This window comes from Ostrea edulis, chromosome 3 (genome assembly GCF_947568905.1).
Source record: "Ostrea edulis chromosome 3, xbOstEdul1.1, whole genome shotgun sequence".
NCBI classification, from domain to species: domain Eukaryota; kingdom Metazoa; phylum Mollusca; class Bivalvia; order Ostreida; family Ostreidae; genus Ostrea; species Ostrea edulis.
The window spans coordinates 7,428,582-7,500,670 of NC_079166.1; the positions used below are offsets into that span (position 1 = coordinate 7,428,582).

At 35.9% G+C, this 72,089-nt stretch overlaps 5 protein-coding genes across 6 annotated transcripts; 1 reads left to right on the forward strand and 4 right to left on the reverse strand.

Moving 5' to 3' along the window:
- Positions 1–5,436: 5,436 nt before the first annotated feature.
- Positions 5,437–9,043, reverse strand: LOC125677389 (perlucin-like). The gene is made up of 5 exons (XM_048915435.2): positions 8,904–9,043; positions 6,643–6,767; positions 6,300–6,390; positions 5,663–5,870; positions 5,437–5,520 (listed from the first exon to the last, which is right to left on the reverse strand). Exons 1-5 carry the CDS (start codon positions 8,926–8,928, stop codon positions 5,481–5,483), a joined length of 489 nt encoding a protein of 162 aa, XP_048771392.2. The 5' UTR covers positions 8,929–9,043; the 3' UTR covers positions 5,437–5,480.
- Positions 9,044–14,000: 4,957 nt separating this feature from the next.
- Positions 14,001–15,695, reverse strand: LOC130053179 (uncharacterized). Its single transcript, XM_056159858.1, has 2 exons — positions 15,237–15,695; positions 14,001–14,565 (listed from the first exon to the last, which is right to left on the reverse strand). Exons 1-2 carry the CDS (start codon positions 15,334–15,336, stop codon positions 14,108–14,110), a joined length of 558 nt encoding a protein of 185 aa, XP_056015833.1. The 5' UTR covers positions 15,337–15,695; the 3' UTR covers positions 14,001–14,107.
- A 5,443-nt stretch (positions 15,696–21,138) lies between these two features.
- Positions 21,139–25,163, reverse strand: LOC125674549 (S-adenosylmethionine-dependent methyltransferase Rv2258c-like). Of its 2 annotated transcripts, none has more exons than XM_056159859.1 (5): positions 25,023–25,163; positions 24,347–24,919; positions 23,811–23,995; positions 23,562–23,687; positions 21,139–21,787 (listed from the first exon to the last, which is right to left on the reverse strand). In XM_056159859.1, exons 2-5 carry the CDS (start codon positions 24,553–24,555, stop codon positions 21,234–21,236), a joined length of 1,074 nt encoding a protein of 357 aa, XP_056015834.1. In that variant the 5' UTR covers positions 24,556–24,919; positions 25,023–25,163; the 3' UTR covers positions 21,139–21,233. The 2 variants fall into 2 exon arrangements, with proteins under 2 accessions (XP_056015834.1, XP_048767673.2); XM_048911716.2 differs by having other exon boundaries at positions 25,038–25,157.
- Positions 25,164–43,839: 18,676 nt separating this feature from the next.
- Positions 43,840–46,806, forward strand: LOC130052865 (uncharacterized). The gene is made up of 3 exons (XM_056159000.1): positions 43,840–43,899; positions 44,094–44,248; positions 44,408–46,806. Exons 1-3 carry the CDS (start codon positions 43,840–43,842, stop codon positions 45,270–45,272), a joined length of 1,080 nt encoding a protein of 359 aa, XP_056014975.1. The 3' UTR covers positions 45,273–46,806.
- Positions 46,807–66,048: 19,242 nt separating this feature from the next.
- LOC125666615 (E3 ubiquitin-protein ligase Midline-1-like) lies at positions 66,049–67,991 on the reverse strand. Its single transcript, XM_056159860.1, has one exon. It carries the CDS (start codon positions 67,989–67,991, stop codon positions 66,333–66,335), a length of 1,659 nt encoding a protein of 552 aa, XP_056015835.1. The 3' UTR covers positions 66,049–66,332.
- Between the last annotated feature and the right edge of the window lie 4,098 nt (positions 67,992–72,089).

Here is a 72,089-nt window from a genome sequence, read left to right on the forward strand (position 1 = left end):
GGAGTATTTCCAGGAGATTTTCTGAATCCTTTGATAGGCGTCGAAATTTTCCGCAAAAAGCACAGCAATACATATTTGATAATTATATGTTTAGAAAACGTTTGATATTGATGTGTGTTCACAGAGAAATTTCACTATTGTACCCTGCCAAATTTTGGTGATATAGATTAGAACTTGTAATACAGAGACAATAACATTATGACCTATTACCGTTCAATAATACAAAATGTATGCCGTAGTTCTTTTAATCCGAATGAAAATACCACTTTTATTTCATAAAGATTTCGAACTTCTTGAATACATGCTCGAAAACCATTCTCATTAATTGGTATTGTTAAACATATTGGCGTGTCATACGGGTATTTACTCAATTGATCTGTTCCTACCCATATCAAGACATGTCTATGGGGCCATATCTATTATGTCAACACCTACCGTGACTCCACTTAAGGACATCTGACTTTCACTTTTAATGTTTGATGCGATACTGGGATGGTACAATCAACACTTGACCTCATGGATACGAAGCAAGCGTCCTAACAATTAAGCTTCGACGACCGGTATATCTACATTTTCATTTTCTCTCTATAATTGTACCACTATGTTGATTTTCATGAAAAGGTATCAAATATATGTGTATCGAATTTGTTTTTTATTTTAATCTCTTTACTAATTTTACGTTTTTAAGTCAAATTAAAATTTTGTTTTAGATTATCCATTCTATGCATTGGTTAATTTTTCTTTCAACATTTATATACACCGTACATGTACTGAACAACCAGGCTTGGTATGGGGACACATAACCTTTATATACACCGTACATGTACTGTACAACCAGGCTTGGTATGGGGACAAACAACCTTTATATACACCGTACATGTACTGTACAACCAGGCTTGGTATCGGGACAAACAACCTTTATATACACCGTACGTGTACTATACAACCAGGCTTGGTATGGGGACACATAACCTTGACAACTCTAGAGACGGAACCATGTTTTTTTTCTGGAGAAAATATAATATTGAACGTTACGCATTTAAAGGACACTACATTCAATGAAAATAAAACTTCATGTAATAAAAAAGACAACACTAGTGTCTTCATCAAAATTAGACATTGTGTTCCGTAGATGAATAGGTGCGTTATTAGGAGTTAGTTTTCGTTGAGTTGAGTTCAGTTATAAGGATTATTTTCACCTTTTAACAAGTTATCCGATACCACTACTTCTGCAACAGTTTATTAAAAAATAGCAAACGGCGTACCAAGCGTAACCAGTCCCAAACCGAGTTACGTCGGATAACCCGATAAAAGTGAAACCAATCCTTAAATCTATATATACTACGATATGATAATCAGATGCATAAGCTCCATTTTTTTGTCCTTTAATACTGGTAAATCAAGAGATATTTGTCGTTTGCTTTTGATATAATAACCAGTGTGCCTTACTGTAATTTTCATATTTGAACTTGTTTTCTATCTATTACAAATAATTCATTAATTGGCAAAAATGACAAAACAATTCGTAATTTTAAAACGAGATAACTTGAATTTTATTATGAGAGGAGTGAATCACGATCGGAAGAAACCACACAAATCAAACCCATGTTCGTTATCTTTGCCTTTCATATTCACTTTATAATGGATTCGGAGTAGGACATACAAATTAATCTCAGCCCCCGTTTTCCTTATATCAGTTTTTAAATCGAGGTAAGCTACTGACAAACAAGTTGATGGTACAGGGATTTCAACAGTCTCGATTGAAGTCAGCATTTCGCAAATTCTATGGTCGTTATAACGATCTAGTTCGTCAATACAACCTCGCATTGGGTCAAATGCTGTCTGACGTGTTTCATGCCGATTGTTAAGCCGTTCTTGGCACACTGATTTGACTGCGAATAACTCCGTTTACCTGATCAGGATATGGGGCTCACGGCGGGTGTGACCGGTCAACAGGGGATGCTTACTCCTCCTAGGCACCTGATCCCACCTCTGGTGTGTCCAGGGGTCCGTGTTTGCCCAACTATCTATTTTGTATTGCTTGTAGGAGTTATGAGATTGATCACTGTTCGTTATCTTCACCTTGCATCTTGGTCACTGCCAGTTTGCAGTATGGGAGTCCTTTATATCTCGGTCACTACCAGTTTGCAGTATGGGAGTCCTTTTCCCTATCTGTACTCAAAACCGTAACACATTTTTTGGCTTTTTGATACATGCCTTTTTCACTCTTTATCCACCCCCTCTCTAAATTTTAAGGGAATGCGGGTACAAACCCTGTTGTCCCTGAGGTCCAATACTCCTATCTCTAATGAAATTGCAGATACGTGGAGTTCAATTAGAGAAAGGTATTGATACTTTGTTAGTTGTGCAAAACAAATTCAAAGTTTAATCCAATACGCAACTTCAGAGATATCAGCTCTTTTGTGATAGAGGTACGTTCAGTGTTCAGTTGAACGCTTGGGTGGGTACACGGTGTATACATATACTATAGACTAGCTATGTTAATACGAATAAAAGTAATGAAAGTGTAAATTCTGTTTATATCAGCTGTTGGTATACATTAAATTGACCATATCAAGAATAATATTTGATTGAATTAGGCCATTAAATTAAATATAAAATTATTTTTTATTTCCTCTTCTGCGCGAGTGATATTTTAATAAAAGAAAATGGTGATTATCGATTTTTGTTTGAGCTATTTTATTATCAAATGCTAATAAACTTACTAATATTGTGTGTCCCTGCAGTTTGGGTGGTTGCATGATGTCTGATAATCAGCGTTTAGGCAATATATCATTGCAGCAATAAGCATTTGTACCCATCGCGTGTGGACGACAGTATGTTTTGCGTCTCACTGTGCGTAAGAGTTCCACAATGGGAAAGAACTATTGGGCAACTCGGAAATTGCGTATTACATGGATTTATAAATCTATCAAACCTATCTTTAATTTTCCACTATTTGAACTCATCTGTAATTGAATTGGACATATATAATTTACTTGATGCAATTTGATGTTTAATGAATTTGAGATTACATAATTAAAATTACATGTATCTTTAAATGAACTGAATTCATTTTTAATTACTTTTAATTATCTCCAATTATCTAAATATGAGTTTAAGTCATAAAAACAATGATCAAATATTACAAAATATAGAATATTTCAAAATTCGAAATTCTCAAATGTTTGACACACTAAATCAAATTACGAAAATGTTGAATTCCATTTAAAATGGGTCTATTTCAATGAAGATTTGGTATATTTCTAATCTAACTAGATCAATTCATATCTACTCGTATTTACCTATCTTTAATTCGTTTAGTGACATGTTCAATAATTAGAAGAGAGGCTTAATATCAAAGAATACCTTAATGAAATTTCACTACTGTTTCACTTACAATGTATAGGAGGCCCTCTTATACGGAGTCATCACATTTATGCAGTATTCATTCCAAAACTGTTACTTTCGTATAAAACAACAATTACAACAAACAACAAACACCCATAATAATTTTCAATCAAGCCTTCAAAACTTCCAAATCCATTACATTGTTTCTACCTGTGTATGCACGGGTTTATGTGTTGTATTATGTGAAATTGTGCAGTCCATCCGATGTGGGAAAGTCGGTAACCGAAACCGTACTCTATGAAAAACATTGTCTTCTAACCAGGTATCTACCGTAAGTGCCACATAACCAATGAAATCGGCCGTTAAGTGCCACATAACCAATGAAATCGCCCGTTAGGTGCCACATAACCAATGAAATCGCCCGTTAAGTGCCACATAACCAATGAAATCGCTCACAAAGTGCCACATAACCAATGAAATCGCCCGCCTAGTGTACAGTGATACATGTAGGAGGAGAAGCAGTTAATGATGACTACGATATCCAAATACAGCACTGTGACGAAAACATGACATTTTCATTTATTAGATATATGTTTGCTAGTTTTGCAAAATACTGACTTTAAACGAGCCTGTTGAAACCCCTGAACCATTAACTTGTTTATCAGTAGCCTGTATCGATTTAAAAACTCTATGGTTTGCCCAACTAACTATTTTGTATTGCTTATTATTTGTCGAAATGCGCATCTGGTGCATCAAAATTGGTACCGTATAAGTTTTACATTATAGGAGTTATGAGATTGATCATTCTTCGTTATCTTCGCCTTTCATATGTTGAGTAATATGTCATCTAGCCCCAAGACCATACACTGAGAATAGACTTAAGTCAACATTTTGATTACTTATATCTTAAGATTTATCTAGGAGTTATGAGATTGATCACTTGCATTTAACCATCGAGTTTGTATCTCTGCTGGTGGACAGTCTGTCCCCGAGGATACTTGTCGCTCGATATATGTTCCTTCATGAATATATAGGAGTTATGAGATTGATCACTGTTCGTTATCTTCACCTTGCATCTAGCACAGATGTTTAAAAAACAGGTTTATAAAAAAAGAAATCAAATGCAAACATACACTAAAAAATTTAGATGTTAATGAAAATTCTTTCAAACGTTAGCTGGATTTGAGATTTAGACTTAAGATTATTATCAGTTTATGGTATTGAGGCCTGAACTTTGATGAGCAGATCGATGAATGCTCTATTCATAAAAGAAGGAAAGAAATCCGATACCTTGATTAACCGTTATCTTTAGTCATTGAAATAAACCATGTATGTGTAGTTTCCTATTTACAGAAGATATCCATATAAAACACATACAAACACATAATATCACACGTGCAATTACATCGTTATAACGACTATAGAATTACGAAATGCTGGCTTTAAACGAGCCTGTTGAAACTCCTGTACCATCAACTTGTTTCTCAATAGCCTGCTTCGATTTCACAACTGATCATACGGAGACGAAACTCATGCGTATTGAATCAGTTGAGAAACACCATATATATTTGAAGTTGACGATGGAGAAGCTGAAATACTCCCGTTTGTTATGAAGTTGAGTTGTTAGTTTCCCGTTAATATATATTTCTAATAAAATATCTTAGTATAAAGCAGAAGGGAACGACTCTGTGGTGTCTTTTATTTCGAGTTCACATGGATATATCTAATCGAAATATGAATGACAATTATTATTCTTAATTAATAGAGGTTTTGGTATAATATTTGCTTCATTATTCTTTTCTTCTAAGAGGAAACAAAATCCACCTATGGCCATTAGAATCCCTGATATATTTGGAGATTATATGGAATGTTGCTAAAAACGTAACGATATTTTTATTTTGATTCAAACGAATTCTCCTCAGATCCATATTGGACTCACCTGAGACTATTTTTGTTCTACGACGGGTGAATCTTTGACATTTGGGACTTTATAGATTTATCTGTAGAATATTGTGTCACTTTGCTCACAAGTGAGATTTATTTCCGTAGGACTGACCATTACATTGAAAAAAGATTTGAAGATGATGATGGTAATAGAGAACATGTCATTTAATTCTTTAGTAAAATCATCAACCGACTAATCCTCCTCCACCCATAGCTAGTTCAATCCTGTCAAATAAATACATAAACAAATTATATCATTTTAAAAATTACTTTCAGGGTATATATGCATATTCATATGATCCAATATTCACTCCATTTTTTATATGAAAAATATCTAGTGTATAATTAATTTCATAAAAGACCTTACTCTTTTTCACAGATAAAGCCATATTTCCGATCACAATAATCATCGTTCCAGTGGTGGTTTAAATTCCCCGCTAACGTCAGGCAAGCTGCACCTGCACCATTGGCTGGTTCTCCAGGGGACCACCCTAAGAATGTCATTGGGCGCTGATTGCCAACCCATATCCAATTGCCATCTGAGAATGCATCCGTGGCGCCTAACCAGTATGTATCTGTTAATTAAACGTTTGTACTACAATTAAACGATCCCGTTGACTCGTGTTATAAATACGTTTATTACTGGTTGTAATTGTCTAGTGGAAAAAGGCGCTTTCTTTACAACAGGAGGGGCCTATGTTCCATCACTAACGGTGGAATAAAAATTAAGACAATCAAAATGGGTAGCACCTATTCCATCGCCAAGTAAATGACACGAGTCATCAGATGTCATTAAAGTTATATCTTTAAAAGAATCAAGGTCCTATGATACAGTAAGTATTTTGACGATGATGAACCCTCACTGCTCCAGCCTTGAGCACCATTATGATTTATCAGTTAATATTGTGTCATTTCGACTGAATTTGGTGACTTATAATTATGAGTAGGATCAACATGAAATATTCTTGAGTGGGACATACAACAAACACATTCATATTTCCTACCGTGATTTGTTCCTATGTGGTTTCGTAAGAAGTCATTTTCATCCTTTGTATCAACCTCCACCAGGAAAGAACTGAACCTCTCGCAGAATGCCTGTGTTGAACATGCAACTCTTTTAAATGCAATACCTAATTAAGGAATATATAATGGAAATAGTGTAAAAACGTGTGTTTGTGGTACGGCATGCGCCCCGATCATGACCAAGTCAATTCTGGCAATACTTTGACAACTGCTATATGAATGTGGGAAATAGACGGCGGAAAAGTTGAAGTTTTGAGAAAGAGAGGTCAAATTGCCAATAATGTACAATTTCAACCACAATTCCGATATGAGCTAATTGCTTACCCCTGCTTCGATCCAGTCGGTTTTGATATCTTTAACAAATCCATAACACGAGCGCCCATGTAAGTACCATGAGTCAGGACATGGATTAAATGATGCCCCATGAACTGTTGCAGTGGCTGAAAGGACTAAAAAAGAATTCATGTCCTGAAGAGTGCAGACGTCTAAATTCCGGAATAATAACCTGACACAGAACTGCGAGTATTACACCTACAGTGTGTGTGTTATTTGGAAAACAAAATAAAAAGTTATTTCTAAATGTAATTGTGAAGATATAGAAAAGCTCGAAATGAAATATTGATTTACTATGCCACATGGGAAGCTTTGACCAATAGTTAACCGTAAATATAATTTGATATACTAATGCTCAAGAAATAAACTTCATTTTTCAAATATATCAGGGCATGAACTATGATGCTTCATGCCGGCGTACTCCATGAAAATTATGTTGGCGTGAAGCATTGCAGTTCATTCGCTTTTGCATGTTCAAAAGTAAAATTTGTTTCTTACATTTACATTTTACTAAATTGTTTTAGCTATATTTATAAGCGTTTTGTTTATAGGTACAGTGTATTAATAAAAAATGATTATCATTACAGTTTGTATTGAAAATGTGAGCATAAACAAGTGAAGATAAGGCAAATTGATCAATTTCATAAATCCTTAATTACATAGGGTCTATCTTTTATATTAAAAATGAAATCACAATATTTTGCAAGATGAACTCCAAAAAGCAAATGTATATTATTTATTATGAGTTATATATAGTTGCAGCGCTTTGAAATTGAAGTCCTTTTGACGTTTTAGTCCTTTATAAAATGTTTCTCTGGAGGACAATATATTAAACTGGTACCCCGCTGATTAGTGGCTACACACAAGCATAGGACGCAGCTGTGTTAAGTAGGTCCATAGAAATATATCAGGAAAAAAAGCATTAATAAACAGATCAATTTGTGACAAATTCTGTAAACACAACCCTTTTATACAAAAACAATATGTATATATCATTAAGTGCATATTGACCTCTTATACATGTTTCACCAGACCGACAGTCTCAACATCAACTCTCTATCACGTGATCAAATGTCAAGATAAAAACGTATCGTGTATGTATGAATCGTAGAATTGGCACGATATTCAGATATCAATGCAAGTTTAAGTTAATATAACTTCAAAGCATATTAATTTCTTAATTTGAAAAGTGCTGAGAGGAAACTTATTGTGCCTTGTAACATGTCTAATTTTTGCATTGAATATGCAAGATGCAGCGATTTTTGCACATACGAAGTTGAATCTAGCCTGAAAAACATATTTTCTGTTGAAGCCAGAACTTGCTCCCCTAACTTTCCTTTGGCACTGAAGTTCACATGTCACATAAATGAAACATCTTTCACTTAAAAACCTCGGGGTGTCGTGCCAATGATGAAATTTTTATGTACGGAAACCCTGTTTATGCAAATGAGTCCATTGTTAAAGTAACTATACGTGTAGATTAGGGGTGATATCAATATCACAATATAATATGGGTATTGCTTTAGCATGTATGCTATATAAAGATGAAATTGAAACTTTTTCAATATCAAAGAGAATTAATATAACCCATTTGACAGAAACTTTTACGCGATTGCAGTTTACCGTTTGACAGCGGTGGTAAATAACGAAACAATATTTTGACATTTCCTACCACAAAAGGACTGTAGATATGTACGTCATGACCTTCGTCATGACGTAATTTTCATTGTGACGTCGTGCAATGTGCCAGTGCGGTAAAGTATATTTATGTACAGCACTGGTATTAAAAATTTTATGGAAAAAGCCTTAACTCAACCGCGGAGATACGAAGTCAATAGGTACCAGTTTAGGAAAATGTGAACAGGGAATTTTTTTGTAATTAGTATTGTATCATATGTTTTTGTAAATATTCTGAAAAACTTTTTGTGATTTTCTTGTTATGATCTTTAATTTCACCACCTTTTTGGAACATGCAAAATTTTACCAATGTCTTAGACCCTACGCCTTTAAAAGATACAAAATTAACACGGACACAACTGAGTATGCATTAGGTGCCCAGGAGAAGCAAGCTTACATGTATCATATCATATTAACAAGGATACCACAATATGATTTGTATGAGGTACGCGTGCTCTTTTGTCGTCGGTAGAACAGTAAGGACACACACGGACCAATGTCGACCTCCAATAATTGTCTGCTGAACTTTATATCATATTTGCTTTCCTTAGAGCACCGTTGTAAAACATTCTTACCGAATAACGAAGTTACAATATCCATGGTGTTGAAAACTTGTGGTGCAATTCGCCTACTACTCAGCGATAGTACAACAGCCTTATCGTTCTAATTTTGACCTGAATTCACTGTTGTACGTGTAGCCAAAACATTCCATAGTGACCTGTAGATTAGCAATATCTCTAATCAAAAATTTAAAACACTTACAACGAATAAATGTAGTAAACGTGAATTTACTATTGTTTAATCTAATTCCAATACAGCTTTGATTTCCTATGAAATATTTAAGATCAATTTTGATATCATCGTTATCCATATTGAATACTTTGATAGTATAGGTACGTACTCAATTCCGATAGTTCATCACTTGGATTCAATATGGATAATATGTTGGTTATTGACTTTTTCAGTATTTCAGTAAACAATTTTTGAATAGATTAAATACGTTTAATGATAGTTTTAATAACTTAATATCCTAAATTAATGGTTTCGTAAACACTCCATACAATACACAAATTAAAAACATCATTTTAGTTGATCCAAAATTTTCATATATATCGATATACCGTAGTAAAAACAAAGTTAATATATGTATCTATAATGGTAAATTATTTGATACTACATTTTAATTTTGAATTAAGGATTATCTCCCTCATGCATAACTCTTATCCTTAGACGAATTTGACTCCACTTGGCACGCTGTTTTTTTTGGCTACAATAGCTCTAAAACTTCATTGTTATTTTGGATTTCAAACATTTCGGTTGAGCATCACTGAAGAGACATTATTTGTCGAAATGCGCATCTGGTGCATCAAAATTGGTACCGCGTAAGTTTTACATGTATAAGGACGTATGGTAAAAACTCACTACGGTCCATAATAATTGATATCTAGAGTTAGTTTTACTGTGGATATAACTTATTTCAATATTTTTGTTAGAGGATATCAATTTATCAAGTAACATAATCTTTTAGACTTCATGCAAGGTGAAGATAACGAACAATGATCAATCTCATAACTCCTATAAGCAATACAAAATAGATATGCATTCGTTACTGTACAGAGTGCACCGTTTTACAGATTTAAACTCATCTCTCAATCACTTTATATTAAAACAGTTTATGTACAATTAGTTGTCATTTAACAAGTCTTCAGAATAGTATGTCTTATGAGCCGGTTATGCTGTCTTTTATGAACACATTTCAATATTATGCGTCTTAATTATGGCGTCATAATGTACCCCAGTTTACTTTATTTTGCAATTAATGTGATATATCTAATTTGTTATATTTTCATGGCATAACTGTTGTCTTGTTCATAGATATTGTAATAAAGAATGGTATCGATCTTGCGCAATCAATCATACAAATATTATGTAAGCTTTTTCTGATCAAGTTTGTTTTCCCTGCAAGCTCCAAGATCGCATGGTCAGATTTGTTCTTAAAGATTGTTTAGATAATTTTAGAAATTATAAAGTTTCCATACATAACCCATGTGCCTAATCTAATAAAATTCATAGCATTGTATTAATCAGTAGAGCTTTGTTCCATACACGTTTATAGATATACCAATCATCAGGCATTGTCTGTCCATTATCTGCTAAACATTTCGAACAATAAATGCACTTTTATATACATTTAGTGTTATAAACTGTATGCCTTTCCCCGTTTTTACTTTAAAAAGGCGTTTAAAAAGACATACATCTACGATTGGCGATTTTAGAAATTGTAGGGGATGTTTACTCCTCCTAGGCACCTGATCCCACCTTGGTATATCCAGGGTCCGTGTTTGCCCAATTCTCTATTTGTATTGCTTATGGGAATTATGAGATTGATCCCTGTTCGTTATCTTCACCTTTGATATAAAAGTTCACCAAATTATAAATTTGAGATGTAAACATTGCTTTCCGATAAAACTAAATGATAGTCTGTATTTTATTTACATTCTTTACATTGGTAACTTTTCTAATCAATTAAAAGCAGAAAAATTATAAATCAACATGGCATTAAAAGATTGAAATCACTTTGCAAGAAACAAATATTTCTCATTACATTGATTTTTAAACACCAATCTAGAATATTGAGGGTCAAAGGAATTATTATCAATATCAAGAATAGTAAAACCATGTTCTGTGATAAAATTTCGTCGATCTTCAACTCCCCAGCCAGCCCCATATCCAACAGCTGGACTCTTTGACATACTGTTTGGTAAACAGAAGAACACGCTGAATGGTAAATGAATCTTTGCAGCTTTGCTTCCAATATTTGTCGAAATGTCAGAGGATATATTGCGATCAAATGTTACAATATATCCATCAGGTTTGAGGACTGTTCTTAACTCTGATAAAACTTGCCCTGGATCTGGAAGATCGTGTAGAACTTTCATCAATATGATGACATCAAATCTATATTCAAAATCGAAGATATGTCTTTACTACTTGTAAAATGAATGTTTGGACACTTGTATGTTTTCTGGCAGTGACGAATGGATTGTTTGTCGATATCCACACCAGTGATATTGAAATCTTGATATATTTCTGCAGGTTGCTAACAGAGTCTTCCGTATCTACAACCAAAGTCTAAAATGTCCTTTATTTGTTCTGCCAAGTAAATTACAGTAAAATAATCTGTATCTCGAATATGGTTTATCGCGAATACCCTGCTTGAGTCGAAGTCGACCGCCGGTCCCGGCCGTTTTCCCCATATAAATGATTATAAAAAACTTCTGATATTTCGAACACGGTAATCTCGAATATTCCGCTTATATCGAAGTATTTCCAAGGTCCCATACCCTAAATTCACCCGGTTTATCTCGAAATGCAGTCAATTTTCCGCTCTGCTTCCCATATCAGGCGTCGTTAAGACACACATTCACACCCGCGGATACATCAATTATAATTAATGACCGCTAATCCAAGCTCGCCTTTTCCGAGTAGACTCAGGTCGCCATAAATGGTTCAACAGCTTGGGTGATTAGTGCAGCCGTCCAACATTACAGCTAAAGTTCACCACCAATTATGAACTAACACACCCGATTCCAAAGATGGTGTTTTGAATGACACACGCTCTATCATTAACATGTGGGTTAGATAAACGCACAAAATCGTCGAAGTACGCTTGAAGGTAATGCTCTTAATAAGGATAATGCATTTAATAATACACACTTCATCATTAACTCTAGTACAGAGAAAACACAAACAATTATTTAATAAACATTTAAAAGTGGTTTTTTTAATCCGTCTTTTTTTGTTTGTTTTTTTATTACAACGCATTACATTACATTACAACTACATCCCAGTCGAGCCTGGATATCAGTAAACTTAAAGTAAGCATACAGGCACGATCATCTTAATTTTGAAACACATTGTGAATTCAATTGGATGTTTATATATATTAAAAATCCGAAATGTAACCGGTCGACAGGGGATATTTACTCCTTCTAGGCACTTGACCCCACCTCCGGTGTGTCCAGGGGTCCGTGTTTGCCCAACTATTTATTTTGTATTCCTTATATGTAAAACATAGATCACTTTCCTTATCTTGACATTTCATACAATTTATGATATTAGGCATCTTTATCCTGATCCATCCGATTTGCAATCTCAATAATGTTTCTCAATAATCGAAAACGTTCCTAACTAAGGGGAGTAACATGTACCCCGGCGTTGATATTTTATACTGTAAATACTTAAGCAGGTGACGTTACTGTTTCTTTCAGATGGATCAAAGATGTCAGGGATACTGAAAGCACAGCATTTTGGTCTTAGTATTCGGTCAGTTGAAATACAAAAAATTTCCTAGCGGCCCTCATTGACAATATCGTCGTGGTCTTTGGTGATCAGGTCTTCCGACAGTCTGTTGGAATTCCCATGGTCACGAATTGTGCTCCTTTGTTAGCTGACCTGTTTGTATATTCATATGAAGCATCATTTATTCAAAAATTTCTACATGAGAAGACAAAATATTTCGCTATGGCCTTCAATTCGACATTTCGATATATCGATGACGTTTTGTCTATTAACAATAATAACATTCATTCACATGTCGATTCAATATATCCCTGTGAGCTCGAAATAAAGAACACCACAGAGTCGTCCACTTCTGCTTCAGACTTAGATATTTTATTGAAAGTAGACATTAACGGCAAACTGACAACTCAACTGTATGACAAACGGGATGATTTCAGCTTCTCCATCGTCAACTTTCCATATTTATGTAACAATAGTCCATTATCACCTGCACATGGTGTATATATATCTCAACTGATTCGAAAAGCAAGAGCTTGTTCTGCATATGGTAAGTTTTTAAACCGAGGCAAATTACTGACAAACAAGTTGATGGTACAGGAGTTTCAACAGTCTCCATTAAAGTCAGCATTTATCAAATCCCATGGTCGTTGTAACGATCTAGCTTGCCAATCATTGGGTCAAATGCTATCTGACGTGTTTCATATTGAATGTTAGGCCGTTCTTGGCACGCTGATTTTGACTGCGAATAGCTTGGTTTATCTAATCAGCATATATGGTACACGGTGGGTGTGACCGGTCGACAGGGGATGCTTACTCATCATAGGCAACGGATCCCACCTCTGGTATGTCCAGGAGTCCGTGTTAACCCAACTCTCTATTTTGTATTCGGTTGAGCATCACTGAAGAGACATTATTTGTCGAAATGCGCATTTGGTGCATCAAAATTGGTACATTATAGGAGTTATGAGATTGATCACTCTTCGTTATATTCATCTTTCATTTTCATTCATTATTTGAGATAATGAATTGGTATCGTATAAGTTATATATCCAAAACATTTCGAAACTCAAAAAAGCCAATGTTACCGATCTCCATATCGAATATTTTATCACCCCCGGATTTATGACGTAACATCTCGTGTAATTTTGCATTGAGGTTATGAATATTTGTAACAGAAGACATTCACAGTGCTTTTCTTTCGTTTGTACTAAATTTATTGAAGAGAGAGGCGTGGCAGTTTCGTCGTTGTACATACAAACGAACGAAAGTACTGTAAATATAACGTATTAAACGTTTAATGTTTCACACACAGGCTTGGATCGAGAATATCAAACTTAGGGTTTCTTGGTTGGACAAAAAATGACAATATAAAGGGTATGATAGTTTTAATAACTTGATCATCATATATTTATTTAAATCGAAAATCAAAACTCTCCGAATAAGGATATGCATATACTGCATAATGGATGTTCCGAGATCAGTTTATATTCCATCCAGAGAATGTTGATCGGGCCTCCAATGAACTTTCTATATTCCCCCGACCTGGTTCTGTCTCGTGTGTTTTCACGAATACCACGTCACCTTTATTCAACATAACTACGACTATGCCAGTTGAAGCATGGCGGTCACCGTTGTCTGCTGAATTAGCAATAGCGCTGTTCCAGATGTCTTGGTTTACTACCAGGTTGGAAAAAGCATAGCTATATGCATCGGAGTAGATGTTCCATGTTATAACGTATAGTCCATTATAGGGAACGGTAAACACACCGGTGTACTTGTTGTAAGCATTTGCAATGTTTGTCTTCACCACATCAAAGATGAGGGTATGATGAGGTGCCACTGTGTGTTCGTCTTGATTCATGTAGGCGTAAAATGCACACTGGTATCCCTGTTCGTATTCCGGAGTGCTTGTGGGTATCAACAGATTTTGTCCTACTACAAAATATAATCAAGAGTCATGAGCAATCATATACAATCCAGTATACTAAATGACTGCTGACACCCGTTAATATCACATCCCTGAAGTTGATGAATTGAAGTTTCAAGATCATCAAAAGGAAATAATGAATTGTACAATGCCAATCTGACTTGGATTAGGAAAGAATTTTGTCAGCGAGATTTGAAACAATCATTTCAGTAAAAGATGCTAATGATAAGTGCATACAATATTATATCGACAAGTATACGTGGATCTGTATATTCTGATAGTTAATCGTATGTCCGCCGTGATATTGTTGTGGGCGCTCTGATCGCAACTGGGGGATTCCGGGTTCAAATTTCAACCATGTGGGCCGCGTTAAACCCACAACATTATGCGAAAGTGCATACAGTGATAGTTACTTCGCTGAGCGCTTATCATTAGACATGGAAATCATGGTTACGTCGAATGTGATGTTAAATGTGAATATTCCATGTTAGCGAAGGCGTTGCAAGATAGAATGATAAAGATTTACTGGTATGACCCTGGGCGCCGTACATAGGCCACAATTTGTATTACTTGACCTAGAGCTGGTGACAAAATCCTCCAATTGGACGAACAACAAAGAAATAGACAAATATGCAATGCATAAAATATTAAATTAATCTAGGGATGAAAAGAAACTTACAAATTCTAGATCTTTTCTTAACATCGTAGTCCACTTTGTTTACAAATTTTCCGGTGGGGTTACCGTCAGATAAGGATCTTGTGTTATTTTCCCCTTGCATGCCACTAACCAATTTTCGTAGTGCTTCTATTTCGGAGCTTTGGGACGCTGTTTTCAACACCAAGTCATCTATTGTTGCTTCCTGTCCATGGATTTTAGTTTACATGTCCTCCACAGTGTTGACGAGTTTCTGTACGCCTTCCATTAAAGTTTTCAGAGTTTGTTCTTGGCGATGGACTATTTCCAGGAGACGGTCGGAATCATCTGATAGGCTTCGAACTTTTCCGACATTGAACACTACAAAAAGTATTGATATAAAACACAACAACGAACGTTCGATAATCATTTTGAGAACACTTGTTATGTTGAAGTCCGTTCACAGAGAAATTACGTTCTTGTGTGATAGATTAGAATGTGTAATGCAGAGATAATAATCAGTGTGACCTATCACCGCCTCTATTTATAATGATACCGTACGAGCTACAATATATATGTCGTGATTATTTTCATCAGAAGGAAAATAGGAAAACCAGTTTTACAACTCTTTGAATGTAAACAAATGCAAAATAACATTAGCATTAATTTGCATTCTTAAATATGTTAGCGCAATTTATGGGTAAAATCTGAATTAATCTATTGCCACTCATATTAAGGCATGCATTAGGTGCCCTTAGCACTGATTATATATCGGGTTAACACCTACCGTGACTCCTTTTAAGGACATATCTGAAAGACTCGTGATTTTTATGATTGGTGAAGGTGCAATCACTGACCATGTTAAATGTCTTAGGTATGATGCGATACAGGGCCGTACAATTAACACTTGATCTCATGGATACGAAGCAAGCGTCCTAAGAATTAAGCTTTCAGGACCGGTATATGTTCCTTCTATAAATGTCCCATAATGTTGATTTTTATGAATATCAAATATGTATCGATATTTTATTCAAGTGTATTTATTTATTTATTTCATGTACATTTGTATTAGGGAAAATTATAATTTGAATTTACATTGTCCAGTGTACCCATTGGTTAATTCATTTTCAACAACATATATATACATGTATTTGCTGTTCAACTAGATTGGGAGATGCATAACCTTGACAACCATCCAGACGGAACTACTTTTTTCTGGGGGGGGATGCAGCATTAAACGTTAAAAATTCACAACACACTATATACAATGAAGATAAACTTGATGTAATAAGAAAGACAGCATACAACACACTTAATCAAAATCCGACATTGAGTTCCATTCATGAAAACGTGTGCTACATATTGTTAGGCCGTTCTTGCCAAACTGATTTTGACTACGGATAACTCCGTTTACCTTATCAAGATATAGGGCTCACGACGGGTGTGACCGGTCGACAGGGGATACTTACTCCTTCTATGGACATGACCCCATCTCTGGTGTGTCCAGGGGTCCGTGTTTGTCCAACTATCTACTTTGTATTTTTTGTAGGAGTTATGAGATTGATCACTGTTCGTTACCTTCACTTTTCATTAGCAGGTAGTTTTCATTGAGTTGAATTCAGTTATAAGGATTGTTATCCGATATCACTACGTCTGAGACAATTTCCTTAAAAGAAAATATGTGAGCGGTTTGAATTACGTAACTGGTCCATACCAAGAAACGTCTGATAACGTACTCAAAAAAGTGAAATCAATTCTTAAATCTATCTATACACCTATATAATAATTATGATCCCCATTTTTGTCTTTTAAGGAAGTTAGTTCCTGGTCTTTTTTATCACAACTGCGCAGAATGCTACAACTAAGTAGTTACTGTTTCAATATTGATCCCATTAGTGCAAAAATAGTATACATCCACTTTTTTAAATTCAGTTTTTGAATTTTAAGACAAGACCTTAGAAATTATGTGAAATTTTAGAAATTAACATTGCTCCTAATATGTCCTTTTAAACCTTCACATTTGATATTATGAAGTTTTTCGTATATCAAATGCAAAAAGGTCATTACTTATTTTCATTACTAGTATTGAATGTTTCTATCTATAGTGTTAGAAGACATTATTATGTATCTATTTTATTTAATGATTGATTTGTGTTGCTTATGAAAGGTGTAGATAACGAACAGTGATCAATCTCATAACTCCTATAAGCAATACAAAATAGACAGTTGGACAAACACAAACCCCTGGACACACCAGAGGTGGGATCAGGTGCCTAGGAGGAGTAAGCATCCCCTGTCGAAGCCGTAAGCCCTACATCTTGATCAGCTAAACGAAATTATCCGTAGTCAAAATCAGTCCCACGAACGGTCTAACAATCGATATGAAACACGTCAGACAGCATTTGACCCAATGATAGGTTGTATTGGCAAACGTGATCGTTATAACGACCATATAATTTCCGAAATGCTGATTTTAAACGAGGCTGTTGAAACCGCTGTATGTTGTGTTGACGCCAACAGACTTGATTTGATGTTTTCCGCCACACTCAATCCAGATACAATGTACCTGGGAAGAGACCACCGACCTTCCGAAAGTAAACTGGGAAACTTTCTCACTTACCGGCGCAAGCAGGATTCAAACCCGCGCCGACAGAGGTGAGAGACCGTGTGATTTTGTGCGCCATGATCTAACCACTCGCCCATAGAGGCCTCTGACGCCAACAGACAAATCAAGTTTAATTAAATAAATTTTAAGTGCAAAAGGTCATGTTTAGAACACTGTAGCTCAATAACAAGCATTGTATCCCAGTTTTTCTTTTTAATTTCCTAATTCTCATTCAATGTAGAAATCAATAATACACCCCGCCCCGCAACAAAAAATGACATTACTCAAAATCTCAGATGCAAACCTCTTTAATGCCGGCGAATCGTCTTTTATTTTTAGCATAATAAACATTGTGCCTTACTGCAGTTTTGATATTTGAACTGATATCGTATATACCACAATCGGTAATCACAAACTGGCAAAAATTACAAAAGAATTAGGAATTTTAAATCGAGGAAACATGAATTTTATAATCGGTGCTCACATGAGGAAGCGAGACGAGGATATCTCGATCGGAATCAACCATACAAACTAAGCGCATGTTGTTCATATTATAGAGGATTCAGAGTAAAAATAAACATGAATATCAGCTCTTATTTTCTTTATAGCTCGGTCATATATAAAACAAATATGCTTGAGTTCCTTATTGACAATATCTTTGTGCCCGTGGAAATTCCAACAGACTGTTGGAAGACCTGATCACTAAAAATTATAAATATATTGTCAATGAGGAACTCTAGCTCATTTTAGTTCAACTTTAGAGTAACTGTGCGTAGAATCAGAATGATGTTTAACAAAGTAATTTGATTGGATGACTGATCACTAGAATATTTCTGTTTTTCATTTTTATTGAAGAAGCAACTGTCTATGATGTCAAAAAGTCTAGTCTTTAATTTATCGTGATTAATGGTCCTATACAGTATTGCAAAGTTATGCTGTTTGATGTTGTTGATTTGAAGGAAAAAACTTTGTGATATAAGGTTCTTTAGACGTTTTAGAATCCGCATTTGATTTACACTACTTCTTACATATGTAGTGGCACAGCACGTTTGAAGTTTCTCCTTTACATCTGATGACATTTTCAGGAGGAGAAAACATAGGGGCTTGGTAGAACATTTACTGGATTCAGCAATGTAAGGGTTTTTAAGGAGATTAGGAATCCAGTACAGGTACATTAACTCATGCTTACCTGACCCGTTGACTAGGATATTAAATGTGTGTGTCTACAACTGTAGTATGATTTTGAAAGGGCAGTTGGAGTATAAATATGATAACCAATAGTGTCTAATTCGTTTAAATTACACTTTACACTTTACATTTCGGATTTCAAACATTTCGGTTGAGCATCACTGGAGAGACATTATTTGTCGAAATGCGCATCTGGTGCATCAAAATTGGTACCGTATAAGTTTTACATTACTCCTCCTAGGTACCTGTTCCCACCTCTGGTGTGTCCAGGGGTCCGTGTTTGCCCACCTATCTATTTGTATTGCTTATAGGAGTTCTGAGATTGATCACTGTTCGTTATCTTCATCTTGCTTTTATGAAAACATTTCAATGTAAAACTTATATGGAACCAATTTTGATGCGCCAGATGCGCATTTCGACAAATGGTGTCTCCTCAGTGATGCTCGAGCCGAAATTTTGGAAATTCCAAATAACAATAAACTTTTAATAGATAAAAGGATTCTCTGGAGTCAAATTCGTTTAAGGATAAGAGCTATGCGTGGTGGAGATAATCCTTAATTTTGAAATGAATTTCTAAATTTTATCTCAGCAATGAAATATAACTGTAGTTTAACCTAGTAATGAAGTACTTAGCTACTGGGCTGTAGAGACCCCCGGAGACTAGCAGTACAAAAGCAGAGGCCTCGACCTAGGGGTCGTAATGTAAAACTTATATGGTACCAATGTTCGAAATTCCAAATAGCAATAAACTTGCAAGAGCTAAAAGGAAAACTAGAGTGCCAAAATATAATGTGTCTTAATATGTGACTATGATTTTAATCGTATGATATTTGTAAATTATCGCGTCATATTGTTCCCCAATTTACCTTATTTTGCCATTACTGTAATCCATTTCATTTCTGATATTTCCATGGCATAACTTGTATAGAAATATTGTAATTAAGAATGTTATCGTTCTTGCCCATTCAATCCTACAAATATTATGTAAGCTTTTACTGATAAAAGCGTATGATCATCTGTTTGATCAAGCTTGTTTCCCTGCAAGTTCCAAGATGATATGGTCAGATTTGCTGTTCAAGATTTTTTAGATAATTTTAGAAATGATACAGTTTCCATACATAACCCATTGATAGCATTATATTAATCAGTAGAGCTTTGTTGAAAAGCTTTTAAATGACCCACACGTTTTATACATATCCCAACTATCAGGCATCATCCTTCCGTTACCTGCCAAAACTTTTGAAGGATGCCTGTACATTTAGTGTTATAAACTGTATGCCTGCCCCCGATTTTACTTTTAAAAACGTTAAGAAAGACATGCATCTACGATTGATGATTTTAGAAGATGTTTTATGAACCTAATTGCATTTGAATACACATACACGTATTTACATCCGTTAAGTCTTCAAAACAATTTCAATGTCTATACGATATATATCGCAACTGAAAAGTTTATTGCCTTGAAAATCAAATTGTGTCTGAATTACTTGTTTCGATATCATGAAAATTACAGCTGTAACCTGAAAGATACAAGACGTTGTTATCTTTCTCTGAAGATCATTTGATATACGCCCTGCTTCTGTCTGCCAGGATTGTAGGTGCTTGGTCGTATATTATTTAACGTACGGATCTAAAAAAAAAAATTATATCATATTGAGAGGTCACCATCGCCCGGCGGTTTGAGGGATCCTTATCGTGCCACACCTACTGTGACACAGAGGCTCTGTTTTTGCGGTCTCATCCGAAGGACTGTCCCATTTATTCACCTCTTATGACAAGCAAGGAGTACTGTTTACAATTGTATGTTAACCTTTAGTAATTCCTGCATTGCGGCTACTTTGCATTTGAAAGGTGCTCCTATAGATATTATCATATTCTCAAATCTATTCTTATTCTTCCATGTTTATGAATCATAATATCTATGAATTAGTACTCGTGTGGCAAGCACATGTACTTCCTAACATAACCCTAGTATGAATTGACACTTTTATTCAAGTGTCCTCTTTGTAAATCCTGATTGGATATAAAAGTTCACAAAATTATATATTTGAGATGTAAACGATGCTATGCGATAAATCTAAATATCAAACTGTCAAACATTTTTATTTATGTTCTTTACATTGATAATTTCTCTAGTAAATTACAAACACCAATGCAGAGAAAATATAAATCAACATGACATATAAACATTGAAATCACCCGCTAGTAACAAATGTGTATCTCATTACATTGAATTTTTAAATACTTCATTACATTGATTTTTTAAACACCAATCTAGAATATTGGGGGTCAACGGAGTTATTATCAATATTAAGAATAGTAAAACCATGTTCTGTGATAAAATTCCGTCGATCTTCAACTCCCCAGCCAGCCCCATGTCCAACAGCTGGACTCTTTGACATACTGTTTGGTAAACAGAAGAACACGCTGAATGGTAAATGAATCTTTGCAGCTTTGCTTCCAATATTTGTAGAAATGTCAGAGGATATATTGGGGTCAAATGTTACAATACATCCATCAGGTTTGAGGACTGTTCTTAACTCTGATAAAATTTGCCCTGGATCTGGAAGATCGTGTAGAACTTCCATCAATATGATGATATCAAATCTAATATTCAAAGTCGAAGATATGTCTTTACTACTTGTAAAATGCAGACTCGGACACTTGTATGTTTTCTGGCAGTGACGAATGGATTGTTCGTCAATATCCACACCAGTGATATTGACATATTGATATGTTTCTGCAAGTTGCTGAGAGAGTTTGCCGTATCCACAACCAAAGTCTAAAATGTCCTTTATTTGTTCTGCCAAGTAAAACAGTTTATAGAAAACATGCAGTATCATTATTACGAGAGTCTACTGTTATTCGTATAGGAGTTATGAGATTGATCACTGTTCGTTATCTTCACCTTGCATCAGCCTATTGACAAGTTTTCCTCTTGTAATGATTCTAATATCATGCATTGAATTGACTTCGCATCTGTAGTTGATTAAATGTCCTTCGGGGCTAAGGTGTTTATCGGTGATGTGAAAAAATCGAAATGAAATATAAGAAGGTGAAGATAACAGAATGAAGCATAATAAAAAATTATAAATTTTGAAAGGTATAATGACACCTGCAATATTTTGTGTTTTACCGCTCATGCTTGTATCTTTTCGCAAAAGCAGAAACCGTGCGCTAACTGTTCACTTCTTACATTTACATGGGGAAATTTGGCCGAATTATGACGTCAAACAGAACATACATACATTATACCTGGATATCAATTGATCATGTATTTGGAACCCTTGCACTTTCATATGAAAATGATCTTGAAATTACTATATATAAATACGGGAGCATTCGTACCTTGTTCATGGGTAAAATGATGTTGTTCTATCAATTACATATCAACACGCTCTACATTATTTGACAAATCAGTGTTTGACGTTTGGTTGGTGTCTTCTCGTAAGTACAATAATAAATAGACGAGTGTTTGCCCAACTCTTTATTTTGAATTACTTATACGAGTATTGAGATTGATCAATGTTCGGTATCTTCACCTTTCATTTGATAAAGTTTTCGTTTAATCGTCGCCTTTCTGATGTTTTATTTTAATTGAAGATTAAGTTATTCGCAGCAAAATGCATTTATATGAAAGATTAAGATAACGAACAGTGGTCAATCTCATAACTCCCACAAGCAATTCAAAATAGACAGTTGGGGAAACACGGACCGCTGGACACACTGGAAGTGGGTTCAAGTGTTTAGGATGGGTAAACACCCCCTTTCGACTGGTCGCATTCGTTTTCTGCGTTAACCTGGACAACTCTCAGTGGACAAGTACTAGGATACTAATAACTAGTATCAAATATAGTGAGTTCAGGCACAGTTTAGCGCCAATTTTAAAAGTTGAGGAGTAGGTAACAAAGGGTATTAACTTACAACATTCTGAAAAAATAACCTTCAAACCAGAGAGATATCTTTGTACCAGGAATGCGTCGTCTTTAGCCATCACTATTTTGTATACAAGAGTTGCCCAAGTGACGTTTATTTTCGTAACTTCTTTTTCTGCAGAGTTCCAACATTTTCTATTTCGATACCCCGTATTTCAAACGTATTTCTGTAGTTTTGCTTTTTTTCGGTATAATAAACAATTTACTGAATTAAACGAATGTTTGGGAGATACATGTATGAGGATCTATTCACGTTTCCCTCGGGGAATATGATATTTTTGTGAATAGATCTTCACATCTTTCTTACTGTCATGCAATAAATGTACATTTCATTTGATATATGTTTCTATTGACCCATAATTTGGAATGTTGTAAAATCACAGACCTACATGTATATCATCAGTTCCTGTCTTTTTTCGCACTCTCTTTCACATCTGTTATTGTGGCTCGAATGTTCTTTGAAACGCGATTTAGTGACGGTTTTCCTTTCGTCAGTAATTTGTGTAATGCCAAATTCAATGCGAACTTTTCAATCTCAATTTTGGACACATTCTCTTTGAAATGCGCTTCAGAACAGATTAATCCCACCGCTCATAGAGAACTAAAATTTCTAACAAATCTATATTCATCATTATTAGTTACCTTGCGAATCTTTGAAATGGCTTTTGAAAACTGTTCCTAAATTACTTTCCACCCAATGACTGTTAAACGTGTTTAATTCATTGAACTTCCCGAGCCATTCCAAATCTTTTTGTGGAAAAGGGTAACCTGATTAAATTCCAAAATGAAAAAAAATAATGGAACAAACATATTTGGCATTTCATTCATACACTCTTCTGAAAAAGGTGAATAGAACGTTAGATGCTTGTTGTCTCATTTTGCAATACCTACCAGTGTTATGTTCCTTGTCTCGCATTGCAGGCTCCAATTTTAGCAGACAATCTGCAAACATTGGTAATACGGCGGAGATGAGAACAGCCCTTTGAACTTGTTCAGAGCAGGGAAGGCTATATTTTTCATTGTCGTATCGGATGATGCCCTTCGTTGTCATGCAGATCAACCATTCCTGTACATATCTAATTCAAATACGCATTTTTACATTTTTACATTTAAACACAGCTTTCTCGAATCACAAAAATAAAGGTAAATGGGAAAGAATAATGATAGCTCCTTTATAAACTAACAAACCAACTTTCTTCAGGTCAACGGCCATAAAATCCGAGTGTAGTTAATCAACGTTTGTCTAATATATAGTTAGTAACAGATGACAGCTGTCATCCTTGAAATATATTCTATTTCACACTTTTAAAAAACTATAAATGCGCTCGCATTATGCCTGTTTAACTTCAAACTTTAAAGATTGATTTGAATTTTAAGATAAACTTATGAAACGGTGAATATTCTAATAATAAACTAAGATACTGCACCTCGGGTTTAATCCGGTTTCATCGCTGATCTCTCTGTCTGTACAAGGGGTTTCCAGTCTGTACAAGGCATCAACAATACCCACTCTATAACCTAGGGTTAGCACCATCGCATGTAGTCCGTCTGCCACTGTGTCTTCAATAATTTTCTCAACAGTGTCTACTCCATCGGTCGTTTGCTTGTTCTTTTCGTCTTTTTCAGAATTCTCCATCTTTTATTGGAGTTTTATGTTGTAATAATTCATTATATCCGGAACGATTTTCAGAAGAAAAAAGCAATACAACAGTCACTTGCCAGATATGAAGTACATGTTTACATGTTGATGCCTTTCACGAGTGTGTAAGGTACATTGAAATGCCTTTTTACATTACTGACAAAACACATTGGTCACAAAAATTGAATTTAATAATATTGGTGGATCTTCAAAACTGAATTAATACAATGTATCTGTATGTTATAGTTGATTATTATGCAAAAAAGTTCAATGTCCAATTATCTTGGCTGTGCCACATAACCTCTCAGAGTTCTAACAAGTTCACCTTCACAGGTTCATTGACTTCTACTTTGCATCACTACTAAAAAATGAAATTATTGTTTGCTATATTTCAAGAATAATTATTAATCATGGTTACATACGAAATTCAGAGCTTGTTTGTCCTCTGTGAATGAATTTCCTACTGGAATCCATCTCACCCATCCGAATGAATAATATCCAGTGTGTAAAATTCATAATGGTGTGCATCCATTGACTGAATTCGAAAGGGAGTAAATGCAGCGTTTGACGAAACCGATTTGTTTGTTCGTATATGTTGTTTTTAGAACTAGATTTTAAGTAGTGAGCTTCAAGTTTGATTAAACACAAACCGCGTGATGTTGCATTTGGACAATGCAATCAATCAAACCTTGCTGTATTTATCAAAACGCAGCGTTGCAATGACCGACAAAGTACATATATGATACCTGTTTAAGTCTTGGTCTTTAAACATCCTACATGTCTACTTTACATGCTTATTTAAAATTTTGAACTTCATCACCGATTTTTCCATATCCAAGTAATTATTAAATAGATTATGTTTGGAGACACTCTAAATTCAATATTTCCTGAAATTTTACTCTGATTTTACTTCATCTTACAAACAACACGTGGGCATATCCGTGTTTACAGTATTCTAATCTTCACAATGGGAACTTTTTTCTCAATTTACATCTCAATCAAACAGGTATGGAATGTAGAACTTTTCTTCCCTGGGGCCTTCCATGTGCTACAGACAAATATGTATACAAACAATCATTTGAAACAGAGTCGCAAAAGCATGAACACAAAAGTTGGTAGCAAACTTCCATCTATATCACTTAATTTAATTAAATATCAGTAACAATCGTAAAATCAAAAGACATAATATATAGAAATTGTATACCAGAAGAAAAAGAGGCATGTTTGAATAGTGATGTGGCAGTTGATAATTGATTCCTCTACATTATTTTAAGAGTCTGATGAGACTGAGAGATCATTATGTGTAGAGTTAGTACAGTATATAGAAAATCATCAGCAAAATACAGGGTAGCCCGCGTTCCTATATATACAATTCTAATAGTATAGACGTCCGACGTTGCTCCAAAATGTAGAGCAGTGCAGTAATGTAGGAATATATTTTGATTATACAACTGTATATCAAAACTTGCATTACTGGCAGATACATCTTAAGCTGTTCACTGTTTATATGAGATGCTCTTATTCATGCTAGTGGGTTCATTTACAACCCGTCATATATGCAGATTAGTGGCGATTTCAAGGTCACAATATACACTGTCCTATCAAAATTACCTTCATGCATACTACATATAGGTATTAGAACTTGAGACATACATGACACCAAAGAGAAACATCATATAATCATTTGACAAGGATGTTGACATGTATACATCTTACCACTTGATGCTGGTAATAAATGATGACAAAATATCATGATATTTTTCCTGCAATAATACTACAGAACTGTATGTCTTCACGTACAGTATGAAGTGCATTGTGGAACAAGGATGCACTGTGACGTTTCTGGGGGAAGTCTTATCTAAGGTGCGAAAGAACACTTCAAGACGACGTTTTACTGTTAAATAGAAACACTCCAGGTTTGTGCAAACGAAACATTCTTTTGGGGAAAATAATTACATAATATCATCAACGACCTTAAGGTAGGTAAATACTATTAGAAATTTCTGTCAATCAATTTTTTTTCCATTTAAATAACTTTACCAACTCATAAACTAACTAAAAAAACCCATATTAGACATACCTTTGCGGGTTTATTTTTATACTATGTGCTACAGAGCACATATACCCCCAAATGCAAAAGCCAAATTTTAATACAAGAATGCATGATCTCATATTTTATTAAAAATACGCACCAAAGCACATCATCTTAAGCTATAATATATAAAAACCAATAACTATTCATTTACTGAGAGAATTTTTAAAGATATTCAATTGAAAACATACATAATTGCTGTTTAATCTGCTCACATCCTTCAGAAAAAAATCAAAGAATATCGCAATTTTGAAAAATTCTCAAAATCTAAATTGTTTACATGCCAGTTTTTCTTTAAAAATATTTAGAATTATATCTAAGGTTAACAAAAAAACATATTTTACCATAGTTGACCAGAGATATTTTGCAAAATGGTCTCCTGACTACGTAAACCCCCATTTTTAAATTTAGGTTTTACAATTATTCTTTGCACACTTTGAAAATAGTCAATTGTAACAGCAAATACAGTCTTAAAATCAAGATTAACAGAATATGACAATATATATATATGTAAAACATATACTGAAAATTTTGTCCTACCAGACAATTAGAACACAAGGAGTGTGTGGGGGGGGGGGGGCACCCCCACCCCTTCCTTTTTCTCACAATTTTTTTTGGTGTGTGTGTTATTCTTTTTTTGTTTGGCTATCAATCATATCATACATAAAAATACCTGCATGCTATCTCATACTTGTAGAAAAAATAAATATAGTGTAACATATGTGTAGATTCTAGCAACTACAGCTCATGTACAAATAATTTTGTTTCTTGAAAGTACTTGTGAAGAAGAGTTCAAATATTCAACAACTTTGCTGATGATTTTCTGAGGCTTTATAATTCTGGGTTTCTTTGAACCAAACACAAACTCACTAAAAACAGTTTGAATTCCACTGTGAGGCTTCTCGCCTATGTATGATTTTTAACTTGTTCAGGCTTAGATTGCAAGCTATGAGCCTTTTAAAAATCAATGTAGATATTACATTGCTTTGTACCATTGGAGCTAGTGAGGACTTAATACTATAATAATTCATGGTAAATATATCTAAGATTCATATTTGAATGCTAAATTTGACTCGTACAGTTCTCGTAAACTACAAACATCAGACAAAGAAGTTATAACTGGAACTTTCTAGTCGGTGTTTAAAATTTAAAACCGGATACGTAAAAGCATGGACTTTCCTTAAGTATTGATCTTGAGAAATCTGCCATAGTGACATAATGAGAATAAATCAAAACGAAACAATTAAGTAAAAATCAAACTAATAATTGTAAGTGTAAGACTTTAATGATTTTTATCGAGAAATCTAAGAATAGATTTGCATGTAAAATATATATCTGAAACATTTCATACTGCATGTACATATCTACTTAACAGTCATTTAATTTAATGCATGATTGCATGTTGGTAAGGTGTGATCTGTTTCTAAAATGATCTTCCAAGCATCAATTTAAAAAGAGATTACCAGAGTTATCAAATACCTGATCATGAATATGAAACTATTATCAAACAGAATAGCACTTTTTCGACAATGTAACGTATATGAACTATACTAAGCACCATACCTCTTCTAAATACTAACCGTCTGTCCCATTTCTTCTGTAAAATGAGAGTCAATGAGGCAAACAAATACTATACTTCTTTTGTCAAAACTAATGAAAAACATCCGTTCTTCTAAGCAATTGGTAAAGGTAATGTTTTTTAACAATATCGGATAGTACCTGACTTAGATGCACGGACTTTTTCATGGTTAGTGAACACATGTTGTTTATTGAAGTGTTCGTACGCACGAGTTTTACTGGCCAATACTCTTTGGAGTAAGAAGTGTAAAAGGTTTGTTTGGACACTATTCGTTAAGGAAAACACTTAAGTTTTGACAAAATTTACCCTTCTGTCATGCCACGACTCAGCGAAAACCATCAGAATCGTGCTGTTAGGATGCTTCAAGCTGGAATGGCACAGCATATCATATCAAGACACTTTGGAGTTCATCGGAACTCCATCCAGTCATTATGGAGACGTTTCCAACAATCTGGTAACACTCGGGATCGACCACGTCCTGAGCGTCCTCGTGTGACGTCGCGTAGACAGGACAACCACATTAGACTTGTGCAACTGAGAAATCGTTTCCAGACAGCAAGTTTGATTGCTCGTAGCATTCCTGGACTTCGACTAATCAGTCCAAGAACTGTGCGTAATCGTCTGCGCGAGGACAACATCAGACTAAAACGTCCAGCCCAATACTGCTTCAACTCATCGTGTCGCTAGACTAGCGTGGTGCAGAGAACATCTGCGATTCAAGGGCCCGTTTTACAAAACAACTTACGACAAAGTCGCAAGTCTTAAATTGTATTACACTGTTATTACTTTGAGTGAATGAAGTAAAACTTTCTGAGGCTTAGTTTTCAATATTTAAAAAAATATTTTGCATTTGGAGTGAATGATCTTACAATAAACTAGAAAATTCCAGTATGTAAAATTGGTCGTAAGTCGTAAGTTCTTTTGTAAAATGCGCCCCTGAATACAGGACTGGGCCAATATTCTGTTCACTGATGAATCCAGATGTCATTTGGATTGCAGTGATGGCCATTGTAGAGTGTATTGTCGGGTTGTGGTGTGGCACCAGGACTCTTGTGTTATGCAACGTCGACAATTCGGTGGAGATAGCGTTATGGTGTGGGGTGGAATAACAGCACGTGGAAGGACCCCTCTACAATTTGTCAATGGAAATCTCACCGGCGTACACTATCGAGACGAAATTATTCAGCGCCATGTGATACCCTTCATACAGAGACAGCAAAATCACATCACTCTGCAGCAAGACAACGCAAGGCTGCATGTTGCACGTGTAGTCAGGGACTTTTTTGTTCAAAAGAATGTCGATGTCTTGCCTTGGCCAGCTGTCCCCCTGATTTATCGCCGATCGAGCACGTCTGGAATGAAATGGAACAACGTCTACGCCACACATTGGCTGATTTCGGCCAGGCTTTAACCAACATCAGGAACAACATCCCTCAAGCATTTCTGAACAATTTAGTGGCATCAATGAGGCACCGTTGTCAAGAATGCGTGAATGCAAATGGTGGTCACACGCGTTATTAACTTTGTTAATTCAAGTTTGAATACCAGTGTCTTTCGAGTGTGCTGAAATTGACGTTATTCGACGTTAACATTATGGATTATGAAATGTTGTAAGAAATACATTTGTTAACAGTATTACAAAAAATAAAATTTGTTCATTATGTTTTATTATTTTTTCATATAGTAAATAATGCAGTTTCTTTTTTTTTCCGTTAACTAGTATATATGCAGTTTAACACTTGATAGTAGTAAAAAATGACGACAAATTATTATATATTCCTTTCCCGTGATACGACTTATGTAGACACTTAGAGGGGTAATACGGAAATATATGGGATCCTTGAAAAAATTCATATTGGGAGACCAATTTTTTTTAAGGACATCATATATTCCCATCCGTATTACCCCCCCCCCCCCCCCCCTTAATGTCTATATAACGAATTCATCAGGACTAATTCATTCGTGATGTTTTAACAACGAATAATAATAATATATGATTGCAAAGTACATATACGTATTTTTCAGATAGTTTATTAAACATACAACGTTGAAAAAATGACTGAACCATTTTATACCAACAACAACGGGATAAAAACATTTTTTAAACAAACTGTAAATTCAAAAAGAATACATTTGTTTTCGTACTTTAAAATGTTCTTACCTATGACGTCATGATATGCGCTGACTAATTTCTAAAGACGGAAATACGTATTCCCATAACGTCATAGTATACATGCGGGGTCAGTAAGGGCATATTGGCATAATATATCTACAGCGTGACCGTGTTTGAGGGTGAAGCAAAAGGTATTGAAATCAGTATCTATATACATAACCACTGGTATCAAACTGATCGTTACTATCATCCCAAGATGGCGGAAGGAAATTCCGGAAAGACCATGTTTACTTATTATATATATTTGTACTGTTTATTTGAGAATGATGTGTAGGTAAGAAATATCATACACTAGCAACAATTAAGATCAGGTGTTATTTTATCTTTATACGGTTCATATGAACAGAAAATTCGTCGTTGAAAAAAACAGCGAGGATGATAGTAACAGAAATGAATGATGATAGCAACGTAAGAACTTTCGTACTAGAATTGTTGCTAGTGTATGATATTTCTTACTCACTTATCATTCGCAAATAAACAGTACAAATAGATATAATAAGTAAACGTGGTCTTTCCGGAATTTCCTTCAATTGCTTCAATTCGAGTAAAGAAAAACGACCGACTTCGAAATCGCATCACTAGGTATTTCATCATCATTGTAAATAAATTCCCATTACACGCAAAGCACAAGATTTGGAAATTGCAACACCATGTAACCTCGGTTTCTCCATTAGCCTTTACACGTGAAAAATACCACTTTCCTTGCAAACGTGAAAACAGTTAATCAAAATGTTCCAAATTCAGTTGAAACAAGATACATTGGTGCATGCACCAATTTATGGACCGGAAAGGGTTTGGGAAATGTAAGAAATAAAAATTTTATCTTCGCGTTTCAACTAAGGAACTTCTCAGGAAAGAATTCCTTCCTTCAAAAACGCAAAGGCGTGTGGAATTTAGAGGAGTTTCGATCAAATGCGGAGATGAACAAAAAACTTAGTCGAATAAACCGTCTATTTAGCGCTATCGTAGAGATTGTATTTGCATCATTTCTATATCCGTGTTTATTCTGCATTTAGTCACTATTACGTCATATTTTTAGGCATATTCATCGTTCATATACACAAGTGTATAGCCTTTTAAAATGGATGCTGGTTCAATCCAAGTATCGAACTGAGGAAGTTTTTGTTATAGATGAGCGTTTCTTGTTCCTTTTCCCGTAAAAGTAACCTACAACGGTTAAGTTACAAGATTGGTATGAATTTGGAAATCCTTTCTAAAAAAAAAAAAGTTAGTTTAGTCTATACATACAATTTTTTTTATCTTAAGCTCTTGAAAGTCAATCGTAGATCGGTAAAGAAATATTATTGAATTGTTGGAAATCATCAATAAAAATGTGGTAAAAATTCAAGACATACCAACTATTGAAAGTACGTCATGAATCAACTTTACAAATATTGGGCATCATTGGAATGAATGGCGACTTAAGAATTCCGAGGCATGCAGTAGAATCAGGATGGGTGGGGGGTCCCCTTTTAACATCCATAATTTTCTATTAATTTTACATACAAATAAAGATATATTTTGTGACATAGTCTGGATCATCCCGATGTTTGTGTATAAGCTGACTCCCATTTGCAATCTCTACCCAGAGTTACTTACGATAACTCTGGGTAGAGATTGTCCCATTTGTGGGGCGTCGGCGTATACACAAACGTTGGGATGATCCATACTATTTGTGACACAACGCCCCTCCCTGACTTTTTATGGCGACATAAGTGAATGGTACGGATGTAATTTCGAAGTTACTCGTATGAAGAGAATCCATGTGTTCTCCGCACGATTCAAATAATCGGAGTTTGGGAAAAGATTTCGGAGGCAATATATATATATATATATATGATACGCTACTACTACTAAACCACCTTCCTTGAATTTTAAGGAGAGAGAGAGAGAGAGAGAGAGAGAGAGAGAGAGAGAGAGAGAGAGAGAGAGAGAGAGAGAGAGAGACTAGGTGCGATAGCGTAATTTGTAGACGTTACGTGACTAATATTTTCCTTAATGGTGTTGATGGAAAAAAATAGTCATGTAACGTCTACACGAAGAACATTATTAAATCACAGTTTCAGCTACATTGTAAGTATAGGAATAACAATTTCAGAAGTTTAACTAAGTGAGAATGAATCATTAAATCATGAGACCGTAAGTAGCGTGAAATCTTAATTGATAGATCCGAAATCTTCCACTTTAGTCTAAATTTTGCTGCTGTCATAGGCGAGAAACCACTCGGTGACCTCGACCGGTAATTGTCCGGGTAAAACTAAACAAGTGAAAATGAGAGAACGATGACGTATATCTCTGTTTCTGTAAGAACCCGTGGCTTGACATTTGGCATGTAAGTAGTCAAAATATTACTCTATGCAAGGACGCAAATTATGCAAATTACGCTATCGTTTATATTCTTTAGGCATTGAAGCGAATGGGTAGTTTTTCATCTGGATCAGAGTTAGGCCCCTTTCTATATCTATAGTATCAGAGAATTCGGGTCCAAAATAGGTTTAGTCCCTATGCATGGAACGTAAGAACTCGAAAATCCCCTATTGTGTTGTGTTTCCCGCGTTCAATATCTAAAGCTATGTAACAGGTGTTAAGCTCTCTTCTCAAACGTCGGGATATTTTTGTCCTGTTATGGATAATGGCAGTACTGTTTGCTTCGTCCTCAAACAAGGTCACACCGTAAGACATATGATTTAAACTACACATTTATTCATAAACACCCTTCACTGCATGACAATAGTTAAAAGTATGACTGCGGCGAACGATATTATTTGAAAATAGAATACTTTGCATTACAATGTATTTATATACATTATCCCAACTCCTTAAACTAACCTTGATTCATTTCATGAATATTTCACTTTTCTATCATGTATTGCACTGAAATCTTCCAAACATTACTTGCATAAAATAATGGTCTGAAAATCTATAAGTAAAACGTTTAAATTACTATAAATTAATTGATACATTTTTCAGAAACTTTACTTGGATATTATCAAATAATAGAGGTGACACTGATAGTTAGAGGTTACACTGGTAAATCAGTTCTTCATTTTATACCATGGAGTGGGGGGGGGGGGGCAATAAAACAAACAACTAATATAACACCCTTTGCAAAATGAATAAATAGCATATAATGCACGGAAGCATATTAGTGCCGCAGCAGTATCTTCTTTTTTTTTAGTTTGTTATAACAAATTAGTAATTTGTTATAACAGATTATTAATTTGTAATATTAAATTACTAAATTGTTATAACAAATTATTAATCTCTTATAACAAATTATTAATCTGTTATAACAAATTTAACAGATTATCAATATCAACGACAAGAGATCATAATAGACAATTGTGAATTTTCTCTCCATAGTCTCCATATATCAGAGGTCTATGTGAAAAGACAAAAAAGCTATGACCCGGACAAATTTAGTATGAGAAACGGAAGAAGATGAAGAATTCACACTAAAACAATATGTCCCCTTTCTGGGAAGGGGGGTATATTTATTCATAAATATTTTTAAATAAAAAATGTGAAATACCACTGGTACAAAAACATTTCAATCAAGAACATGCATGTAAGCGGTAAATGTAGTACGGCAGAAACCCAAAAGGCGAAAGTCCCGGATAGCGATTTCTCTCCTAATGGTGCATGTAATAACACATAATTTGCAGAAGTTATTGTTTGTAACCTAGGTACATAAAAAACATAAACTTTTTCTGAGAATCCTTCTACAAAAGTACCAAACCAGAGCCAAAAAGCGGTAAATCTAGTACGTTTTATAAATGTCGGAACCCAAACACGGTCGAAGACACTGACCGATTCCCACAGCCCCTTTGTAAATACTGGGTTTTAAGTAATCCTATTCATGCAAAAAATATTGATTAAGACTACGTTTTATGTTTCTATCATTATTTCCACAACACAGAATAATAAAACCTTTGTATAGTCTTCATAGTCTTTTGCAGTAGTGATACTTTTAACTAATGCTCATGTTACCAATAAAGCATGTGCTCCTCTTGTTAAATTAATGATTTTAAATAGCAATTTAGTAAGTTGAAATAACAAATTGATAATCTGTTAAAACAAATTAGCAATTTGAAATAACAAATTAATAATTTGTTATAACAGATTGATGATTTTTTTTTTTATAACGGATTGGTAATTTGTTATAACAGATTAGTAATCTGTTACAACAAATTATTAATATGTTATAACAAATTATTATTCTGTTATAACAAATTATTATTCTGTTATAACAAATTATTGATTTGTTATAAAAACTAAAACAAGATACTGCTGCGGTCCTAATATGCTTCCGTATATATGTACAATAAACGTCCACGCTATCAGACATATATCCCAAAGCAACTTATTTCATATAATGGGTCATAATCAATTATCCTGTGATTTTCTATAGACAAACAAACAACAGTGGAAACTCGACAAGAATCTAATAAGGTGCATAGATACAAATAAACCACAAACAATCTTCATCTCTGCATAGTTTTACTTCCTGAAACTGTTCTTTACACATAATTATTTCATATGCTTAATTTGATTTTGCTAATATAGCACGGCCCGCAGGCACCGGAATTGTGTCAGAGGTAATTCCAATAATGAAAAACTGTCAGGGAGAAAGTCAAGGTTGTTTCTTCCTCACTTCAGATTCTTTTCCATAAATGTAAATTCCTGGAAATAAGAATTTAAAATTATATACCAAATATGTAATGGGAATGGTAAAGCTGAAAGATGAATGCAAGGTGAAGATAACGAACAGTGATCAATCTCATAACTCCTACAAGCAATACAAAATAGATAGTTGGGCAAACACGGACCCCTGGACACACCAGAGGTGGGATCAGGTGCCTAGGAGGAGTAACCATCCCCTGTTGACCGGTCACACCCATATCCTGATCAGGTAAACGGAGTTATCCGCAGTTAAGTCAGTGTGCCAAGAACGGCTTAACAATCGGTATGAAACACGTCAGACAGCATTTGACCCAATGGAATACAAAATATAGAGTTTGGCAAACACAAACCCCTGGATATACATATACAAGAGGTGGGAGAAAGTGCCTGGAAGGTCTCTAAACATTCCTTGTCGATTGGTCACACTCGCCGTGAGCCCTTTGTCTTAATGATCAGGTCAACGGACAGCATTTGACCCAGTGATAGGACATACATGCATTAGCAAACTAAATCGTTATACCGACCATAGAATTTGCGAAAAATTATGCTGACTTTAAACGAGACTGGTGAAATCCCCGTAAAATTGATAGATACCCATTTATTTGTATCAATATGGTGTTTCGTTTCCTGAATGTTTAGAAGTAAAGAAATAGTGTTAAAGTTCTTATTCAATATCTTCCCGTGGGAACCCGGATAAGAGTAGGCCCTTAGTCTTCATTGCTTGCCGTAAGAGGCGAAAACATCCGGGCGGTCTTTCTGATGAATTGGCAAAAACCGAGGTCCCGTATCACAACAAGTGTGACACGGTAACGAATAGACGTCACAAGTCCTAAACTGTGTAACCCTTCACTTGCAATGGTGACGTCTCAATATCAGTGATAAATTCTCAAACAGGACGCTATACGTATATATTCAACTAACCTATTCAGTATTTGATTCATTGATATGATATCATTTATATTTTGATATTGAATATAGTGACCTCTTAGTCTATGCCTATCAAAACTACAGTTGGGTTGTCAACTTCAAATTCAGGAGAGGGGCTATTTTGGCAGATTTGCCTATATATAGCTACATGTTCAACTCTCTGTTTTTGTATTGCTTATAGGAGTTATGGGATTGATCACTATTTGTTATCTTCGGCTTTCATGTAATGCTTGTGACGTGGAAACTTTACGGCTACGTTCCCATTGTATCCACCTTTATTCAAATAACACCCATCCTAAAATAATTCCCCATCATGTACATCGCCATTCAGGAAATTATGTATGCCTCCTGTGACATCGAGGGTGTGGAACTTCCAGTGTTAGATGTGCTGATGTTTCTAACAGCTGTATTTGTGATGGAACTGTTTTGTGTCCGGTTGAATGTGGTGCAAATGTATTCGTTTATTTGCATTACGGTTAGGCGGCGTAGGAATACACACTGTGAATATGGACACCAAAGTTACTGTATGAGTGATAGCCACTGGATGAGTGTGTGATAAACATTAGATATTTACATTTGCAACTGTTTTCTCCTACATAACACTATTACCAGCAAACGTATTTATCCCTGCATAAATCCACTACGGGGTCAACAGAATGTGCGTATGAACATCTGTTAAAAGTAGGTAACAGGTACTACTTTTACTAAGGCAATACACATCTAGCAATCGCTCTCACTTACTACAGAAATCTTTCAATAGATGAAATCAACATCACAAAATGTATTTACGGTTTTATTTGTATTCCAAGCAGTGGACTTTCATCCATACTTAATAAAATCATTTCTGTAAACAATATTTTACTATTGTATGTCTAAAATTTCGTCTGTTACAACTTCACCCTGGTCATCGGTGATGAGGAATTGTACCTACTGCTAGATGATGACATTAGGCTTTAGCAAAAAGGTCATTCACAGGATGTATGGCCGATAAGTCGTCAAAGTGCATTAAGACCTACACACCACACTGCTTTCGTGCCACAGCAGCCATAGGTGATTGATGTCTGTTTCCAAGTTTATGTCGGGACATCGAAGCGAGGCGTCGTTAAAAACCTATTACAGAAATTTATCGAGTCAAAAGAAGCGTTCAGTGAGCTCATGTTTGTCAACAATTACATATCCAAATCCAAACCGTCCCTTACCTTCGTGCAGTTCCATATTCTCTGCGATGTTCAGTTCTTTCCGGAGATTCATCTGAGCTGCGTCCTCTGTCCTGTCTATAAATGATTTGCCTACACCTGACGACTGCTCCCCCCCCCCTGTTCTTCATGTTCCTCCATCTCAGTCTTCTGTTACTCTGTAATATCTTTCAAAGTCGGTCTTCAACGTCTTCATTTTTCAAAAGTGAAAGCACATCACAACTGTAAGTGTAACATTGCGCATCCCCATTTAAATCATAATTCCCCCACCCCCTAAAATTAGACATATGGAAGAATTTCCCATCATATACTCCCGAGTTAATGTATAAGTATATGTTGATATATTTGCTTTCTAGCGTCTTAATAATTAAGACAGTTCTTCATTTTATGGAACTTTGTTTTGTGTTGTCGTCATTTGAACATCTATGACGCTTCGTTGTGGACGTCAACAATTTGAAATGTATGGAAACGTGTTGTTCACACAATTCAGCAATGTTACCGACCAAAAAATGTAAATATAAGTAATAAGGTATCATTTTAAAAAATTTGTCGGGATATAAATACGGGTTAGTACATGATCAATTTTTCCATAAAGCCCTCAAGAGGAAATATATAATGGTAATTTTATTTTGATTATTATACAAAAGAAAATATTATCAATATATGAGGTTGAAAAGTTCTAAACCGGTAGGATTCCTCTTACCCTAAAACTTTTTCTTCTGGCGTCTGTATCGGCCATGTCTAGTAGTAGCCTCCCTATGCCCTTTCCTCTAAATTTGGAGTCTACTCCGATGTGATATAAGAAGCACGTTTCTGCTGGGATAGCTTCTGCTGTTGCAAGGGCAAAACACAGTAACCTTAAACGACATTATAACATTCTTGTATATTTCCTGGAAACATAGTCCCGTGGGGATCCGGGTTAGAATAGGTCCTCAGCATCTCTTGCTTATCGTAAGAGGCAACTAAATGGGTCCGTCTTTCGGATGAGACCGCAGCAGGTGTGGCACGTTAAAGATCCTTCCGCGCTTAAAGGCCGTAATCGCCGAGCATAGGCCTATATTCCACAGATCTTCGCCGGCAATAGTGACGTCTCCATATGAGTGAAATATTCTCGAGAGGGACGTTAAACAATATACAACCAACCACCCTGGAAGCATATTTCTGACTTATTACACCAAATCTCTGACATCATTTCCTGAAATATGATTCCCTATTACACCAAATCTTTGACATCATTTCCTGAAATATGATTCCTTATTACACCAAATCTCTGACATCATTTCCTGAAATATGATTCCCTATTACACCAAATCTCTGACATCATTTCCTGAAATATGATTCCCTATTACACCAAATCTCTGACATCATTTCCTGAAATATGATTCCCTATTACACCAAATCTCTGACATCATTTCCTGAAATATGATTCCCTATTACACCAAATCTCTGAACTTAACATACAAATGGTTCAATGCAAAGCTATGTCTACGTGGAAGTCTAAGAATAAATCATAGATAAATTTTGCTTTGCAGTCAAAACGATTTAATATGTATGTTGCTAGGGACTTGATTTTGTAATTGCTAAGCTATTATCATCTAGCGTAGTCATTTTTCGTAGGGTAATATTATTTACTACTGTGCATGCGTACTATGAACACAAGAAAAATCACACCGATAGTTAATGATATGATATGCCAGTGTGTCTATAACCGATTCCTCTCCGATATACATGTACAGTAAAAGGAATCACAATATGAACATGCAGGTTGTGGACAAAAATATCGGCACGATTTTCAACGTTAATACATAGTAATGGTGTCCGGGTAGCGCAGAGGTAGCACTCTCGTTTCTCACCGCTGCGACACGAGTTCGATCCCCGTGATCAGCAGTGGTTGCATGTGAGAGGGTATGGCGGTCGCCTGCTCGGACTTCTTTACTCCGGTTTCCTTCCACATAAATGACCCCTAGTGCAAACATCCATGCATCAAAGGACCCCATTGGAAATAAGCTTTCGAGCTTTCATGGATTATCCTTGGTATTTATGTACATGTATGTATGTTTGTATATATCGAATAAATATCCATTTATTTATTTAATGCAAACGTTCCCTTTGTTGACAGTGAGCAGATATGTTTTATACTACACTTCAGACAATTTTAGAGCGGTGACGACTTTCTGTTTACATTAAGGAAGTCTGCAGTCTAAAAGTAAATAAAGACATATCCAAACTACATAGCATAAAACCCTAAACTAAGAATCAGATGGCTTCAAACAACCATTTTTGTAGCATTTGTTCAGAACGGAAATTTATGATTGCTCAAATATCATTGGCCGAGAAACTACAAGTATATATTCATTCAAAATTTCGCGTTAAGCATAAGAATCGATGTTTTATTTGGAAAAATATCTAAGCTAAGGTCTTGCGTTTACAATATTTGAACTCCTACTCTGAATGAAATACAAAATTGAAATACACGTCTAGAGGTAAAGTCTGAAGTTTTAATGTCACAAAATCCTTCCGCCACACAGGGTAGTTCTTTACAACCTGGTCTAGAAGTGAACCAGTATAGAATAATTCGAAGATGCAGCTTCCGCGGTTGTGCTTAACCGCCAAGAAGGCAATCGGACACCGGTGTTATGTACATATAATTTAGAATGGAAATTGATATAGATGTAAATTGAGACTTACCCACACTTATCAGTGCACTTCACTGGGGCAAAGTCTTCATCTCTAACGTCCCTGTATAAGAAAACAGTAGGCAAAATAAGGCGATTCAGTCGGCGCATTTAGATATACTCGATAGAAAAACTAATTCAAATGGTACTGTTGTAATCTAACAATTGCCCTGATCAACATACAGTGCTCCAAACTATTGATAAAGTCAAAGTCGTTTAGTTTTTATCAATCATACTAGACTTATGATACATTCATACAAAATGCTCTTATTATTGTTCAAGAGAAATGATTTTTTACGGGAAAAGTTCATTATCTCCATGGTAACGCAAAACACAGGAGCCTGCCATCTCTCCATCGTACTCTGCGATGAAGTTTCTCTCATAGAAAACCGGCGGTCTTCCTCTCAGGCTTCTTCCATAGAAATCTCTCATGGAAGGTAAGCTATGTAAAATAGATTAGATATAAATATCAGCAATGTTTATCTATGCATTTCCAATACCATTGCCTAGCCGAGTAGCTCAGTATGTTAGCACGTTGACTGCTGAACTGTAGAACGCGGGTTCGGATCCAACAGGTGTTTTAATTTTTTTTTTTCTGATTACGTTCTACTAAAACTGCATTTTTGACTAAATAAAGTAAATTTGAAAGTTTTCAACTTCAAAATATCGTTGTACATGTCCTCCACATTTCATCCATATCAAATATCTCTGATGTAGCATTCTTTCTTGGGTGTATGACTACTGATGAAAATAGCAAACATACATGGACTTTTAGCAAATCACCTCAGGAATTTTCGGTGACACAGTGAAACATAACCCCAAGAAGTATTATTTGATGAGTCTGAGCAACGTGTTTACTAATTGCAACAATCCTTTTCTATTTGTTCCAACGAAACGAGTAAAAGGACTGAGCTTTGGTTTTTGTTCAAACATACGAGAATAAGGAATGTAACTTTAAAAATGCCAATAAGCAAAAAAAAATAAATCAATCCAAAAAAAAATTACAGAAACATCTAAGATATGTATCTCCTTCTACTTGTCACGTGAATAAATTTTCTTTCAAATGCATCCACCATTATATTTGCAGCAAACTCGGAATCCTGGTCTGTGTCTCTAAGAGTTCTCATTCTGATAGGGCCATTCTCGAGGAGTACCGAGTTAGCTTCCGCTAATGGTAACGGTCTGTCGTCACTGGCGTCATTTTACCATTATAGTGGCTGTGAAAAATTATTTTAAAAATCCATCAATGATCAATGATCATTTCTTGTTCAGACATACCAAATCACAATGAAGAGCAGAATATAGTTGGGAAACATCAACATAATACCTTCTAAGGCAAATATACCTCAGTTGATAAGTCAAAACGAATTTCGCACGAATGTAAAATACGTTTTAAACACTTTACAATTATCTTCATAAATTTTCATTGTGACTGTGTAACACCAATACAGGAGAGAGAGGGAGAGAGGGGACGACACTGTTGGTTAATTACACTTCCAATTTTCGACGTAACCCGCGTCTTTATCAAGAGACATACTTATCACATGAACAAATATCGCATACTAAACACTACAAATAAAACCGATAAATATTGATAATCTGCTAATGATACACTTTTTGAAATAGAATTTTATTAAATATTTAAGAAATAATGACCGAGTTTTCGTGTATCTTGCAGGATAACCTCCAAGGTCGATATGCAAATATAAAAAGCCGAGATTTTTTTTTATTTCAAAGAACATTTCGAGACCAAGGAATTTTCTTCTGCAACATACACGATAACTTTATTTCTAATCTACTACAGCTCAGAAATATGCACCCCATCGTTTTCCTACATGTACAATGTATATAGCTACAAATTAGGTCAAGGTGACGTCATGGGAGTTTCCGAAACGGCCTACATTGTTGTTGACTGACGAAAAGGGTGATAAGGTAGAGGTATTCTAAACCCATTTCAAAACAATATTTCAAGTATTTAGTTTGATGTTAACAGATTATATCAATTGCTTTGAATACAGTTCGAGAAAAACTTGTCTATGCATCGCCATGTTTACATGTGTTTTGCTCTCGGAATGCAGACGATTGGTTCATAATGAATGTCAAATATTCTTCAATCTAATTAAAATCAGATCCTAGGATACGCTCACAATCGCCATAATAGCAGAGTATACGGCGCGGATCTAAGAGGTCTGATTATACATGTAAATGTATGCCCTGGTGGGGGTCAGGGAAACGGAAGTACCCGGAAGCTCTTGGATTTAAAATTTTTTATAGGGCTTGAAATATATCCTATATAGTCATCTTTACTATTGTCTGTCATTTTAACAAGGTGAAATTAATAAAATGACGGAAATTTTAAGGGTTTGGGGAAAAAATTTAAGTTCTTCCAATAAAAGTAAGTCAATAAATTAAAACATTTTGTCGTTTACTTTTTGGAGTGTAGGAAAGTATTGTTTCTTTTATCGTTTACATTTTTCTAAGCAAGAGACCACAATTTACCTTAAATTCTAAATTTTTAGGGGGAGGGGATGGTTGCGCAGCCCCCCTATCCGTCATCGTATTTAAAGTACAAGTGTAGACCACCTCAATATCAGCCTCGTTGTGATATAGTTCAAGTTGTTATCAACAACGATACGCATAATAGTGTACCACGTGTTCAATGATATAACACGTGAGGGTTTTATTTTTGAGACGATAATGCCATCTTTAAATGTCAAACACCCATCTAACAGTCTGTCTAATATACAATTGCAGTATTATCGATTTTCTGAAGGCCCAAAATACCTATTGTCAGATCTAGTGTACTTGAGATCTGCATGTCTGCACTAAAGCCACCCAGCGCTGATTGAAATAACAGAACTCTGATCGACTGAATAAACAATGAGGTGAAAAATTAAGACACAAAACAGATTTTCACATAATTATGATTTATTGCAAAAAAAAATCTTGTCACTTTTCAAGATATTTTTTTCACGTTTTGAAAAAAAAATCGCTTTTTGCATTTGAAGAAAGGCAAAATCACAGCATGAGCATGGGGTAGACTTAGTATTATAAGGCCACATATAATTAATTTTTAGATTCTCATCCCCGCCCGCCCCTCTCAAAACGTCCCGCCCCACTGTCTTTTATTTTGTTTAAAAAAAAAAGTGTGCAAAAAAAAGTATCGCAAAAAAAAAAAATCGGGTTCGGTATACAAAAAAGTCAGATCATTTCAATGGCTGCCTGACATATTGGCGCGTTGTGGTTGTGAAGTGACGTTTGATTCCAGTCATGTTTGTAATTATCAGAATTCGGAAAGATGTGGTAGTTGTAAAGAACTGGTGCGGTGTGATTTGCAGTGATCCCCAGTCAACCCTTATTGATATATTTCATAATCATATGCAAGGGAAGTATGACCAAAAGCCTGGTGTTCAGGACGTGCATGAAATCGGTCAGGTGACGCCATTTGTAGGTCCAGCGAAAACTGATTTAACAGAAATGTCATCAAATGTCAAAGTATGCGACGCTGTATCCTGTGTTGGGAGTTTTATTGAATTTGTGTGTCGTAAACTAAATGATGGTGAATTGAATTCTACTGTTAGTGAAACAACTGAAGTTCGCAAAAATGCGTTTACAATTTTGACTTCGGCAGCCAATCATGCTAAACATTTACCTGATAAAAAAAGTGAAATCAACAATAAAACACGTATGTATAACGATATTATTGGATGGCTGCAAGCAATGGATGTTGGATTCACATCAGTTAACAGAGACACGTTAGGGATAGGACTTGTAAATTCCATGACTGACGCATTATGGTACATAGATGGCAATCACGACACATTAGCAGACAGGGCATGCCCTGTTCCTGCACCTCTTGAACATTTTAAAAATTACTACTGTCCAGAAAAACGAAAAAGAAAAAGGTTGATTGTTCTGTGTTGAATGAAAATATACTGAGAAATCATGCGACAGCAATGATGGTGCTCTGTGAAAAGAGTTTTTTTCAGAGAGAGCAGTGGTCAGCTGTCAAACAGGTATGTCACACCATTCCATATTTGTTAAATTTTTTAAGCTTTAAATTGACTGGCATTGTAAATTTGTATTACAGTGGCTTTAAACTTTTTATAGACATGAAATATACACATGTATATTACATTGATTATATTTATTGAATGACAGTAAAACATTCTTTGTGCAAATTGAAAATGTGTTTCCTAGTATTTTTTAGGTTATATGTAGTTTGGCAGAATCATTGTCAAAGTATGCCAACTACTTATCATCCAAAAAGTCACAAGACTCAAAGAAACCTAAGCAAGCCACTGATAGAGAACATTTTGAAGTGTTAAGACAATCACATCACATTCAACCAGGTCCTGCTAGCAGGTAAATTTCAAATAAATGTTAAAATAAGTTAAAATTTAGTCCCTCCATATGTGGCTTGCACATTTGAAATAAAAGTTGAAACTTCTCAGTCTTAGTCAGTTGATTGCATTCCCTCTCAAATGTTAAATTCCATGCTATTTTTTTCGTTTCTTTTTTTAGATACAAGATGCTCCACAATGCTTTTATAGCAAGCAAGCCTTATGAAAGCATCCTTGTCAATGACTATTCACCAGAAGATGCAAGGAGGCGCCATGAATTCATGAAGCAAATTGTGGTTCCTGTCAAATGTATTAAGTTCACTTATAGTGGAAGCAAGGAGCACTTAGTTTTTATTTGGAAAGTTGACAGTTCTGATTCAGAGAGTCAGATTCTTTCCAGAAATATGGAAATTTCTTCAAGGTTACGAAAAAACTTACCCGTTTACCATACACGAGCAATGAGAAGAGAGTTTCTAAGCATGTTTGGAAAACAGATACATGGGAAAACAGGGTTTCTTCGGGAAGCATACAGACGTTTAACTGGTGATAACCCTGCGAGTATTAACTACACTACAAGTGAAATGGACAAAAGAATTTCTAATATTTTAGAAATGGAGGATTCTGATTTGATATGTGATCTGAGAGTCAACAACACTGGTCAGCCAGAAAAATATGAAAAGTTTCTTGAAGAATGTCAGAATTACATTGGTTCAAAACTGGAAACAGCTGTAGATGATAGAAGACATGATGCAGTGACAAAGGATTTTGATGTTGTAACACATTTAGCAAATGCATTCTCAGTGAGAGATTTTTATGAACAGGTTGTTAGCAGGTGTCCGGAAAATACACCTATACCATCTAAAGAATGGCTACGTCTGCAGTTCTGGCCTAGAAATTGTCATTTTAAAAGTTCTGCAAGATATACTGGTAAACTTAAAGTGAAATTTATGATCCAAAGTCGTCAGTTTCGAAAGTCACATGAGGACATGCATTATGCATCTGCCTTATTTAGATATGAAAAGGAATTCTGTTTACGTTTTAGATAGCACTGTAATTTACTTTGTGTAGATGATAAACATAAAGTTAAAGTTGGAGAGCCAGGATATCCAGTAGCCGCAACTGAAAGAGGAAAATCTGTTCTTGTAGCTATGGGAAAACGATTTGAAGTAAGTGATCATGACTTTACAAAATTTTCTATCACTCCAAGTGTGGCACTTTCTGTGAAAATTCCTGATTCTATCGAGGAAACATTTTATGATGGAAAAGTTTCAGTTTTCCTGAAAGAATCTGTGTTTGAACCTTCGTCTCCTTGGAGGTATGCTGCTGAAATGCTTCAAGTAATTGATCATGCAAAGCCAATAGTGGCCATTTACAGCGATGGTGGCCCTGATCATCGTGTTACATATGGTAGTGTTCAGCTTTCTCTCATAAATGTGTTTTTACAAGGTGACTTTGATATGGTTGTTGCAGTAAGAACACCTCCTTGTAATAGCTGGAAAAACCCTGCGGAGCGTATAATGTCAGTTCTAAATCTGGGGTTCCAGTCTGTAGGTTTAATGCGGGCCAATCTAGACCAGAAATATGAAAAGTTACTCACCTCTCTATCATCCATGAATCAAATAAGTGACAAGGCTGAGAGTGATAGCGGCAAGGGGCTGGCTACTTATGTGAAAGACTCTATAGAACCAGTTAAGTCTCTGCTTTCTGGTGTAACAATGCGCTTAAAATGGAAAGACAATAACCTTGAATGCAAACAATCTGCAACTAATCAACAAATACGGGATCTTGCATGGAACATGACTGGTATTGATGACATTGATCCACTACACACCACGCAAACTGACCTTAAGAGCAAATCTAAACTGCAGGACTTCCTAACCAAACACTGTAGATTGCGCCATTACATGTTTTCTGTCAAAAAGTGTGGTTTAGCATCCTGCTTAATTTGCAAAGCTCCTAGACTTCCTGAAGAAGTCTTTAATGATTTGTGTCACCTTCCTGATCCTACACCAAGTGATGGGGAGAAGTAAAAATCCTTCAATGATGTTTACAAAACAAATACATCTGAAGACTTCAGACCTTCATTAAAAGTATCTCTGAATGGACAGTCAGGAATATCTGCTCATGGAATGCCCTTTTCTCCATCTTCACAATATGCCAAAAATGTGGAAATGGTTATATTATGTAATCAGTGTGAAAAACCAAGAGTACTCTATTGTAAAACTGTTGTCAGAGGTACTTCAAGAACACAGTTACAGAGATCTTTGAATGATTTAGAATATTCATGTGGGTCAAGTTTTATTGATGTTGAATGTGAGGACTCTCATATCTTGAAAAAAGTTTTTGTCAGAAAAAATTTGAAGTGCAGTTATACTATTGAAATTCCATATTTTTCTGCAGGATTTGAACCTATGTGTTATTATTGTGGTGATGATGATGGTCTTCAGGCATCTGATGATGATTATCCATTATGTTTGAAATGTAAAAATGAAGGAAAGAAAGTTGTAAAGAGGCGTACACGTACAAAATAAATTGTAAAATCAAATTGGTATACATTTTGTGAAATTAAAAGATTAAATATTGTTTTGTTTACTCATATTTTTATTAGCATTAACGGTGTAAAAATATAGAACAATTGTTATCAATCAAAAGAACGTGAAATGAATATTTTTAAAAAATAAAATCCACCCACCCGCCCCATTTTTTTTGCAAATCAGGATGAGAATCTAAATATTAATTTTATGTGGCCTAATGTATGTATGCATATCAGTTGTCATTTACAAATTGAATAGCGGGGGGGGGGGGGGGCTGTCTTCCTGTGGCTTATTTTGTATCTGAGTATTGCGAAAAACGTTTGTTCAAATCAACCTTACAACCAAAGCGTAAAAAAATGTGGCGTGGATCTACTGTAACGGGACTTTCAGTATTCCCGTGTATATCTCCGTGTTCAAAAAGAATAACGAAAGTTTCAGTGTTTAAGAATAAATATTCTTATTAAAATCACAGGTATTTACAAATTAATTAGCAAGATATGAAACAGCATCATAATAAGTACAAGGGAGTGTGATATTTACCATTTAAAAGCTGTATAATTCTGAATTTAGCCCCAATCTAATTAAAATCAGACTTCTTAGATCCGCGTCGTATACTTTGCGTAAGTAGCGATTGTGAGCGTATCCTAGGATCTGATCTTAATTAGATTGAATTTAGCCCTGGCAGTCCCCGAAATACGTCTAAACCGTACTGAAGTAAGTTGTTAACTCACTCTAGAATATCCGACCGGCCGGATCTTACAGTGGCGGATTTAAGGGGGACGCAGCCGCCCTCCCCTAAAATTGTCAATTTCAAGGTAAATCGGTATCTTGTTTAGATAAATATACTAAACGATAAAAGAAGCAATAATTTATTCCACTCCCGGAGAAATAAATGACAAAATCTTTTTATTTCTTGAATTACTTTATCAGGAGAACTTAATTTTTTTTTTCCTTGAGTCATTTCATTAATTTCACCTTATTGAAAATGATAAAAAAAAAAAAATAGTATAAATGACTATAAATAGGAGACACATTTCAAGCCCTATAAAATCTGTAAAATCCAGGAGCTTCCGGAGGCTTCGCCACATAGGTCCTCACCAAGGCTGTGCCCTGGACCCATCAGGGGCCTCAAGGCGGTCCCCAGACCCCCTGTCTCATAAACTAGCTCTCCCCGTAACCGCAATTCCTGGACCCGCCCATGTGTTACAATCCCGGCACGCGCATAAGAAACCCGGTCGGGTTTAAGGTGGATCGATCCTCATGTGATGTCATATATTTTTGCAAAAATCTTAATGAATAATCTGCATGATAGAAATATATCTGTCTGAGGAATTTTATTCCCTGGATATAATAAAATATCTGGTAAACCATCAACACTGAAAAAGTTTATATTTTCCATAGATAAACAATTATTGATGATTTAAAAAATGTTGTCAAGGACAATAAATCCTATGCTGGAATTTCCTCTACTGGATGCCTATTATCATCGGTTTCCCTAATATCCACAATTAATCTATACATATTTGTGAATTAGCAGTTTTTAAAAACTGTTTAATATTTAAATTTTGTCACTTCAACAAGTTTTTATCTATTTTTATTATTCTGTTTGACGAAAATGTGTGACTTTCTGATGTTGATGTATATTTCTGTTTTTGTATGTCTGACATCTTTAAAAAAGTGGCAACACATTTCTTTGCTTATTAATCAAATTAAACTATATTGAGTGGAAATTAAAAAAGGTTTCCCACTTATATCCATTAATATTGATAAGTCACATGAGGATGGAGCTACCTTAAACAAAGGGAAGTAACTTTGATAGAATACCCTCACACTACAAATATTCTGACAATCTAATAAATGTGTGGAGTGGGAAGATATGATAAGATATTCGCTGATATTTTGTAATGATAATTTTTAGCTGAGCACTACATAATTTACAGTGGCGGATCTAGTGGGTGGGTTTTATTTCAACATTATCACCCCAATTTATTTAGCAATTGCTATTTTGCGGTCTTTGATTCACCTCCTCTTTTGAGAGAATTTTATGGATTCGCCAATGATTTTGTTTTCAAGAAATACAACTCTTTCCATGTTCGTTTCATACCACGAAAACTTTACCAGAGTTGTCTTTCTTTATGAAGCAGAAGACACTTGCCGTGAAAACGGAAATGGATGCCGTGAAGAACAGTTCCGAGTTCATTTTATGGATATTTGCAGGTACTTACTAACTTAGTAAAAATGAATGTCGGTTACAGTGCTATTAGGTATTACTGAATATATCGTCTTGTTAATTATCTATATATGTGAGTTGCATATGTAACAGGAAGGGAGAAAATGCAACGGACCAGACTGGGATTCGAACCCGGGCCCACAGGCACTTGTTTCTGTAAATGACTTATGACCTCTGTATACTAATAACAACACAAGGTACCTAGCTTCAAATGACACAGAATGGCACCCCCTGAGAATGTCGGCCTTTTGAGCCTCCAAGGAATATGCGATGCTAATGTATTTACTACCGTTGTATTGTACAATCATTCAGCTTAAAAACCATGTATGACATGACTGCATTCATTGCCTCTTGTCGCCGAAAACTGCAACAAAAAATGACTTTTCCGTTTTATACCACGAAGTGCTATGTACTGATACCGCACAGAATGAAAATTGTATATTCGTTGTGTTGAAAAATAAAGTCTCATTGTTTTATTATCGTAATAAATTGATACGATGTTTATTACCAAAAAATATTGAACATATTGCTTTCTTAACAAAATAAAAATTTTGAATTGAAGGCGCTGTACGCTATTTTTAGTTACTCAAAAAAACCAAAGCTGTTCGTACGTTTCGGGATTTTACATGTCATCAGAAGATAGAAGCTAAGACTTCCCGAGTGGAGATTTAAAAATATTTTCGTGCCGGAATCATTTCTGATGAAGATAATAATGAAATTATGACTTACTGTAAATACAACTTCGTTAACTAGTATGAGAAATATTTCTGCCAATTGCATGTTTCATGCAGATCTATGGAAAGTCAGAGAAAATACAGATAAAAGATTATTTGGAAGCATGCAAAATAGAGCAAGGAAAGTTTTTTTTAGTGGTGTGTTATTGACTTTGTGGTATGTATTGATGTGGCAAGTACCTGTTGTTACATTGAAGTTTTATGAAACTCACCATAAGTACCAAGAACGCTGCAGGCACATATAATGTTTTTCGGAGGCGACTGGCCAACCCTTAACATTAACTGTTATTTCCATGCATGCAAATGAAGATATATTGCGAGAATGGCCCCTCCATTATTTTTGATAGTACGATGTAGTAGTGAATGAGAAGATATTAATGCATGTAAGCTTGAAAGTTATGAATTGAAGCCCTGGAGCAAAGAATGACCCCCCCCTTCCCAGCCTGAGGGGAAAAAATTGCGACAGCAATGACGAACATTATATAACGACACCCCTTAAGCCTTAAATACCTTATACTGTTTATAATAAGTATATTCTATAAAAGTGTGAAACAACTACATCAATCGAAATTGGGTTGAGAGAGACAAGGAATCCACACATTTTGGAGGAATTATCACCGCAAAAAAAATCAGAAGGGGGGATTATAGTTATCAGGTGTCTGTGGAAAAAAAAATATGGGGGATGGAGTCCCCTTTATTTTTTGTAGCATCCCCCCCCCTAATGTTAGTAACTAAATTATATAAAATAAGATCAATTGTGGTTAATGGTCACCATTAAAATCATCCTTTTGCCTGTTATTTTTAATTCATCTCTGATGCTCTATCTTTCTATAAATAATTCTAAAGAATTCCAAACGTAATTTTAGAAGAGCGTGCTAGCCAGTCAAAATCGACCACGTATTCTGTGCGGTATCAGTACATAGCACTTCGTGGTATAAAACGGAAAAGCCTTTTTTTGTTGCAGTTTTCGGCGACAAGAGGCAAAGAATGCAGTCATGTCATACATGGTTTTTAAGCTGAATGATTGTACAATACAACGGTAGTAAATACATTAGCATCGCATATTCCTTGGAGGCTCAAAAGGCCAACATTCTCAGGGGGTGCCATTCTGTGTCATTTGAAGCTAGGTACCTTGTGTTGTTATTAGTATACAGAGGTCATAAGTCATTTACAGAAACAAGTGCCTGTGCCCGGGCCCCCTGAATCTCTAGTCAGGTGCTCTACCAACTGAGCTAACTGGCCACCGGCGATCAAACCCGGCTGACCGCTACATTCTCCCCTCCTTAAATGTCTTTACACCTGAAGACATCAACCCAGGATCTTTATCCCCTGGTAGGCATTTTCACCTGTCAGTTCCAGGGGCTGGTGTACGGCACCAAATGTAACAGGAATTAGGAAGGGAGAAAATGCAACGAACCAGACCGGGATTCGAATCCGGGCCCCCTGAATCTCTAGGCAGGTGCTCTACCAACTGAGCTAACAGGCCATCGGCGATCGAACCCGGCTGACCGCTACACATAAAACAAATGTATGGGATTGTCAACCTTTACTTCGCCTGACGTAACTTTGAGTGCGTTTACACCTAGTGGTGGATCCAAGCATTATTGAAAGGGGGTGGGACCTATGTGTGTACTTTTTTCCACCCAAAAAGGGGATAAAGACCTCGAAATGAGAAAAGTTACTTTCTTAAAAAAATACTCAACCAACTGTGTGTGTGTTTGGGGGGGGGGGGGTAACCCACTGCATGTTTAGGCCACGACTGTCTGTTAGGGAGAATGATGGAATATTAAAAGGGTTCGAAGATTTAAATGGAATTCATAATATTGAAAAACTGTTTCTCAAGAACCACTGGGATATGATATGGCATTTGATGTAAAGGTTCAAGATGTTTGGTATTTTGGCCTGTGTGTTCTAGGAGTAAGGACTATTGAAGGAGTATAGGAAATTTAAATTTATGCACACCAATGTGACCATCACCCATCAGTGTGGGGGAATATAGGAGTCTAAAGGTTTATGTAGGAATGTATTACAAAAGAATACTTTCAAAATACATTCAAAATCCACACATGACATATATAAGTTGTAATGCTTTATCACATATACAGGACATATAATTCGTTAAGTTGTAATGCCATATCCTCATGTAGACTAGTGTAGATTCCAGTTTGTAGACACAATGATCTCAGATGGGAACTGCAAAAATATGGACATACAACATACAAAACCTCATGTGACCAGTAACGCCCATCAAGTCTCTGTCGTAAATCTTCGAAAGAATCGCAATGGTTATTGGTATATATAGAAAAATCAATATACATTTAACCTGAATGAAGTGTACATTCAAGTTTGTTCATACCATAACTCCTGAGGTCAGGGTGAGGTCACAGAGGAAAACTGTTTTCTTCTAAGATAAATTTTCTATTTAGGGACCACAAATTTAAATTCATTTTACAAATAGATATATGCAAGCATATCATTTTGTACATTAAATTTCTGCACAACACGACTCTTGGGTTCAAGATGGGGTCATAACACTGTAGCTCAGATGATCATCTTCATATGTAGATTACAGTTATTTCATGTTATCAAGCTGACCCCTGGGGGAAGGATGGTGTAAAAAAGAGTTTTAATTATTACGTATGATCAATCTAGACATTTCCAATGAAAATCATTTCAAGGACCAAATGAATGCAATTCTTCAAAATTATGTGTTCTAGCATCTGTATCGTTTGTAGAGTCATAGTTTGTTTACATCGCCACCCTTGTAGAGTCATAGTTTGTTTACATCACCACCCTTGTAGAGTCATAGTTTGTTTACATCACCACCCTTGTAGAGTCATAGTTTGTTTACATCACCACCCTTGTAGAGTCATAGTTTGTTTACGTCACCACCCTTGAGCCCAGGGTAGGGAGGATGCACTATTTTCACCTGTAGAATTTAGTTGTGGGGCACAGCATCAAAAGTTTATCATGTGTACTCAAGTTTTGTAGATTCACAATGAAGTTTGTTTACAATACATCATGACCCCAGGGTAGGGGGGATGCACTATTTATGCCTGCGGGATTTCGTTGTGGGGCACAGTCCATTAAAAATGCATCATTTTGTGTAAAAATTAAAAATAGATTACTATCAAAGAATGATTGAAAAAGTAATGATTTGTATCTGAACAATTAGAATGATGCTCGGGGTGTCCACTTTTTTAGATGAACAATTAGAATGATGCTCGGGATGTCTACATTTTTTATCTCGGGCTCGTGATCCTGTCTACATTATGACTTGCTTGTTTTTGTTTTTGAACTGAGATGTTGATGTGTTTTATTCGAATCGTATTGTCTATATTTTATCTAGGATGTTGTCCACTAAGCTAATGGTGGGGATCGTAGCAGCTGCCCTGCACACAGACATTGAATGGAGCTGCCTGGTCCATTATCAGAAAAGTGGGCAGCACTGTGTGTCCGATCAGAGAAGTTTCTCGAGAAGCATTACGAGCTCCAGGGCAACATTATTTTAAATTATGTATACTTCTTGGTCACTTGGCTATCAACTTATTTTTTTTTTAGAATCATCTGAGAACTTTTACTGTGGCTTTGGCTCAATGGATATGAAAACGGTTGGCTCAAATTTCATGACTGAATAAAATAAAACACTTTCATTAAAAAAGTTCTTAGATTTCAAACATTCATTATTGAATTTGAATACTAACAAATAGTGTATATATTATACCTAATAACCATGTTAACTACTAGCAAATAATTAAGAAAACAAAACAAATATTTCTAATATCTCGAAGAAATAAATCAAATCTTTTTGTTACACACTTTAAATGTTTAAAGGCAACTATTTAAAAATGAGTCTGAGGTTTTATTTGTCATAAAAACTAACACTATAGTCAACATCATCTTTGTTTTGTCATTTTCTTCATGAAAGTGACCATGCATTCAGCAAAGTTCATTCTTTGTCAACATTTTAATTATTTTCATGTTTTGAGGTGACACTTTTATAGAAGGAGTACACAATTTGTGTTGCTGGCTGCAAGAACGACTCACCCACCCACCCCGAGTACATAATGTATACAGGGTATACAGGGGGTTATTGTACATTGCATCGCTTTAAACAGGAATTACATGTAGGGACTTGGCTCCTGAGGAAAGTGACATTTACCAGCTGGCAACATATGTGACTCAATCATCTCAGCCACATTTACATTCTCAATTTTGGCAATAACTTATCTTTGAAATTTTTTAGGGACTTGTATGAATGGGCAGAAGACATTTTCTTAACTCACCACTCCATCATTGCCTGATGTTGGAGACTGAACACTTTATTGAAAATTGATTGGGTGTAGCAATCAGTGGGTGCCCTCATTTGCCCTGAGGAGAGTCAGAGAAGTATTCATTTTATTGTAAAAAGTTTAGTTCATGTAAAGAGCATGAAGGCAGATTTTACAGTGATCTCCCTTAGACTATGTAAATTATAATACAGCACTTGTTAATGGTGTTTTTTTTACATATTAAATGTTTGACTGTTCTAAATTTGGTTCATAGTCAAAGACATGAGTTATAGCTACATGCATTGTACCATATTATAGTACAGCAATGTCTGTATGTCCGTGTATAGTTGACGTATTATGATACGGCAATGTCTGTATGTCCGTCTGTAGATGGGACATATTATAGTACAGGAATGTCTGTCTGTAGATGGGACATATTATAGTACAAGAATGCCTGTATGTCCGTGTATAGTTGGGACGTATTATGATACGGCAATGTCTGTATGTCTGTCTGTAGATGAGACGTATTATGGTACAGCAATGTCTGTATGTCCGCCTGTAGATGGGACATATTATAGTACAGGAATGTCTGTCTGTAGATGGGACGTATTATAGTACAATAATGCCTGTATCTATGTAGATGGGACATATTATTGTACAGCAATGTCTGCATGTCCGTCTGTAGATGGGACGTATTATGGTACAGCAATGTCTGTATGTCTGTCTGTAGATGGGACGTATTATGGTACAGCAATGTCTGTAGGTCCGTCTGTAGATGGGACATATTATGGTACAGCAATGTCTGTAGGTCCGTCTGTAGATGGGACGTATTATGGTACAGCAATGTCTGTATGTCCGTCTGTAGATGGGACGTATTATGGTACAGCAATGTCTGTATGTCCGTCTGTAGATGGTGTGTATTATGGTACAGCAATGTCTGTATGTCTGTCTGTAGATGGGACGTATTATGGTACAGCAATGTCTGTATGTCCGTCTGTAGATGGGACATATTATGGTACAGTAATCTCTGTATACCTGTCTGTTTTGATAATGTGTATAGGAGGGTCAACCATCTGAATGCTTTTTTATGATGTTTGAATAGCCCTCTAATTTCTGGAATTTTAGGGTCTGTAGGGGGCTGAGATAAGTTCCCATTCCCAATACCAAATATTCCATTATTTTTCCCAATTGGAAAGGTCCAGGCCCTCGAAACGATGACCTTAAAAAACCTGAATTAAAATTGTAAAATCCATGGCCCCTCTGTCAGGGTCACGCTCGAAGGCAGGGTCAATATAGGAAAATTGTTATTGACTTTCTAGTCTTAGTGTTACATATAACCAATGTTCAGGTGACCAATAAGGTCAGTGAGTCTTCTGTTTAAAAGAGAACAAGCTGGTTTCCTTTTACAAAATTCAAGAGGATTTTTAATTTGTTCAAACTTTCGTTTACCTGTCTGATTTCTGGCCTTTCCAGCACTCATTGTCACTTTGGTTTTTCAGCTCCCTGGTCCCCATGAGATGGTGATACCCTGCAGTAGGAACAGTTCTTACCGGTATCTCTTAAAAGAAGACAGAGGTTTTCTTAGCATCTCTGATCCATTTCTGGAGACAAACTTTTGAATGGAGCTGGTAAAATTTCTATCTTTTTAACTCACCTGAGTTATAAGCTCAAGTGGGCTTTTCTGATCACCAGTTGTCTGTTGTACATCTGTCTGTCCGTCTGTCTGTAAACTTATTTTTTAACTTATCTACAATCACAGAGCCCAATTTCAACCAAACTTAGTACTGTTAAACTTTAACAGTAAAGGTTTAAAACTCGTTTAAATGAAGGGACTCCCACCTTCAAAGGTTGGATAATCAACAAATGAAAAAAGATAGGATGGGGTCATTTAAGTATCGTCTCCAGAACTACAGAGGTAGAAATGAAGAAACCTCTATAAGTCTTGTGAAACCCTTCTCAAATATATTAACTTTTTATTTCTGGCTCCAGGGGATAGGATAAGACCATCGGTGCCTGGGAAGGTCAAACACAACAGGCCAATGACCCCAATTATGGTATAACGGTGGGGACATTCTGAAATTTATTGTGCTGAAATAATGTACATTAGGTCCATTAAGTGAGCTCTTCTGACCGAAATGTGCACATTGTCCGCTGTTGTCGGGGTCATCATAAACTTTTCACATTAATTTTCATCTTCTTCTCCAGCACCAGTAGGCCAATTTCAACAAAACTTGGCACAAAGCATTCTTGGGTGAAGGGATTCAACTTTGTAAAATTAAAGTACCATGCCCCTTTCCAAGGGGAGTTAATAGAGAAATAGTGAAAGTACATTGAGTGGTTCTGGAGAAGAAGATTTTTATAGATGGTCAATCAATTTCAGCCAGTCATGGCATAAAGCATTCTTGGGTAACAGGAATTCAGGTTTGTTTCAAATGAAGGGTCCTGTTCCCTTCAAAGGGGAGAAAATCACAAAAAATAAAGTGGGGTCGTTTAAAAATCTGTTTTTAAGAACCACTGGGCCAGAAGAGCTGGTATTTACATGAAAGCTTCCTGACATAGTACATTTTTAAGTTAGTTAAAACCATGACCCCAGTTGAGGCCACATTAGGGGATCAAACTTTTACATGCGAATATATAGGTAGAATCTTTGAAAATCCTCTTCTCAAGAACCACTGTGCCAGGAAAGTACAAATTTACATGAAAGCTTCCTCACATAGTGCAGATTCAAGTTTGTTAACATTATGGCGCCCGAGGGTAGAATAGAGCCATAATAGGGATCAAAGTTTTACATACAAATGCACATTGTTACCACGTTATATCGCCAGCTATTGCCGTCCACATATAACACGATATGTAAAAATAATTGTTTTGCTTTACTTCTTTAAAATTTGCTATAATGCATATTCTGCCCTTGTGCATTTGTAAAACATGTAAGTATATCTACAATGGTTTCATTTGTGTCATGGTAGATTCTACGCTGACTGAATTGGTTGAGCAGGTTGACAAACACACATGCAATGACTGCAACTTTTTTCTGGGACACAGAAATATGATGTCACACAAATAAATACACACAAAAGTCACATGATACACAAACTTTACAGCAGTTAATAGCAAATCCCATCGAATAGAGATTTAGTTAGTGGGCAAATGAACATTGCTGGAAGTGTGCAGCCGATAGTAGTTTTGTTTCTCAGTTGTTCATGCGTAGGCAAAACTACTGGACAATTTTAAAGACAATTTTAATTGAGTATGTTCAAGTTATTATTGCAGTTACCAATACTTACCTGTTTTCATGACACATACTAAATTTAGTTCCGCTCTGATTCTGCGGAGCAGACCCAACTATGAATAATTAGGGCTTCTGGTCCTTGGTCATTGACATTGTTATGAGGGATTTAGAAAGGCAATTTGACCTTTTGTACCTGAAAACAGGTGGTGATAGGCGAGGTTGGCATTATATAGAATTTTTAGTGTTTATGGAAATCCATTGTACACATTTCATTGGCGGTATGTGGGGATGGCAATATAATGAATGGCGATATACCGAGGTAACTAAGTATGGGGAAAATCTTTAAAAATCGTCTTTTGAAAAATCACTGGACCAAAAAGGTTTACATTTACCTGAAAGCTTCATGACATAGTGCAAATTCAAGTTTGTTAAAATTATTGCTCCCCCCCCCCCCCCATCCATGGGAAGGATGGGGGCACAATAATGGATCAAAGTTTTATAAACAAATATATAGGGAAACTCTTTAAAAATCTTCTTCTAAAGAACCATTGGCCCTTTACATTTACACGAAAGCTTCCTGACGTAGTAAAGATTCAAGTTTGCAAAATTCATCGACCCTGGGGGTAGGATGGGGCACAATAGGGATTAAAGTGTTACATGTTATTACAGTGGAACCCCGTTATTACGTTTTCCATTTTGTCACGATAAAATAACGTAATACCGGGGGCAACGTAATAAACGTTCCCAGTTAAATCCGTTTAAAAAAAAAATCATTTGGAAATTGTATATCGTCCGTTGGTACTCCGTGAAGGGGTGTGTGAATATATCTTTACTGTTTCTTTGTTTAAAAGACTATGATACTTTGTTTTATTTACATCTTATCTTTAATGTCCGTAATTCTTCATGTTCTTATCCCTTTTCTTTATTTCGGTGTAGGATACATAAGGATGTTTTGATAAACGTTGGTTTTTCTGCATTCGTTTGGACCGCCATTTTGTTTAACTTTAAAACAATGCGTTCATGTAAATTTCTCTCAATAACTCGTTCCGGTTCGTATTCAACATTCGTATTTAAAAAATAACAAAACATCATTTTTATTAAGTTCTCTAATTACACAATACACAACACAATAAAAAAATCCCACCCAAAAAACAACAAAACTATAGACACAAAACGCACACGATACCCAACACTTACACACTTCTCACCAACGATAAACAAACATGCACGGAGAACAATTTAAGCGCAATACACATAAAAAAAATATAATGATACACGAAGATTTCATTTATAATGCTAAATGATGGCACTAAAATCACGTGCGCATCAAGGGATTTTAAAATATTCACTGAGGTAAATGCCGTGCACGAATCGGCCGATAGATTGGTGTATGTATGGACGAGATTTACGAACACCCAAGCTGCATCTCCAAACAACGAACAATTTTTTTAATTGAACACATTTAATCACCTATGTCCAAGCAGTTACCCAAGCGGTTGTAACATTGCTACGATAAATCTTGTCTTTCTTGTTTGGTACCAAAGCTTTCCGTGAATAGAGTTTTAATAGCGAAGGTAATCACACTATGCTGAACACGCAGGCGGTTGAGAAATTATTTCTTTGATTATCAAAATATGAAAAATGAAGTAAATTTCATTGAGTACAATTTCTAAATAAACATTATTTAATTGTTTATCACTGGCTTCTATACGGGGTATTCACCTGTATTGATGTCGCTAGATCTATCGAAGCGCGATCAGTCAAGCGTCTCTAATCCCCAAACAGACCAGGAAATTTACGTGGTGACTGCCTCAGGCAGTCAAGGTGTGAATTGCATATTATTTTGAGAATCACTATTGAATAATTAGGGGTTTATTACGTTTTTGTCGGAATTTTTACAACGTAAATACCGAGTCCCGGCATTTTAGGACAACGTAATAACGAGGTCTATTTTATATAGGTTTGTTAAGAAATGGTTTTGTGCTTTGAAATTCCAACGTAATATGCGGACTAACGTAATAAAGGGGGAACGTAATAACGGGGTTCCACTGTATATAGGAAAAATCTTTAAATATGGGCCAAGGTGACTCAGGTGAGCAGTGTGGCCAATGGACCTGTTGTTAATGTTTTGTTGTTGACACCAGGTACACTAATTCAACAACACATAATGTTTTCTATTGATTTTTCATCAATCCTTTATTCTTAAATTCTGAGTTGAATCTGCCCTTAAGTAAAAATTGTTAATATGATGCCATAAAATTTATGGGGAAAATAGGGTTAAGTAAGATTGATATTACAATGAACTTTTAAGACTCTTTATTCATACATGTACATGGTTTAGGTATTAAACATATTTACAAACACTGAACTTTACATTGGGAGTTGAGGGGGTGGTGAACTATTTTCTGAACTTTACGTTGGGAGGTGAGGGGGTGGTGAACTATTTTCTGAATTGAATGTTGAGACGTGAGGGGTTGGAAAACTGCTTTCTGAACTTTATGTAGTGAGGTGACAGGGATGAGAACTATTCTATGAACATTATATTGAGACATAAGGGGATGAAGAACTATTTTCTGAACTTTACGTTGAGATATGAGGGTATAGAGAACTATTTTCTGAACTTTACGTTGGGAGGTAAGGGTGTGAGAAACTTTTCATATTGATGTTGCATAGGACTTGATGTACATATATACATAGGTTAGATATTGTGTTATGAATGTTTTTAAATTGAGGTTTGTTCTCAGTTTGGTACATTCAGAATGAATACATGGATGTTTTGTAGACATTCGTGTTCTAATAGCATAATGTAATGGTGTGAAGAAGTCATTTTGGTTACCTAATCCTTAACGTTGAAATAAATTTTACAGGGTAGCAGTTACTTGAGATGTCCGGCTGATTGATGAGGATAATTTCCCTGAGACTGACATTCTGTAGGACTTGGATAGCTTTATTGCTGTAGAAAATGTTAGGTTTGTTTATGAAATTATTCAAAATGTTCCATTTTTATGCCTCATTCATGCCATGACTGGGGTATGTAGTGTTAATCCTTTTTAGCTCACATGATATGAAAGCTAAAGTGAGCTATTCTGATCATTTATTGTCCAGCATCAGTCTATTCGTCTCTTCATAAACTTTTAACATTTTTGACTTCTTCTCAAGCACGTACCGCAGGACTAATATCAGCCAAACTTGCTTCAAAGCATACTTGGGTAAAGAGAATTCAAGTTTGTGCAAAATGGAGGGACATGAATGCTCTCTCCAGAGGGAGATAATTAAAACAAAATAGGGTGGAGTCATTTAAAAATCGTCCTAAGAACCGCTAGGTCAGAAAAGTTGAAATTTATATGAATGCTTCCTGACATAGTGTAGATTCAATTTTGTTCAAGTCATGGTACCAATGGGTAAGATGGGGTCACAATGGGGGATCAACGTTTTACATGGTGATGCATGGGATAAAGCAATAAAAATTCTCAGGAACAACAGGGTCATAATAGTAATCATACTGATATGCAAGCATTCATTCCCTGGTAGTGCAGATTCAAGTTTGTTCAAATTAAGGTTCCTAGGGGTAAGGTGAAGCCACTATAGGGAATCAGAGTTTTATATAGGAATGTATTGGGAATATCTTTAATAATCTTACAGCAGGGCCATGAATACTTTGATATACAATCATCCCCAGGTAATGTAGTTTAAAGTTTCTCCCAATCTTGGCTCCCGGTGGTAGGATGGGGTCATGATAAGGGATCTAAGTTTTAAAGGGAAAAATGAAGGATACATATTTAAAAATCTTCTTAAGAAAAACAGGGTCATGATCACTATATTTTAATGTGCAAGCATTTTCAGGTAGTGCAAATTCAAATTTGTTCAAATTTTTGCCCCTGGGGATAGGGTGAGATCACATTAGGGAATCAAAGTGTTATACAGGGATTATCGGAAAGGCGTAGATAACGAAGTGACCAATCTCATAACTCCTATAAGCAATACAAAATAGATAGTTGGGCAAACACCAGGGGTGGGATCATGTGCCTAGGAGGAGTAAGCATTCCTTGTCGGTAAGATGGGCTCATAATGGAATCAAAGTTTAAGTGGGAATATGACTTTGTACAAAAACAAATCATCTGGAATTTATAGGTTTCTTCATGCTGACTAACAGATTTTGCATCACGTGATTTAGAATGACAGCAAATTTGTTGTGTAGGAACCTGTTTAATAGAAGTTGTTTTTATGAAAAACAAGTAACTCCCCAGCTCCCCGAATTGGAGGTGCATCAAATGAAGCCTCCTCTTAATGTACTGCATGGCATGGAGGAGAAAGCATGGGCAGGAACAAAGACATAATGAACTCCGATAAGCCATATAGGAGGAGAAATGTACATAAACTATTTTACACTCTCCACCCCTCAGATCCACTATAACTTTGTACAAAAACAATACTTCTCCCCCGGGAAGAGGGGAGACATAAATACCCCTTAGGGGATCCACACTTACTTTTCAAGTATGGGATTATTTTCTGCTTTCTAGAATTAAGAAATTATAAAGCATTCCTCTAAACGAAAGCCTTTCCATATCCCTATTGACCGAACAATGTTTTTAAACAAACGTGTGACGAGTTCAGATAAAAATAGTGATTACAAATGTACTTTTAAAGACCTGCACGTGTTGGCTCATAATGCTCTTGGCTTATCAAATGGCCATACTGATCCACACGTAAATTTTGTTTACCCATTTACACTTTCCCTCTCTGGACGACATGCTACACTGTTTACTGTCAGTGGTCATGTGTTTGAACGTGTGGGTCATTTATATCAATTTGATAAATGACTGGTTAGTGTCGTACTATGTGTCCCACAAGCGGGGGCATTTGTCCTATATGTGCTGTAGGACAGCTTAATTCCCCATGAATATTTGTAGACATAGCTGTTTGCTACAGAAAATACAATGGACTAGATTGGAATTCAGACCCACTGTCCCAGAATCTCTAGTCAAGTGGTATTAGAAACTCTAGTCAAGTGCTCTCAGAATCTCTAATCAGGTGCTCTCAAAATCCCTAGTCAAGTGCTCTCAGAATCTCTAGTCAGGTGCTCTCAAAATATCTGTTCAGTTGCTCTCAGAATCTCTGTTCAGGTGCTCTCAGAATCTATAATCAGGTGCTTTCAAAATCTCTGTTCAGGTGCTCTCAGAATCTCTAATCAGGTGCTCTCAAAATCTCTAGTCAGGTGCTCTCTGAATCTCTGATCAGGTGCTCTCAGAATCTCTAGTCAGGTGCCCTACCAACTGAGTAACATGGAACCAACCTCACGCCAAGTTAAAATGTCGTGCTTAAAGGTAATTCATCAGTCATAAATACAAGAGCCTTATAGGCAACAATGCTCACCTGAATCTAGGTGAACCCTCTTATTCTGCTGTTGGGATCTTTAAAAAGATTTGTTTTCAATCTTTATTCCAAATAAAACAACAAAAAAAACATATTGTGATCCCAATATAGCCCAAAATGAGCACTACATAACCTTGATACAAGGTCAAAGGTCATGATATGAGATGAAAGGTTTTGCCATTAAGAATCTATATACAAAGCATGAAAGACCTACCTAAATATTTAAGGAAATATTGCCTAGGATAAGTTTTTCTACAAGTAGGTCAAGATCAAGGTTAAAGTTACAAGGTCAACAACTTTGGTAGGAAAGGATTGATTGAATATTGTTTAATGTCCCTCTTGAGAATATTTGACTCGTATGGAGATGTCACCACTGCCGGTGAAGGGCTGCGAAATTTAGGCCTATGCTTGGTGCGTTTGGCCTTTGAGCAGGGAGGGGTCTTTGTCGTGCCACACCTGCTGTGACAGGGGACCTTGGTTTTTGTGGTCTCATCCGAAGGACCACCCCATTTAGTCGCCTTCTACGACAAGCAAGGGGTACTGAGGACCTATTCTAACCTTGATCCCCACGGGATTGGTAGGAAAGGAAAGGCCTCGTCATTTATTGTGACAAGGTAGGAAAGGAATGGCCTCGTCATTTATTGTGACAAGGTAGGAAAGGAAAGGCCTTGTCATTTATTGTGACAAGGTAGGAAAGGAATGGCCTTGTCTCAATATCATCTTATCAAAGGGTCTTGTCATAAGGTATTTTATATACAAAACATGAAAACACCAGCTTAAATAGTTCCAAACATATGATCTTGATGAGGTTTTCTTAAAAGTTGGTCAAACTCCGAGGTCCCAATTTTAAAAACTTTAATACGTAAAAAGGTTTTGTCACAAGACGCACATATGAAAATTGATTAACCCATCACTCACAAATCAAAAGTGATGAGCAGCAAGGTTCAAGTTTCAGCTAAAGTTTTGAAATATAAGTCAAACTTTAAGGTCAAGACTGGTAAGGGCTGTTCCAGAAATGATCAATTGGGGGGTCGGGCGGTAAACGATATTTTTTTTTTTGTAGGTGGTCGTATTTTTTCATATTTTATTTGGTCCGTGGTTGGACTGTTAAAAAAATCTTTATTGTGGATAGTTTCTATTGTTTTTTAATTTTGTGCCACGTCGGTGTTGAGTTTTCAGAATATTTTTATTGTCGCTCTTGTCGTGTTGGTTACAAAACATCGGAGGAAAAATTGCTTTCGAAATCGGAAATCGGAAGTAACATAGAACTATTCGAGTTGTCGCTCTTTGTAGCGCATAACTTTCTATTTCCATTACGGCACTCTTCAAATTAGAAGCGCGTTTAGTAGGGTCCCTTGGGACGTGATGGCGGCGAACTCTGTAGATTATTACAGTTTACGGTGCATCGATCTTGGGAATATTTTGAAATCAATAGGTATTCCATTTTCTAATAAAGATAGGCAAACATTGGTTGATTTATTCGAGGGTACCGACGCGTTATATTTATCAGTCAGTGTGATGGTGATATAGAGGCCTCCATTAGAAGACGAACGATTCGTGGAAAAACATATCCATACCCATATCATGATAATAGCATCGCTTGGACTCCCAATCTTTCCAACATTCCCGTCATAGATGTCTTTGATTGTTGATGTGACATTGTTTCTTCAGAACTACTGTGATACAATGCCGTACAGGCATTACCGCGTCATTGACTACTAGAATGTTTGTCCCGAAAACCTCGTGAGATTTGTACTGTTTTTTTAAATATTATTGTGGTGGGTTTGGTTAAGTTTTTTTTAATTAGATGGGTCATTGTAAAATGAGTTATATCAATTTGATGGGTCATGGGGCAATTTTTTTATTTTTTTCATGGGTGCTTGGTATATACAAAAGGTGCCTCTCGACCCCCCCCCCCCCCCCCCCCCATGTATTTATTTCTGGAATTGCCCTAAGTCAAAGAAAATGGTGAAAGATGTAAGGTTCTGTCAGAAGGAATCTATATACAAAATCCAAAGGCTGTACTTTAAATAGTTCAGGGTATACTGTCTAAGTTTGGTATTCTTAATAAAAAAAAAGTCAAACTCTAATTACAGTTAATTAAGGTCACAGGGTTAAAAACTATCAGGAAGGTCTTGTTACATAGAATACCGATATATGAAATATGAGAGCCATATGACCCACAATTCAAAAGTTAGTACACATTTAGTAATAATAAAGTAGGTGGCAGACATACAGGATAGGACAATATGCCCCCCGCCCCCCCCTCCCCGGATATAGTCACAAGGGTATAAACACTTAAATCTGCACACCTGCTATTCTTGAAAATGATTTGTTTAAGTGAATTACCTGCACTATCTGAACGTGTGTGTATGTAAACATGACCCTGCTGTTGTTGAGATGAAGAATTTCAAAAATGTTTCCTAATATATCCCCATATAAAACTTGTGTCCATTTTTGTGCCCCCCCCCCCCCTTCTCCGAGGACAACATCTTGAACAAACTTCAATCTGCACTACCTGGGCATGCTTGCATATTGATGTAATTAATTATGACCTTCTAGTCTTGTGAAGAAGATTTTTCCTCTCTATCTCCATGTAAAACTTTGATCCCCTGATGACATCCTACCCCACCCCAGGCAGGCCTTGTTTTTAACAAACTTGTATCTATAATATGTATCAGGGAAACGTTTACATCAATCTCAATTTTTCTGGCCCAGTGGTTCTTGAGAAGATTTTAAATGACCCCACCCTATTTTTGCCTTTTCTTGATTATTTCCCCTTTGATCCTTCATTTGAACAAACTTGAATTCCTAGAGAAGATCATAATGCGAAAAGTTAATAACAACAGACAAATTCTAATAGGAAAAGTTTCCTTTGTACTGTGGATATCAGCGTGAATATCTCAGAGGTTAGAGCACCTGACTATTACATATGTAATACAGGGGTCTCAGGTTTGATTCCTCGTGCAGTCAAACCATTGCTATCAATCTGGATATCTCAGAGGTTAGAGCACCTGACTATTACATATGTAATACAGGGGTCTTGGGTTTGATTCCCGGTCCAGTCAAACCATCGATATCAATCTGGATAGTTCAGTGGTTAGAGCACCTGACTAGTAATACAAGGTTCTCGGTTCCAATCCCTGGTCCTATCATATCATGGGAATGAAGGGCCTTGGATTCTATTCCCGGTTCAGCCATATCTTCTTTTCTTCCCATTACATTTACATCTCACAGACTATCCTTGACAATTCAGTTTGATATGATTACACTTTGTTTATTTTGTAGGACGGTGGAGATTTAGATAAGTGGTGTGATGTTATTGATGGTAAACAGAAGACTGTGACCTTGAATCTGAAGATCTGTGATGAAGACTGGACGTTTGGGGTCACTCTCTGTTACAGTACTACAAATCTAAGTAAGTACTCAGTAATAATGTAAGAGTGAACTCTGTATCATGTTTATCTAATATATACATTGTAAAATCAAACACATATTGAATTAATTCACAAACAAAATAATGTTCTGTTAAACTCACAAACACAAGTACATGTTACACATCACAAACACAGGACTGTAATGTACACAGGGCTGTAATTAACACGGGGCTGTAATTAACAAACAGATGTAATTAACAGGGTGCTGTAAGTTACTCTGTGGTTAGACATGTAATTAACACTGTGTTGGTAGATGTAATTAACACTGTGTTGGTAGATGTAATTAACACTGTGTTTATAGATATTGGATTTTCTTCACTTTAGCAGTGTGATACTCAGCCACAAAGAGGTTGTCTCTGATGTCCACACATAAACCTAATGGAGCGCGTAAATCACAGTGAATGTAACGGAGGAACTGTCCGTCCTGATCTAGGATGTGGATACGGTGATTGTTAAAGTCTGCTGTCAGGATGTGACTCTGGCTGTCTGTAGGGAGGCCGACTGGATCAAATGATTGCTTGGTATTAGAGGGATGACCAGTGTATCTAAATCGGAGTTTTCCTGCCTGATTGACCACCACTACTGCTCTAGCTGACCGGTCAGCCACACAGATATCCAGGTTCTTGTTCTCACTGAGGTATTTATAATAACCAGATGAGTAGAGAGGACGACCCTGATCATCAAACTGAATGCTTTGTTTCTCTGTGGAGCCGGAGTAACGCACGACTTTGGATTGTTCTCCATCATCACTCTCCATGGTAACCAGGAGGTCGTTACCCGCGGTACAGCAGACAAAGAGAGGTCTCCACCCCTGTAGTGTGATCACGGTCTGTATCTGTTTATTCCTAATTAAGTTTATAGTGTTATCTCTATAGTCAGTATAAACAAGATCTCCGTCCCGTGTCACTGCTATGTCGTCTGGTGCGTTCCCTGACTTGGTTTGTATTGATGTCAGTAGTTTACTCTGGAGGTTGAGCAGCTTCATGGTTTCGTTAGTCCCGCGTGTCCAGACTTGATCTTCACTCAGACAGCTAACACTGCATAGTCTGCTATACCCAGTGTCTATGGTGGCGGTGACGCGCGGCTCATCAAGCAGTGGTTTGACTGGAGGAGACGATACAGCTTCTGCTGACTTCATTGTGTCGCCATGTTCTGTGTTAATGGATAATGGCGACAGAGAACCAAACATTTCATTGAGCTGATCTTTGTTTATTTTCTGAGGAGAGAAACTCGGTAATGTGACTCGGACTTTAGGCGGTAATGTTCTAAATTCGGAATTCCTAGATTTGTAAGTAGAGGTTAAGGAGACGTCATTTGATTTTAGGATTGATTTCAAGTCGGACATGATCTGTTTGAGTTCAGTCATTTTCTGTGTGATTTCTTCTGTGTTTTTATTTAGCGCGTCCAGATGTTTAGTTTTCATCTCCGCAATGGCGGATTTCCGTCGGTTGACAATGGCGGTAATCTCCCGGTGTAAGACTTCTCCTTGTTGGTCAGCGACTGTGGTCAGTTTGCCGTAATTCGTTTCTAACTCGGCTTTTTCAGTTTGGACATCGGTTACCATTTCTTCATACCGGGGATAAATTCTGATCTCTAATTCTTCTAGATCTTTTTGTAAACTTTCTGTTTTAGCGCTGAGTTTTTCCAGAATATCTGACATATCGTGACCTTTGTGTTTACCTGAGGAGACGCAGATAGAACAGACAGGAATGTTGCATTCCTCGCAGTGAAGTTCGCAGTGTTTATCGGCGTGTTTCGGACATTTTGGGTAGTTAGGGGTAGCCTTTCTCTGTAAAAACGGCACGACATTGTGTCTTTTAGACGAGTCTGAGAGATGTTTTACTGCACAGTTAACACAGAGATTTATATTACAAAGTTCACAATGACTCTGTAGGGGGACAGTTTCACAGAGGTCACACAGTAGGACTTCCTGAGCACTGCGTCGGGGATGCATTTCTGACGCCGGGATCACACGAGAACTTCACTGTCAATAAAAAAAGAATCTTAATTAGAGACTTTGACAAGTCAAAACAATTGAGAAGCTAGAATTACAGTATGATATGAAACGCTGTGGTCATTGAATTTGATATTTCAAATGAAATGATATCGAGATTTTATGAAATCAGTAACGAAATGAGCAGATCGATTCCGTTGATCACAGGTTAATATCTAAGTGATCAGATCAATCTCATTAATCACAGAAATATCGATACTATTAACACTACAATGTCAGAATGCGTACATATAATTCTGTCTCACCTTAAAATCCAACATGGCCTCCCTGTTCTTTTGACCTTCCGTCTAGTCCTGAGAATTAAATACCTGTGCGGCGTGTCAGCCTGTATACGCTATCTTCGTGTTATCGCTTGTGTAAATAGTTTTAAAACTTGTTTTGACCTGATTCACGTTGGGTAGATGTGTCAACATTTCCGTCAGAAGATAGAATTTCCTTTCATCAAGAAATAAAATACAATCAAATATGTATACAATGAATAATTGCTTTCTTTGATTATACTTATTGAAATTCCGCCCCTTGCACACAAATAATATTGCGTTTAAGGTACAAAAGAACAATTTGCAAGGTCTACTTGACGACTCTGGGGAGGGGAGGGCGTTGTAATTCAGTGGGGCCTTGTTTTGACTCGTTGAGGGATCTTTATTTTGACAACGCCCACCATGACGGTAAGCGGTAAAATGGATTTCTGGTCAGTTCGGCCCCAAGTTTTTTCGGCTGTTAGTAGTTTCGGCCTAATGTCGTTTCGATCCTAGTCGTTTCGGCCTTACTTTTGAATACCTTTGTAGTTCCAATAAATTAAGTCTCTTTTCTCATCTTAAAGGACACATCTCGTGTTTTCAAAGTATACAGAATTATATGCATTTTGTCTTCCTTATGCTTATAGAAATTAATTGCAATAGTTCGTTCGCAGAAGTATTGCGATAATTAGCCACAATACGGACTTAAATCTAAGCCCCGATTTCAAAAAGCCTAGTTAATTAGATAGGTAGTCACGTGGTATAGTGACGTCATATGCGACCTTCGTCGATCAACTTGTTGTAAAAGTAGTGTTAGATATTTTTAAAAACTCGGGTTTTAGGGGCCTAATTTATTTACCATGGATAACATTGATTTCGATGTTGACAAATTTCCCGAGTCTTATATCTTTTAGCCACCAGTGCGAGAAAAGCGAGTATGAAATCTGCATAAATTTGCGAGTAAATAATATTTACATGTATACATGGGATCACTGTCTAAACACTATTTGGTAATGCCATTTCTGTAAACAACTGTAATTAGCGTTGTTGCTTTACTAAAATAAACAGTGCAATTATTATTAAATTTATTTTTGGAGAAGTTAGATAGGCCTAAATTATGATACGATTATGTATCATTGACATTTCGGGGAAAAAATAATAATGATCAAACTTATTGTGAAAATCACAATACTTTTAAATTATTTTATTAAAGCAATTTTATTAGGCCTAATAATTATTTTTTGTTATTAACACGTTGTTACTTACGAAGTGGGAGCGCGGCGTGCTGTTGTTGTAAACACGTACGCGTTTCTTAAAAAAAAAATTAAAGCATTAATTATAATTCAATTCAAAAGTCGGAAAATATTTCAATTATCTTTTATCTTTAAATTTCCTTTTTAAAACTACCAGTTGGTAGACACTGCTAGCATATGATAGTTCTGCCTATATGTTGTTACAAGGTGAAGGTCAGTTGGTGCGAGTGTGTATTGAATTCGAGAGCAGAACGGAAAGCATATGCCGTAGGCCTATATGAAACAGTGCGTAGCTTCGATAGAACAATTTTCTTGCAGTTTATCTACGTCTTTGTCCAAGTGCTTGTTTGGAAAAGTACAGGGACAAATTCTACTGTTTTTATGGCGAAGTCGTTGTGCCGACAAAAAATATTCACGGCTTGTCCCTCATACCTTCCTTCGAAAATTGAAAAAAACACAGTCCAAATCCTCTCTACTGACAGCAAGTACACGCTTAAACGGCACAAAACACCCTAATGCAGTGTTATTTACAAGCTGTTAATGTGATAATTGTTTGTTTGTCAATTAAATCTAATCTGTTTATGAAATGGCTATCAACTGTTTTCAAATCTTCTCGCTCGAGGTCGCATATGACGTCACAGATAATGGCGCGTAAAATATCGAAGAAAATATGCATATCGCAAGATTTGAATTTCATCGCTTTCAAATTCGAAAATTACGCAGACTGTTTCATTTAAAACACATGTAAAGTAGTTTTAGGCATGAAATGAATTAATTTTGCTGAAAAAATTAAAAAGTTTAAAAACATGAGATGTGTCCTTTAATATATCAAAATTGATATTTCTTTGTTTCGAAAACTGTTATATATATCTTTGGTGTAAACAAGGAAGGCCACACCATCAAAGAAAATGATATGTCATTTACAGATTACATTACACAGTATGATGCTGATTAAATTATAAACCGGTACCATATGATGCAGTTATTTTTAAGGCACAAATATATTTTAATGACAAAGATCATGTTCTCATCTGCAATTTTTTTATCAACATGAAATATACCCCAAGACTTTGTTTCCGTTGATCATGTTGATGTTTTCAATATTCTGGCGACATATTTTCGTTTTCAGAAATACGGATTGACAGATAAACTAACGCAATGTCACCTTTCAAAAATCTAACGTTCTTTTCAAGTGTTAATTTATTTGGGGGCTTATGTTATAATGTGAATATTATATAGATTAGATGGACTTGTAAAAATAAACCGCATGACATATTGATAATCATATTCTCCTTTCTGCAATTACTGTAACTAGCTATATGAAAATGTACAGAGAGACAGTTTTCGGAATTCTTTTTAAAAAATTTCAGCAATTAAATTTGTGAATTGCACACATTTACTGAAAATGGGTGATCATATTTCAATACCTGTAGCTACCGCGCCGATCCAATATATTTCACATAGTTTGTTAGAAGTCAAACATCAAATATCCGCGACCCCCACTTGTTCTATCCAGCGAAAAACCTTTTGAATTTGCATGGAATATACAAGTTATACATAGATCATTGTACTATCCATACAGGCTTGTGGGATTTTTTTTTCTGGTTTTTTTTTTCCGGTTATTTTTCTACTCCCAACTATTTTTTTCTTCTATTGTTTCATGATTATTTTCATTAGTATATGTATATATGTTTTTGAATCTCTTCTTTTTATATATTTTATCTTGTTTACATTATATAACTACATAAAATATTGTTTAATTAAATCAAGCAGTCCTGATAAACAATTTTTATTGAATGACAAAACATCATCAAACTGCAGATTGAACTTTTCAGAGCCTCCTGCTAACATTACTTATCTTTTTCAAAGTATGAGTGGGGGCATGTTGCATGTTGACGTATCCAAAATTCAAAAGTAAACAAAAACAACAAAAAATTGTGCTTTTGTCCGAACTTCAAAACTCTAAATCGTGTACATGGGTGGGTGGGGGGGGGGGTAACTAAAACTGCATCCCCCACCTGATGATTTGTGAAGTGGGTGCATGGGTCACTACGTGGATTGAATTAATATCTTTCAAGCATAAATGTTATATTGTACATTGTTCTCACATTCCATCACTGCTACTATCAACATAGGTGGGGGACCCAATATATCTAATATCGTCGTCAAAAATAGTGGGATGGAACTCTCTCCCCTCTCTCTCTCTCTCTCATCGTCGCAAACCACGGGCTATTATTTCATTCTATTTCACAAACCCGTGGTTTGCGATGATGGTTTCATATACGCTATCGATCATTAACATTTTTCTAATTTATGTATTGAATTATTTTTTAATTTAGATGCATTAAAATAAGGAAGGCACAACTGAATCTAAAACATCCCGAGCAGAGCGCGTGCGCGAGAGAGAGATAGTATTAGATAAACTTTTACAGGTATCCCTATAGCTATACCTAACATAGTACTTTTTTGCCTTTGGAATAGTATATGTGTGTATTATCTTCTACACATTGTGAGGACGTCCTCACTTAATAGGTTTGGTCGGAGAG

What these genes read in the sequence shown, in the direction of transcription:
- LOC125677389 (XM_048915435.2), bottom strand. Translation starts at nt 8,928, where the DNA reads ATGGATATTGTAACTTCGTTATTCG. An exon ending in CCGACTGGATCGAAGCAGGG is followed by an intron (nt 6,391 to 6,642) that starts GTAAGCAATTAG and finishes TGTTCAACACAG; the next exon opens with GCATTCTGCGAGAGGTTCAG. An exon ending in CCACATAGGAACAAATCACG is followed by an intron (nt 5,871 to 6,299) that starts GTAGGAAATATG and finishes TTTAATTAACAG; the next exon opens with ATACATACTGGTTAGGCGCC.
- LOC130053179 (XM_056159858.1), bottom strand. Translation starts at nt 15,336, where the DNA reads ATGCAAGGGGAAAATAACACAAGATCCTTATCTGACGGTAACCCCACC. An exon ending in TAAGAAAAGATCTAGAATTT is followed by an intron (nt 14,566 to 15,236) that starts GTAAGTTTCTTT and finishes TATATTTTGTAG; the next exon opens with TAGGACAAAATCTGTTGATA.
- LOC125674549 (XM_056159859.1), bottom strand. Translation starts at nt 24,555, where the DNA reads ATGGAGAATTCTGAAAAAGACGAAAAGAACAAGCAAACGACCGATGGA. An exon ending in AGACAAGGAACATAACACTG is followed by an intron (nt 23,688 to 23,810) that starts GTAGGTATTGCA and finishes GAATTTAATCAG; the next exon opens with GTTACCCTTTTCCACAAAAA. An exon ending in CCATTTCAAAGATTCGCAAG is followed by an intron (nt 21,788 to 23,561) that starts GTAACTAATAAT and finishes TTTACTTGGCAG; the next exon opens with AACAAATAAAGGACATTTTA.
- LOC130052865 (XM_056159000.1), top strand. Translation starts at nt 43,840, where the DNA reads ATGATGGTGCTCTGTGAAAAGAGTTTTTTTCAGAGAGAGCAGTGGTCA. An exon ending in AGTGGTCAGCTGTCAAACAG is followed by an intron (nt 43,900 to 44,093) that starts GTATGTCACACC and finishes AGTATTTTTTAG; the next exon opens with GTTATATGTAGTTTGGCAGA. An exon ending in CAACCAGGTCCTGCTAGCAG is followed by an intron (nt 44,249 to 44,407) that starts GTAAATTTCAAA and finishes TTCTTTTTTTAG; the next exon opens with ATACAAGATGCTCCACAATG.
- LOC125666615 (XM_056159860.1), bottom strand. Translation starts at nt 67,991, where the DNA reads ATGCATCCCCGACGCAGTGCTCAGGAAGTCCTACTGTGTGACCTCTGT.